Raw genomic sequence first — 60948 nt, 5'->3', positions numbered from 1 at the left:
TTGCACTGACGAAAATAGTCCACTGCGTACTGAGTGGACCATAGCAATGATATCAATTTCTATAAAGAATACTCTACAGTAGTTTAATATAGAACAATCTAGGAATATAAAATATAGTAGGAGAAAGAGAAAAAAAAAACTTTATTTCTATGTTTTTAGGTGTGTCATGACGTGAAAGTTTACTCCTATTTATAGAAGGTCTCATATCTTTTCATAGAGACATAATTTTTATTTACTTATAACTTTTCATTTACAACTATTAGAAAACTATATATATTTTGAATCTTATTGGCTGGTATCGTGTTTTGGGGCAAAATGAAACAAAATTAATAGTTTGAGCACCATTTCTGACTAAAAAAAAACACTTTAGATATAATTTGAGGATCAATTTTACATTTAAACATGGGCAGAATAATTTTTGGTTTGGTTTTGAAGAGTTAAATGATTATTGAAATATTTATAAAAACATTTTTTGTAAAATAAAAATGCAACCAAAAAAGGGAATAATGTGAAATTGATTCTAAGGAAGAAAGTGTGAAAAATACAACAAAATGGCCAGCTAAAGACTTGAAATTGGAACAATGAAAGCGTGAGAAAGATGACTTCGAAATTACACTAAATGTCTTGGACATCAATACAAATACGAGGTTAAAAAGACATGAAAAGTATTTCAGTCATTTGTGCTCTACTCTTTGCCTTTCACCTTTTGTATTTAAAGTTTTCTTTTAAAAAAAAATTAGGTCTGGGAATCACCAATAATTGGATAACTTTGCTTTTGCAAAATAAATATTAATTGAAATATTAGAAAACCAATGAAGTATTTTATTTTATGAATAATTTAAGAAATTATATATGTTATTATTTGATATTTAAATAAATATATGAAACATATAAGATGTAACTGTTTTTTTTATTATAAATCCGTGGGTTAAAGTTAAGACCGTTTTAATAGAAAAGACTCATTTTTTATTTACAAAAATGGGCCACTTTATTTATTATTTATCGGAATAGGTTAAAAATACAAAAACGCGTCCACGTAGGAGCGTTTTAAGGGAAAATTTCAAAAACTGCGTCCTTGAGGGAATGCTTTTGCTATGTCAGCAAAAAACATACTGACGTGGACGCGCTTTGCTGACATGGCAAAAACACTACCTCAAGGATGCGCTTTGACCCATGTTTTTCTAGAGCTAGGGCTATTTGCATGTTTAGTGCATAGGGTTTATGGGTTTAGGGTTTTAGTAGTTTAAGGGTAGGGTTAGGATTTTGTCAAAATAATTTAGGAATTTATTTGTTTAGAGTTTAGGGATTTTAAAAAATAAATTAGGGTTTAGAATTTTTTTAAATTAATTAAATTAGGTTTAGGGTTTTAGGAAAATTAATTAAATTAGGGTTTGGGGCTTTTTAAAAATAAATTTTTGTTTAGGTTTTAGGGTTTTTGTAAAAGGGTTTAGGGTTGAGTCTTGAAAAAATTATATTGACAAGATAGATTTTGTTTTTACAGTAGTTTCTGAAAAAATAATTTTGATAAAATAGTTTTGAAAAAATAATTTTGAGAAAATGGTTCTGAAAAATAGTGACAAAAACGATTCAAGCAGGATGTAATGTCAGCAAAAGTACTGAAAAAAGCTCCCACGTAAACGCTATTTTTCTACAGTAGTTTCTAAAAAAAATAATTTTGAGAAGATGATTCTAAAAAAATAATGTCAAAAACGCTTCAAGTAGGATGCACTGTCAGCAAAGTTATTGAAAAAAGCTCCCACGTGAATGCTCTTTTTCTACAGTAGTTCCTAAAAAAAATTTTGAGAAGACAGTTCTGAAAAAATAGTGTCAAAAATGCTTTAAGTAGGATGCACTGTCAACAAAATTACTGAAAAAACTCCCACGTGGACGCTCTTTTTCTACAGTAGTTCTTGAAAAAGTAATTTTGATAAGACGGTTTTGAAAAAATAGTGTCAAAAACGTTTTAACCAAGATGCACTGTCAGCAAAATTACTGAAAAAAGCTCCCACGTGGACTTTTTTTCTACAGTAGTTCTTGCTTGGCCTTAGGCTATAAATGAGTCAAATTTCATTCTCATGTTGCATAAGTTACAACAAGAAAAATTAGAGAAGTTTAGAAAAATAGAAATTGAAGATGAGTGAACATATTAGTGCTGTTATTTACTGTGATGGTAAGGTCCGTGACACCGAAAACGGCGTTGTTTTTTTATCGGAGAATACAATGCGACTGGTTTTTAACCAGAATATAGATTTGACAGAACTTTGTAAAAGAATTAGGCGCAAAATCTTTGGAACGACACCAATGAGAGTTTCGTCTATTAAGTATCGATTTTGTGTTTTGGTTAATTCCGTGACATATGACTCATTTGATATCAAAAGTGGTTGTAGCTTGGAAGCGATTGTGCAGACTCTTATCGCTAGTGGATCGCCCTATCTTGAGTTATATGTACAATTTTCATTTCCAAATGAAGCATTTGCTACTTCAACATCTACTGCTATTTAAGAGGAATACATGAACCTTGCCCGACACTCTGTTAGTGGGAGGCAGAATACAGAAACGCCCAAGTTTGGTGGCAGTATGAAACACAACCCTTGCACGAAACTCGGTTAGTGGATGAGACATGTACCTCAGTGGGTTGATGTTCGATGCTGAAAATACGAACTGGAAAATGACATCAACTTCTAGTGGTTGGCAATCCACATCTGATTGGGGACATTATAAAACATCCATAAGAAGGGATGATGTACTCCCTACAACTTCCACCAGCAATGGGACCTCGTACATTGCAGATGATGGTGGGTTGGATGATGAGTCCGATGTGGATCCACTTCGAGAGTCTGGCTCCGATGGTGCAGAAGTTGTATTATTTTCTGAACTGGAGCCTGTTTCAACTTAACCTAAAAATGGTGAAGAGGGTCAGATGATAAAGAAGATCCGTGATTCACGACGTACTCACCTCTAGCCCACATGGATAATGTCGATCTACCGTCAGATGATGCGTTGGAGTTTCTAGATCTACCACACAGAATGCGTGACCATACATCGTTGGATTCGAGTGAATTAGAAGTTGGTAAGAAATTTTCCAGTAAGGATAGTTTTCTCGGTGCATTGAAATAATATAGCATCATGAACGAGGTTAACTACCACGTGGTTAAATCTAAATTTGAGAAGTTCGAGGCCAAGTTTGTAGTACAAGACAGTACATATTCATGAAAAATCATGGCTTCGGTTAGGAAAAAGATAAGGTTGTGGGAGATAAATAAGTACAAAGGTCCACATACGTGTGTTACTAGTACAGTATCACTGGGTTTTTAGGGTTTTTGAATAATAGTGTTATTATTTAATGTTGTATTATTTAACGTGCTTCGTTAACAGATGTTTCATAAGATCATCCCAAGATAGATTTAGATATGATAGCTGGCTTAATACTACCGATGGTGAAGACAGATCTCAGGACTTCTGTGTTGGTCTTAATTGCCAATATTCATAGCCAATTCAAGTATATGCCTTCTTACTGCAATGCCTGGATAACTAAGCAAGAGGCATTGGAAAAAATGCATAGTGGGTGGGACGCTTCATATAATGAGGTGTGGCAGTGGTGTTAAGTGCTAGAGAGGTACGTCTCAAGTTGCGAAATAGACCTTAAAACGAGCCCTGTGTACTGCAACGATCGCTTGCTCCATGGATGCCAAGTGTTCAAGCGTTTGTTCTAGAGCTTTAAGCAATATCGGGACGCATTTGTGTACTGCAAGCCATTAGTACAAATTGATGGTACATTTATGTATGGTAGATATACCATCAGCTATTGCTAGTTGTGGCACATGATGGTGGTGGGAAAATCCTTTCAATTACATTTACAATAACACCGAGGGAGTCAGGTGACGACTAAGATTTCTTTCTTTCTAGGTCGAGAAGGCATGTCTGCCTCAACCTGATATCTGCATTATATCAGATCGGGGCACTGGAATACTAGCGACAATTGAGCGACAGGGAAACCTATGGGACTACACACACTATCGGTATTGTCTAAGGCACGTTACATCCAACTATTACGGGCAATATCGGTCTACCACTAAATGAGGACAAGTGACCAACATGGGTATTTAATCTCCACTAATATAATTTTATTTGTAATATTCAATTTATTCTGAATGGAAAAGTGGTATGTAATTATCGCTATCAACTTATATTGATAAGGTACGAGATCAATAATGACTGTTTTCATGATATGTTAACGATTTTGTGGTCACTTAACGATAAAGGCGCAAACTACCTCTATAACATGCCTTTCGAGTAGTAGACACAAGTATAGGACAGCGGCCTACGATATGGTAATATGACCTCAAACCTGGCTGAATGCATAAATTCTGTTTTAAAAGGAACGTGTCATTTACCGGTAACCTCCATTGTGCGAGAGATATTTCTATTTTGTGGCACTATTTTTAAAACAAGTAGCGAGCTATAAAGGCCAAATGTAGGGAGGCCATGTATGGTGTCTGAAGATATTGCAATAAATTAACAAGGCGAAGGCGCGGACTAACACCATACACACAGTGTGTCACAATCACTACAACCTATGGTTTTGTGTGACAGAATTCAACAGACCGAACCAAGGTATTACTGGCGGGCAATATCGTGTACACTTGAGAAATAAGACTTGCGACTGTGGGAGGTTTGACGCATTTTGTTATCCATACACTCATGTAATTGTAGATTGTCAGAATCTTTGTTTGGATTCCATGAGCTATGTCGATGAAGTGTACAAAATAGAATACATGTACAACGTATGGAGACACGTATTCCCACCGATCCAGATGAACGTAAGTGGCCATTTGTATCGCTTGCTCCGTTTAAGTTGTTATCGGATAGAGAATTGCGTCGCAAACTAAAATATCGACCTTGCTCAAGTGGAATACGTGATAATATAGATATCCGGGAAAAAACAAACCAACAGAAGTTGCGCAGATGGTGAAGGAACCCGGTTATACAATTCGAACATGTCCAAATCAAAATTGTTAATAATTGCTTAAATGAAACTATGTTGCATTATTTCTATTGGCTTATTCAAAAGAACTTCTATTTTATTAAGTAAGAAAAAATATAAAAATAATTGACTATTAAAATATTCAAAACAACTTTTATTTTCTTAAATGAAACGGTATAAAACAATTTGTACAAATATATTAAAAAAAATCAATGCATGTTCCAGTCGAAATCAGTGCCACATAGAGGTGGTCAACGGTTACACACTGGATTATTTTTTGGTTCAGCTTCCAGCGAGGGTTGTGGTTGTTCTGGTTGTGAGTGTTGGGAAGATGACCCACCTTGATAGAACAAAGAATGCGGAGGTGTTTACATCACCCATGGCGGGGGTGTTTAAATTCTATAAGGCGATGGTGATTGGAAATGAGATAAGCTCCCTGACGGTGTCTCGTGCGATCCCTCTTACGACAATGACCTATATATCATCGGTTGAGTCGGAGTCATCGAGAAAGGAAATGCACTAGACCATGCATTTCAACCTGGCATAGGACTGGAAAAAAGGAAATATGTAAGGGTTAGGATACATATAAGGGCTAGGATACGCACCTGATATAATCTGAAGGGGCTGTGGTGTGGGCATCATCGCTTGAAACGTTGGGCCTAGTGATTGTGTGCGCGCTATTGATGGGCCCTCCCGATCATCCCTTCTCCTTGGATTTAAAAGGCCCCGTCGTTTCCTTTTGACACGGACTTACTGACGCCTTTACTCTTCTGAAAGCAAATATGGTTTGCCATGGATCCTAAACCATGGCATGTAATCAAGCGAATACGCTAACTCTGGAACGATGATTGGTTCACGAGTAAGTATATGATCATACTGATTTTCCCACATTTCGATATATTCCAAGAAGAATAGCAACCAATGTGTATTCAGTCACCGTAAGTCAATTTGTGCTCTTTATTGAGCACCTTAGGTGTCATGGGAATCAGTTGTCGGAATTTAAATTGCCACAACACTCTATCCGTTTGGTGTATCTCGACAGTAGCGTAGTTGATCAATGGGGCCTTAACATGCCAGATGTTCGAATTTTGATAGAATTTATCCAGAATTACTGCCTAAATTGTCAGATCCTTGTATGGTGTCCATTGAAACTATATGAACGTGATAAAAATATTAGTTATATGCATAATACTAAATACGAAACGACTATGTTATGTATATATATTTCATGTAATATTTACATGTGCTTCCGGCCGTTGGTCTAATAGAACTCGTATATCTTCAAGAGCGGTAGGTATTCCAACATAACTTGTCAAATGGTTCTACCTAATTAAATAAAATTTTAGCATAAAATTATATTTAAAATCTATTATAAAATTTACCTCGTTATGAGTGAGAATGTATATGAGTGGTTCACTCGAGGACGTAAAAATAGAAAGTGAAATCGATCCCATGATTGTAATGATAGGTAACCTTCGATTTTGGCTTTATTTGGTTTCGTCGCCCTACACATCTTTCAGTACAATGTTGCCAACACGACAGACCCCCCAACTAAGTTTGCCAGCTGCTCTAAAATTAACGAGTTTCAACAGCCACATCAGATGTACGAGGTTTCGTGACAAGTCTGGCATCAGAAAACCTCCAATGATCTCAAGGATGTATGTCCAAACATATCGTGTTCTTTCTACTTCAGTCGAATCATCCCCCAGCTCCGGTAATGTGTCTCGTAACCAGTTCATCTCAATTCGACCTCCGTAAATATTATCTAGAATTGCACATAAAATATCATACCATATGGCTCCCCAATCAACAGATTGAATGAACCCGGTGAGTACGGGTCCACCCATCGACAAATCCAATTGTAACTGCACGTCCTCCAAAGTGATGGTACGCTCCCCGCATGGAAGATTGAATGTGTGCGTCTCGGGTCTCCACCTCTTTATGAACGCACTGATGAGTTTCGAGTCCAACTTGCACTCCCAGCCTATATTGGCTACATGCCAAAAACCTGCTTCCCTAAAGTAATTTTCTATCAACGATGGAGTACTAGACATATTACAAATATAATATTGTAACACCCGATCTACCGACTATTATAAAAAATTATAAAATAAAAATTAATTAAAATTACATAAATGAAAAAATATTAAATAATATTCAAAAATTGAAATTAACCCTTACCATTTTCATTTGTTCGACATAGATATGTTTATGATCGAATTAATTTCCTGGTCATTGCTAACACGATCAAATATCTTAGAAATTATAAAAAAAATAATACTAATTCAGAAAAAAATTTAAAGGAAATAGTTAATTAAAGAGTTTTGAGAATTTTGGAAGAAATACTTGTGTGAAAAAAATAAGGGGTTTTAATATATATATTTTTTGACGTTGGATCCCCAACGGTCAAAATTTTAAATTACCGTTGGGGGTAAAAAACATGGCTAAAGTGAGTCCTTGAGGGAGCGCTTTTGTCATGTCAGCAAAGTGCGTTCACGTCAGTGCGCTTTTTGCTGACATGACAAAAACACTCCCTCAAGGACACGCTTTTCTGAAATTTCCCTTAAAACACTCCTACGTGGATGCGTTTTTGTATTTTTGGCCAATTCCGATAAATAATAAATAAAGTGACCCATTTCCGTAAATAAAGTAAGAAATGAGCCTTTCTTAGTAAAATAGCCCTAAGTTAATGTTTCAAATAATAATATCAAAAAATTAATTTAAATATAAATTATTATTTGGTACTGGTTACTTTAATTTGAAAAAGGATTTTTTTTTTATCTTTCCTGTGAAATAAAAAATTATATAAACGAATTCAAAATTTTAAAATACTGTCATGTGTGAGTATGATATATTAAAGTTAAGTTATATTGATTGAGTCTTAATTTGATTGAGATGAATATTATTGTCAATGTAGAAGGACGTGGGTCAAATGTGCTAAAGTATATTTTACTCTTATTTATGAATTAGAGAAAAGGCTATAAATAATTCTAGAATTTTTTATAACATGTCAATATTTATAGCACAAACTCAATTAAATATATATAATAACATACGTCAATATCTTAACACTATTAGTAGACTTTTCCTTATATAATTTTTTTAAAAATTCTAATAATAAAATCAATATTTATATAGAAAAGTCTAATTTTTCAAACTACAAAGATCGATATTTTATTTGGCAAGTGGCAACAAAGAGACAAAGAAAAGACGAAATAACAGAAAAGATGAGGAAAACAAAGGCAGTAGGGGCAAAGCCATCTGAGGAAGTCAACAAGTCCAAGGGCTAGTGATAGTGCTGGGCTGCCCCCATCAAAGATGTAAAAAGAAAATTAAACTCCTTAAATCCCTGATTTTTTTTTTTGACCACATAATTAGTTTAAGAATATGGCAGTTGTTCCCGATTTATCCTTGAACATGGCAGAGACTATACCACATTAAAATTTTATAAATTTTTGTATTCTTTTAGATTTTATATAAAAAATTTTAAGTAATGATGTGAAATAATCTCAGAGCATCATATCGTCACATCTTAACAAAAGAAAAACTGTCGAATTCTAAATTTAATATGAACAAAAAAATCAAGGACCAACTTAAAAAAAATTCCAAATTTAAGGACCAAATGTAAAGAAAAAGGACAGTAATGATGAGGGCAGCAGCCAGCCATGAGCCAACCCAGTGTCTCCACTAGCTTGCTGATCATCCAGTCAGGTTTCTTTAAAACAAATAAAAATAATTCAATTATGCATAAAAGATGACAACCAAAAAGATGCATTATCATGGTAGTGGATCATATGACTTCCAGATGCTTGTCGTGCTTCTTAAGAGAAATATCATGAATTTCATTTGATATTAGAATATTAAATCATATGAAAAGTCCCAAAATTCAATAAACACAAATAAATAATACTTTGATGATTAACGTGGACTATGACCCACAAACTACAAACATTTGAAAGAAAAAGATACACCTTTATGAAGGAGAGAAAACAAAATAATAGTGTAAAATATGTCGTAAATTTATGTATTGAAATGAATTTTGAGATTATCCTAACTTTAGTTAAAATAAATTTAAAAATTCTATTCCTATTATTAAAATTTTCTATAGGATTGCTATCAATATACTCATGCAATCATGTCAATTTAGAAGCAAGCATATTTAATGATGAGCAAATTTTAATAGAATATATTAACTATGTTAATAATTGAACTAAAAATTTTAAATTTAAAAAATAAAAAAATAATTTTAACTTATTAAACACAAATTAAAATTAAAATTTTACAAAACTGACAGCATGTTTAGTCAAAATAAAAGTCAAAATATACTACAAGAAGAATATAATATTGATGACATTTTGGCTTTTCAATATAATGACGAAATATATGAGTAAGTAATACTGTATAAGATGATAAATTATTGCATAATTATTGGACCTATACCTGATTGGAATATGTTGGTTAGAACACGTTCGGCTTCGCCTGAGCCCAAGTTGTTCTCGATCCGCACGAGACCTACCAACAGAAGAAACAGATTTGCAATGTATTTTCTTAGGGAATCCTTTCCCAGATCACCCAATGCCTTCAATGCTAACACTAGTAAAGGCCTTCTAGCTGCCAATTCTTCCTTTTTGGCTAAAGGCAATGGAAGAACCCAACGCGTGACTGGGCCTGATTTCTGCTGCTCGTAGTGGTGATCTGTACGGTTAAGGTATAACTGAAGTATATTTTCACATACTGCCACGAGTAGTGATTCTAGGTTCATCTCAGCCGAGACGGATGGGTTGTTTTGGACTAAATCTTGGAGGAAGTCGAGGTAATTTTGGTACGCCTCGTTCTCGAAGTGAACCATAGGAGGATCAGTGAGCTCCATGATTGAGCATGCTATCCGTATTTTCTTTTGAAGGGTAATATCGGTGTTAAGTTGCTGAGTATGTGATGCGATGGAAGAAAATATCTCAACAATGATACTGATGTTGGAAGCTGACAAGAATTGTAGGTTTTTTTTGTTTGTATCTTTTATAACCTGCAATGGTGAAAGCCAGAAAACACACGATCATGTCACGTGCTTGATGGTATCGTAAAGAGTCAATTATTAGCATGCAAGAAAATAGAGTGTAATGGGAGAACCTGTGAAATGAGCAGCTGGACTGCTATATGACTCTTCACTCTCGAAACCACGTGAGCCACGGTTTGCAGATTATCATCCTCAAGATCATCATTTTTCGTTCCATCATCAGAGCTTGTTTCGATATTATCATGGTATTGAGCATTGTCAGGCAATCTGATGTCATCCATGGTTCTCAAGCTTCATAAACTCAGGCAATGTTGATGTGGCTGCTTCTTTTAAAGCTAGAAAAAATTTTCTCCATTCATCTTCTGAAAATCTACTTCCCAACTCTGCTGTCAAACGAAATATCGCTGCAAACGCAGTGCTTGCAGAACCCTTTGTTGGACTTTTTAAGTGCCCTATCAGAATAGATACCACATTTGATATCTGAGGCCTCAGTAATAACAGATAAATAAATCTACTAAACAGCGTGCTGTTACTTCGAGAATTTCTGTGTCCCATGTACTTCCATCAGGATGCGGAGATTTTGAAGTTGGTGAAACTTGCTCGTCTTTTACTGCCATGTCCGTCCTTTTGCATGCATCATTAAATATGGGGAGAACAATAGAACTAAAAACACCAATCCAGAATGTTCGTGAGAAAAGATGACCATGATCCTTCAGGATGTTGAAAAGAACTTTCAATGAACTCTTTCGGATAACCGGTCTTGAATCTGTTGTTAGTTTTGACAAACCTGAAACAACATATCAAAATTCTACAAGTTCAAAACAGGAATGGCACTTCATCTTTGCAACATCGAAAACCAAAGCAGATAATCATGTTGCCATTCAGAAAGAAGCGGACAAGTGGAGATATTTTAACATTCAACTTGGACAATGAGAGTCTAACCTAGATTGGGTGTAGTTTGATGAAATAATAAATATGATCCAACCAGGAGGAGTGGCATACAAGACCTCTGTACAGAAATATCCTGTTATCCGTCAAGTCACACAGATAGCCTATTATCCATCCGTTTTGCATAACAGAGCCAGTGCGGTTTTAGGATTACCAAGCAACTAAATTAGCAGTTTACCTGTTAGCAGAGGAACCCAACAGGATCCATGATCATCAATATTTCGTACATCTGAATCATCCTTATATATAATTGAAACAGATGAACCATCATCCCAGCTCTTGCCAGTGCAACCAAGTCCTCCCTCAGCAAGTTTGAGGGCACAAAACTGGAGAAATGCAATAGCATTGAGGCTAACATCACTGTTAATCCTGCTATTTGTGAACTTGATGAGACATTTTATACAATCCATAAAAGTGGTAGCCTCTGTCTCAGTAACATGAGGAAAGTGTTATCGAACTATTTTTTCCATTGTCTCAAATGCCAGTAAGACTATTCTTCTGCTCATAATCAGCCGCAGCTGTGAACACCTGTGACAAAGGACAAAATTGAGACAAAAGAAAGACTATCGGAGCAGCACAACAATAGATCTATTGTACAAGCCGTTAACATACCATAAAAACACTTCTCCATCCAGATTTCACATTACTAGCATGGCTGAGGACCATATGAGAAATGCATCGAACTATTAATTCCCTTATTTCTGTAGAGTCGCTTTTCTGCATAATGATCACAAATGGTCTCAAGAATTCATTTTGGAAATTGTAGTTTGCAAGCTCCTCGCGTTCTAAAAATTTCATAGCAAGATGCCACAATGAATCCATCACAAAACTTGCTACAGACAAATTCTTGGACAATCCAACCGAAACAAAGAAATCAGAAAGAACATGCCACATGCGAGACCAAACTAATCTGATGCGGTTCATATTGTAATGCCTGCAATAGAAAATTGTAGAATAAGGATTCTCCATAGGCACACAAAGGAGGAGGGAGATAAAGAGAGAGAGAGAGAGAGAGATGCATCAGACAGGGACAGGGCAATTTTATCTGTGAGGCTAAAAATTTAAGATCTGTTGGAGATAGCATTATAGGAAATTTACTTAAAGAAAAAGATAAGACTCATACGCAATTTCAATTAGTTTTGTGAGGCTAAAAACTCGAGGATCTGTTGGAGACTGCAACTCTGACATAGAAACTTTGCAAAGGGCTTTCACAAATGCCACTATTGCTTCACTATTTAACCTTTGGCTATGTGCAAAAACATGGCTCAACTCAGCATTTTCTATCTGGTCCAACAAATTCAAGTTTGCAATGAATTGATTAATCTGCTCTGGAGGTACAAGTCCAGAACTATTGATTCTAACAGTGGTGCTATCATATGAACCCCCTCGGACAACTGCCATTACAGCTGGATTTTGGATGGCTCCTTTTTTCTTCAGAGATTGAAGACCAACAGGTTTCGATGTCTTTTCATCTGTTTCACTGTTAGATACAGATAAAACGCCTGCATCAACTGGTGCACCTTCTCCCAACAGTTGCAGATGCTCAATTCTGGACAGGCATGTCAATATATGCTCCCACGCTTCCTGAAGATGGTTACCATCTTCAATAGCAATGGATATTATTGCCTGAATGAAGTGTTTCAGCAAGTGAGATATTAGCATTTCACAGAAAGAAACTTTCACTATCTACATGCAACATGCTTTACTAACTAAATTTTATGCATTAATTTTTCAAGCCTACTTCACTAACAAACGACTGGACAACTTTTACTATTCAACCATCACAGTTTAGGCTACTTGGTTCTACTTCAACCTACGAGACTATCAATGCTGCACAACCAAGCAACACTAGGAAAAGGAACTAAAAAGCATAAAACTATAATGTACGTAACAAATGAATTTTATGGTATCTATGGTGGGAGGCTGTATGAGCAAACATTCAGATGCAGCAATTTTAAAGCTTCCTCTGACGTAGAAATGGAGAAAACCAGGAGGAGATTCCATTCTTTATTATCATGTACAAAGAAATTACTTACCTTTACAGCATCAACATTCTTTTGTTTCATATCTGCAGCACAATGGAGAAAAGTGAACTTTGCTGCAGATGTGACAAAAGCATCTCTCTGTGTCTGCATGCCCATTACTGCAGTCACATGCACAGCATATCGAAAGCCCTGTAAGCATTGAGTGGTAGCAAGTCTATCATCACTCTGGTCAAGAGTGACACTGAATGTAGCCAGCATAGGTCCCCAGCAGACCTCCACCATAAACCTCAAGATTGCTACATCTGAAATGTGATGATAAGCAGACCTGCAAAAGCAAAGAAAAGCTACTGTTAATAAATCTTGTGTAATACGTATGTCTTCCAGGATATTTTGGATGATAAAAGAACAAAAACCAATTTAAAACAGAAGATGGAGAGAATCTATAGAGGACAGTACAAGAACTAAATCCTTTTTGTTTAATGATGCATGTTGTTTATTTATCAAATGTTTAGGCCTAGGGTCAATTAAAATGAAATGATGTCCCTACCAACATCACAACCTATGGCATGCAAAAGAATGTACAATAACTAGCAGCTCTAAGGCAACAGAACAGCTGTTATTTTTGCTGCTTTAGCTCCCTCCACCACTAATATTCCCCATGATTTGGGTGTGACTGGTTAGCAATCCACAGCAACTAATCTCAAGAGAGTGAATTATATTTATCTAGATTCAATTTACAGCTGTGAACAAATTTTTTCTTTCATAAGTATATGCTTGTAGAGTGTAATAAACCATTAGTAAAAAAGAATTTTATCATTACTATGTTTTATAGTAAGTTGAACAAAAAGACAAAAGTATATATATATATCATGACTGCCATAGCTTCAGTTACATCGCAACTATGAAAGACGCAACGTGGTTGAGAACATGTTTGCGATCACAGTTTAAATCCAGTGCTATAACATCTCTCTCTAATCATAATGTGAAAATTCATCTGAAGTGCACAGATAAATGTTACCAAGGAAGAATACACAGTCAAAACTCAAAACTAACAAATTGATACCATGAGCCAAGATGAAACCGATATATGACCCATACAAGTGAGAAACCTTGAAAATTAGATTAAAAACTTACTCTGATTTTCCTGTCTTTGCCTTAAACTGCTCTTGAATATGTCCTATAAGAAGCCCATTTGCACCCAAAGGCTTTTCTTCTGTTTGCTTCCAATTGACCAGATTGAGTAAACCATCCATACCCAATAACTTATTTAAGCTGTTTGCCTGCTTGTTTTGAGGAAGAGAAGAATCAGCATTCATCTTAATTTCATTTTTCACAATTTGATCATAAAGAGCACCAAGATATTCCTCAGGTAAATCCTTGCCATCATCTATTCCTCGGTTGTTTTGGATGAAATCAGACTTGGTCATCTGAATACAGAAGCAACATATAATAGAATGAGAACATAATCAGATCTATTATAAGTTTATCCATGTAAAATTAAAAACATAATTTGCAAGAGTACAAGGAAAGATCAATATTATTGACAACAATATTATTATTTATGAAAGCCCAGAATGGCATACAAGCAGAAGAATAGATCAGAAAGATTCTTCATAAGACACATTTTTATGAAGCAAGCATGTGAAACAAAAGCCCAAAGTTCAGTGATAAACTGACGAAACAAAAACAGCTTTGACAAACAAACCTTTTCTTTGACCATGTTATTATGGGCATCAGTGTTGAGCATTATGACAGAGTATGCCAGTACATAGGCAGTATCTGCACTCGTAAATGAGTCTGGATTGCATTTACAATAGCGCTCAGCAAACTTCTCCATGATGCAGTCTATTTTCTGTGCCTCTCCTGGTAACCTGAAGCCGCATAGGAAGAATCTTATTGCTTCACCAAAATCCATAGATTTGAAATTAAATGAATCTACATAAGCATGCATGACTCTCAAAGCAAATTCCTCCCTTTCACCCAAATAATCACCAATCACGGTTTCACTAAGCCCAGCAGTGTTATTCTTCAGAAAAGCAGCCACTTCCTCTGGAGAGTTGCCAACTTTTTTGGTATTTATAAGAAACTCGATGCCTTTGGAAGGCTTCCTGTTAAATAATGAGACACCTTTCTGCATGTAACCCAGTAAAGTTGGTCAGTAAAACTAAGCTTGTAAACAGAAGGAGAGCTACACATAAAATTAAGCTACATAAAAATACATGACTGAAGAGAAGTCAATAGTAATAGGGCAAATTATCATGATATATTTAGGCAGCCCTCTGTGACAGTTTCAGTGCTAGATAAGTAACTGCTACTTGAAGAACCACTCATACTTATCCCAACATAAAGAAATTACTGACTTGGAGTTTAATCTTGTAAGCCCGTCATTGCTCAAGCGTAGCAGTATCTGACAATTCAAAATTCATTTCTGGATGCAACTCACAATCAGGGACAACTCCATCTTCTACAATCGAGATTGAAGGCCTCTCTGATGAAGTGTCACTCTCGAAGCTCCTAGGCAAGTCAGAATCACCTATCTTCAGCTGTTGATCCATCCAAGCTCCCATTGACTTAATGATGCTAACCAAGCACTGCACTGATTCATGCCGGAGAAAAATATCCTGGACTGCAGACAAAGAAGCTAAAGCATGATCTGATAGCTCAATTGATAACTGGTACTTGAGTTAATTCCTATATTGACCAACATTCCTTTTTCAAATTTTGAATCTAACTCATAGAGGATTTTACATCTAATTCAGGATACTTCTATGGGAAATTTAACATGATAAACACACTAGATGACACAGAAGTAGAACTCATGTCAAACACTTGTATTAACAATTATTAGGAAAAAGGAATATCTTTCAAATATGTTTGGTGAATCCACGTCACAATCATAGTTCTCAAATATATAGATGATTATCTGTGAATCCCCACCAATCTTGTCCAACAAATTAAGGACAGTCATTTTTTTGTAGAAAACTTGGCTGGAGAACATTCTCTAGAACTCGAAGGATAAACATAGGAAAGAGTATTCCAATTTCAGCTTTCAACCCTGACCTAAATTTTGTTAACAAGCTCATAAAAATAGAACACTGAAGCTGGAAAACTGACATTACTGACAATGCACTGTTTTTTAACAATGATAAGCAGAGATACTGCTTAAGTACATTAAGAAACCTGCATGATGTAACACGGAATATAAGAACACCAAAATAAATTTAACTGAAGACTGTAGAAAAACAAGTGAGCTATTTATCACAAATACTACATGACATACAAAACCTTCAAGAAAAATAGTAAATTGTTCAAAAGAAAATAATCAACGATGTTTTTGGAGCATTTACCTTATTATTTTGTAAAATTAGCTAACCAAAGATTCTTTCTCCAACTACCCAGTGTATATAAGCACACGAAAAGAAGGGTTATTTGGGTGTATTATAATCTTCAATTATGTCTTTAACACAGATTCATTCAGGATTCCTCAAGTTGCCTCTAAGTTGGAGGATCAAGACCCCATAGCAATATCCAATTTGAGGTGTCGGATATGTATCCTCCATATCTGGGGCTTTGAAACATAAATACCTTTGCCCTTAATCAATTATGTAACACCCACATCTTGATAAGATTGAAAACATCCAAAGTCTAATGTTGAATACCATTTTAAGGCTCCTAACTCAATAATCATAGTAATAGTATACAAATAACTATAATAATAATAATAATAATAATAATAATAATAACAGTTGCTATGAAAGATAAGACCCGAAGTAATATGGCACCATGCAAAAAACCATGATAGCTATAGTATCGTATTACAAGTCCATATTTCAAAGGAAATAAAATATCAGAATCCTACTTGAACTTAGTATAGAATGACTTGCCTCTCATTTGTGCCCCAAATTGAACCCCCTTTGTCCATAATAACCTTGAGGAGTTCCAAAGACAATGTCTTGCCTTTCAAAAGGATCTGATCATCCGGATTCTCCTGCGATGAAAACTTCATGGACAACTTACCCAAATTCTTAAAAACGTGAAACCCATCCTCCCTAATTTTACTACTAACCACAGCGGAACCTGATTCCGCCCCTTCCTTCATCTCTTCCTCCTCAACTTCCTCATTCTGCTCCCCTTTCGACAACTTAAGACTCATCATTTCGCAAGTCGTGAACCGTAATCGGCTGAGAAAGCTTCAAATCGGGAACCCCTTCACTAGCATTCATAACCTCGCTTACAAAATTCTGACAATTATAAAGTGAACTTCCTTCATTTAAATTCTTATCAGTAAACTCTAAAAGCTCATTAACCGACACTGCTTTGATAGAAACGTCCATAGAATCTTCTTCCGCCCGGGTGAATACAATAAGCATAATCTGAGCTAAAACGGACTTATCACATGCCTGAATGGTTCCGCTTAAACTACCTAAATATACGTTATAACAAGTTTTAACGACAAGAAGCAAGCAATCGCCACGGATCAAAACGCAAGGACATTGTACGGCGGAGAGTAAAACACGTAGCACAGCAAGCTCGACCGGTTCCTCGCCTATGCCACCGACTTTGCAAACACTTTCGACAATTTTGTATAGAATCGGATTTGACTTATTGCTATCGATCTCGCCGCGAACGATGCCGAGGGAGAACAATTTGAACGTACACTCAAGTGCCGGCTCGGCGACTTTGGCGTAATTGGAGTCGAGGGCGAGAAGGATAGGGTTGAGGACAAAATCGGCGTCGGACAAGGAAATGCCGAGCAGAGTAGACTTCGGATCGGACAAACCGGTGTCGGAGAGAGTGTCAAGCTTTTCGAGAGTGGATTTGCATAAGGAAACGATGTGAGAGTGTTTCCGCCAAGCGGCGTTTTTGATGATCTTATCGAGAGATGGTCCCAAAACGCGGCCGCACCTCGACGGATCGCCGAGCGTTTGGGAGGCTGACATCGCGGCCTCAATCGGCGGTTCAGATCGGCGAAATCTGGTATCGGCGTTGGTTAAAATTCAAATTCATTGGAAAACAAAATGCCAGAGAATGAAATCAATACAATAATAATAAATAATAATAAAAAAGAGAGAAAGCAACAACGGGCTAACCTTCGGTTTTCTTTCTTTTGGAAATAACTAAATCTTCGCGCCACCGTACACGCATTACTTTAGTGTTTGTAATTTATAGTGGTCTAACTTTTATTCCAGTCCCTGTAACTTTTACAAATTTAAAATTTGATCCTTTTTTTCAATTCCAAAAATTTACTCCTTACTTTTTTGATTTAATAATTTAAATTCAATTAATAATATTTAGAATTTTAAAAGAAAAATTTTGCTGAATCCAAATTGTAACATTTTCAATTCTAAATCCAAGGTTATAAAATTCTAGAGCACTAATTCAAAATAGAAAAGTGAAAGCAACACTAACCTAAAGTACACACCCGACAATAAAAATCGCAATATAACTATGAAAGGTGATTATGCTAGAATCATCACAAAACTTTGAAGTAGTACTTTATATGAGTGATGTACGCAGTTTAGCGCATTGTTTCAAGTTTGTCTCATTCTTTTCTACATGTCTACTTGATAATAGAGTTGCCAATTGTTTCATTAATATATAGGTCTCAGGATGGATAATCGCCTTATTTTTGGGTTGATTATCGAGTAATATTCATGATTTTCTAATGTATAATGTAATTGTTCTATACTAAAGGTTAAATTAGGAGTTTTATTTAAGAGAATCGGGATAAAATTATAAAATTTTAAAGGAGTTAAAGTTTAAATTTTTATGTTAAAAGGATTTAATTTGTATTATAAACTTTTGTAAGAATTAAAATATAATTTTATTTATTTATTCAAAAGCTACAACACTTAATTTGAATGATTTATATTTTTATTAGTTAAGGAGAGGTTAATCTAGTTTTTAGTTTTTACTCACATGACTTTCACAAGGCTTTAAATTAGGCATGCAAGCAAGTTTTTGTTTATTTCAAATATATATTATAATCAAATTTAATAAAAGCACTTTACTAATATAATTAAATTAGATTTTAGTTATAAAATAAAAATAATGATTAAATTAAGCAAAATTAGGCTTAGATTTTCATTTTTTATTTTTATTAGGTTTTTGTGCTTTTTTAATCAGGAAACTAAATTAATTTTAGGAGAGAGAAAGGGAAACTGTGTCTAGTTAGATGCGGTTTCCCTCAACGGTAAAAAATCAACGGCTTTTTGAACGTTGCCGCAACACTAAAAAAAATTGAATGGGGCTAACAGTAAACTTTTTTTTACCCTATAAATACCCAAAATTTCATTTTTTTTCATTTACATCATTCTTTCAACTCTCCCAAACATTCTCAATCTTTTTATTCTAAATTTATCGATATTCTCATTTAAAAATATATATTTTTAATTATCTTCCATTTTATTCGTTCGAATTAATTTCTCACGAATGGCCGTCTCTCTAATTCGTTTTGACGACAAGCATATTTCCGTCGCCCAAGAAACAACGGTAAGACGAAATTTTAAATTTTGTAATTTTTAATTATGCTAAATTTAATTAATTATTTTTGATAATTAGAAATATTTTTTTATGTTATAAATAAGCAGACAATTGTGTTTTGGAAGGTTTCATACATAATATGAGAAAGCCTCCAATCCCTCAAATTTGTGGCTACTTGCAAGAGGATGGATTCTTGCATACATCTCGCATGCTCGGGTGTTGCAAACTCAATCTTACACTAATCAATGCGTTGATGGAAATATGGAGGCCCGAAACACATACTTTTCACCTTCCATGCGCGAGTGTACAATCACACTCGAGGACATAGTGTTACAACTCGATCTACCTGTAGATGAGCCAGTCATCACGGGATCAGTGGTCATTCCCGATAAAGTGGACCTCTGTAGAGCAATGTTGGGAAAAGTCCCGAACAGGTTTGATGGTGGTCGGATATCAATCAACTGATTAGAGGATAGTTTCAAAGAGCTTCTTGAAGACCCAACGGAGGAGGTCATAGAATAATACGCTCGAGCATTCATCATGAGGTTAATTGGGGGAACTTTAATGCCCGATAAATTTCAAAATTTGGTGCACGTAAGGTGGCTACTACATCTAATGGACTTCATTGAATGAGGAAAACTAAGTTAGAGGTCTGCCATCTTGTCCACGTTATACCGGGAGCTATGTCGGGCCAAGGTACCGAATGCGATGTCAATCGGTGGTTGCCTGCTCCTACTAAAGTCGTGGGCTTGGTGGCGACTACCGCTTCTACGTCCCAAAATGACCGATCCATACATGTTCTCGTTGGTGACGAGGTAAAAAATTTAAATTTATTAATAAATACGTAGCTTGCACAATAAATATTTTTATTTATTATATGTTTCGACTAACATATCGCCCGTACAAGTGGAACCATGGGTCGAGTTACGTGAGATTATCGAAGGAGCTTGAAGATTTTAGGCTGCTATTAGATTAAAGCTCCGAAGCCAAGGTTAGTTACTTATTCTTTCGAACCTATATTAATTACACAATGATTAGTGAAAAAAATAAAATCATACGTAACGATATTTGTAATTTTTTTTAGTTTAAATGGATGTCATTCGCCGATGCCGATATCATATCTTGCATCCCATCGGAGGTGTTTGCAAATTGGGATATGTGAGACATAAAAGTGCCATTGTTAGTGTACGTGACGGTGGAAATGCACAAATCGGACCAGGTATTGTGGTAGTTCGGGTAGAGGTAACAAATTCTGCTGCCACTGCGAGACATAAAAGAGCTGTACAATGTGGACATGCGAGGAAGAACAGCGAGGACTGGGCAAAGAAGCACAATGAACACATCCAGACTTGGGATCGTAGGATGGAATCCTTACCCGTCCGCGAACAATTTTTTTCATTGGACAGAGCGGTAGAAACCGACTACATGATGTAGTTCAAAGTAGGGGTGTGCAAGATTCGGTTAACTGACCGAATTCGGTTAATCGGTCGGTTAACCAAATATTTTCGGTCGGGGGCCGGTTAAGAGTTTTTTAAATTTTCGGTTAACGGTTAAATCGGTTCGAAACCGGTCGGTTAACCGAAAAAATTCGGTTAACCGAATTTTGTAAGGTAATAGGCCTTAAATTAAGCCCAGTCGGCCAGCCCAATATATTTTTTCTCCTCCAGGCTCCAAGCCCAAGAACTAAGCCCAAGAATAATTCATGTTTCATGTTTTCATGTTTCATACTGCATGTTTCATGTTTTCTTCTGTACATTATAGTGCACGCAAATTTATAATGTAAATAGTGCATTATACTGCATGTTTCATGTTTCATGCAATACTGCATGTTTCATGTTTTCTTTCCCAAGTTTGTAATGTAAGTTTATTTATTTTTAAATAAAAATTTTATAAACAATCTGAACCCAAATTTATATCCACATCTTCTCTTGAGCAGCAGTATGTGTCTTTCAAAATATGAATTAATTGTAAATTTACTTTATGTGTTAAAGACTTATGTAATATTTTTAATTATGTAGTGATTCAAAGACTTATGTAATATTTTTAGTTATGTAGTGATTCAAAGACTTGTGTAATTTTTTTAATTATATAGTGATTTAAATCGGTTAAGTCGGTTAAATCGGTTAAGTCGGTTAAATCGGTTAATCGGTTAAATAGGTTAAATCGGTTAATTTTTAACCAAAAAAAATCATATGATTTTCGGTTAATTCGGTTAACCGACCGGTTTAACCGAAAAAAATTCGGTTCGGTTAATATTTTTTTAAAAAATTTCGGTTCGGTTAACGGTTAAAAAATTTTGGAGGTCGGTTAATTCGGTTTTAACTAATTCGGGTCGGTTAACCGGTCGGTTAACCGAATGCACACCCCTAGTTCAAAGTCACTGGGAAGCCAGATCTACTTTCACCGAATGCGAGTAGACAAATTTGACTGAAGAGGCAACGGCGACCACCACAGCAGTAGCGTAAGAGGGGATGCGGTCGCACAACGGGTTCATCATTGGCTGTGACAAAAAAAACGCCGCCTATGTCTACATAATATCCGATTCAGTTCACTTCACTTGTTCCTCTTCATTTCACTAACCTCAATATTTTTTCATAAACACTGCACTACGCACCACCGTCGCACGTGAGCAGTTCTTCTGTTCCCGTATGAACATATTTCAGAGTACCGACGTCCTCCACATTCTTCACCCCCATGCCAATGTCAATACCGACCTGGATGTTCGGCCAGATACTGGCACATGCACTGCAACTGATGACGACACTGACATAAACACCCATGCAACAATCAATGCTGGGGACAATGCGATGTACCCAAGATTTGGGTCACTTTATTGTTACACGTCAATAGTGACACAAACACCACACGCATCACTATTTTTTTTGGTGACTTAAGATGACACAACAGTCAACCACGAAGGACAATGATGGCATTAGCGTAGCCGAAGACAAGGCTCATGGGCTATGCTAGGTGTGGGTGGAGGCGGTAATGGCAGTGAGGAGGAAGTCTATAGGTCCGCACCTTCGGAGCCCCACAAAAATCCTCCATGCAACCGTTGTCCAGCGCTTTATGGCACACATTCTCCCCGACGAGACGATTGATGTATTCTTTTTATGTTGATGTATTTTTTCTAAATAGTGCGATGTAAATATATATTTTTGGAATAAATAAATAAATCGAAGTTTTTCATTCGAACATCACATTTGTCTTCATTACTATCTAACGTGAGTTATGCGTAAGTTACTTCAATGTACAAAAAATTTGGAACATTTGAATAATGAAAGCATTGTAATAGATATTATTTGGAAGAAAATAATGCTATTGGCGCTGAGGCCCTAATGTAACCTTGTACAATACTCGCATAATCTTTGTTGATTGTCCATCTCCCGAACATCCATATTGTTCCTTATCTAGGTAGAATTCAGGCGACCTTTGGGGATGTGACGAAAGTATTTGTTCAGAGCCAACTCGTACGATGCACTAGACACCGACAACCACATACTCTTATCTGGGATGGTTGGGAGTTCAGGACTTCACACACTGCAAATGTGTTCTAGTTGATAGATGTCGTTGATGTAAGACACGTACTCAATTAGTACGTTCCCACATACAACAATTGCATGTGTGCATGAGAACTGAAGTGTTTGGGATCTCCTACAATCGTAAGTCCCGCTGTTAGGTTCACACGATAGGATGCCCTTGACATGTCGTGGTTAGGCATAGCGTGCCCCGTAACTCTAAAATCGAAGTTCAGACGCGAGTGGCACACTACGTACATAGTTTTCTTCCTTACTGTATTTTTTCGAATCTCTTTTTTGATGTCATCGCACCAAGTACCACCACCTGTTATCTATTCAGCATACGCTGTCATGCTCTTCAGAAACAAGGCGACCAGACAAAAGTATGTTTCTTTGACAACCGAGATTACTAATAAATTACGCGTCCCCTTTAGTACAGAATTGATGCACTCGACAAAGTTTGATGTCATGTGCCGTATTGTAGACCCCCGTTGTATTATTGCGTCCACTGTTCAAACAGTATATTTGCTAAGTACGTCACATTGTAGGCATTGATGATGCTCAAGTTCAATATTTCATGGAATCGATGTTGGACGAACTCGTAACCTGTTGAGAAACGCCTACTCACTAGTGCAACGAACAAACACAGTATGGTTATTTGATGTACAATGATTAAATAGTTGGAACTACAAACCCATGTCAATGACTAGATTTCACTCAGTTTCCGAAGAATATTTTTTATGGTAATTGGATCCTACATATCGTAAGTAGTATCGATGATGTGTGCGATCCCATAGGCTACTGTGACGCTCAATCTTAGACAATATACCAATTTCTCTGTTTGATATGACATATGTCCGGTTACGAGCAAATGCAGCAACGTAACCGACTCATGAAAAAATTTAATTCATTTGCCATTTCTCCAGCTATCGACAAAATCTTATGATTACTATCCTAAGCAACGACAATCAACAAATGATGCTAATACCTTTAACTTTTAACCTTCCTTCTTATTTAAAGGCCAGCACTATTGTGGATGCAAGAGGACTCTAAGGCGGGGAGCGGCTATTGAAGTGCAGTAAAGGTGATGCTCCTTTTGGGGTGACGACATTTGTCGTTATTAAACAAGCTATTAATAACTACAACCATTGTCGCACCGACCCAAGTTGGACCTCTACTGTGCTGGAACATCCATCTTCCACCCGAGAGTCCTCTTGTGTCCAGTTCGGTGTTAGCCTTCGGAAGAAAGAAAGGTCAAAGATACCTACTGCTTAGAAATAGAGAAAAATTACATTGATTACACTGGAAGTCCCTACAGTTTTTCCGTATAATTATGACATCAATCTTATATATGATATATATATATATGGCACCGTTTAAATGCATCCAAAAAGTTTGAACTCCTAAGCGCGTAATGACCGTCACCTGGCCCCCCGATTATACTCGAACCTATGACCGCATCATGGCCATCAACTAGGATCTCCACCTAGATTTCGACCTTTGATAGTATTAAGCATTATTACCCCAAAACTTGATTTCCCCAGGATGGGTTTCTGAGGTGATGGTTCTATCCCGCCATAACAGATGAAATGTACATGTTTCGAGGCACGTTATCACATCCCTAACCCCTTAAATTTACCTATGAACTTCTGCGATTTCAATTAATCCCAAAATCTAAAAATCTTAACCCTAAAAAATAAAAAACCCTAACCTTGGGCACTCTTTCCTAAATAAAAAAAAAACAACCTAAATGTCTAATTAAAAAATCGACATCTTTTTATTAATTTAGCCGTTAAATTCCTAAAAGCGAAGAGATCAAACTTTAAATGTGTAAAAACCATCCATAGAGATTAAAAGCATACTTAGACCAATTTGTTCTTGTTTGTTCCTCAGCCATCTAAACGTTATGGTAGCTTTTCGAATGTCCAAGGATCATTTAGGGAATAAATTATCTGTATATAATTGTAGGTCAATATAAATAAAAGACTGGTCATCCCTTAACATAGCAAAACGAGTTAACAAATAAGTGAATTCATTGCGTGTGTCAATTTCTAATTTCTAGGTTTATTTATTTATTAATTTTGGATTCTTTAGCTATTATTTTTGTTTAATTTTTAAACTCTTTTAATTATCCATAAAAGCATCTCTATGGTCATTGAATAGATACTATGATATCCTTCAATGGGACAACGCAGTTAACACGGTCATTGTTCCCTTTGTCACGAATGACAACGGAACCATAATCGTTACCGTCACTGTCATCGTTGCAACTGCTATTGCTGTCTTTTCGGACGGAGTTCGGCGCGATCAAGTGATTTCTTCCTCCTAGTGTCCCCTCCCTGTACACAAATATACTTTCATCTTCCATACACCGCCACTTTCGGTATCGATCGTAATTACGTTGAAGAGGTAGTCCCCTACAAAAGAAAGTAACCGTTAAGAAATTTAAATCTCAATGATTTTTGATCTAATAAGTTGGATACAAATAAAAAATAACATAGAAATTGACATAGTATCAGAAAAAATCGATTCAACATAATTTTTTAAACATACAATTATTTTAATTTTTTAACATAATTTTTTCTTAACAAGCTAAAAATAGCAATTTTAATATTTGATAGGGCCCAGCAAAAATCAGAAAAGTCGAAATTAGATTTGATTTGGGTTTTATTAAATTCAGTTTATTATTAGTTAGATTATTACTTCTATATATTCTATTTCGTTCAATTGTTTTCACAAGTTAAAATCATAATTTTTATTTAGTTTATAATTAGTTCTATTTTTATAATATAAAAGTAATTTTATGTCTAAATCCTATTAATTGGACAATTAGACAGTAGAGAAACTAATAAAATTTTGAAATTTAAAATAAGGGATTAAATTTCAAAAGACCAAAGAATACAGAGACTTAAGGCAAAATTAGACCAACCATAAAAAAAATTAAGTGATTCGTACCTGATATGGAAGATATCGGAAATATTCCACATCTGAATATAGAAGTTAACGGCGTCGAGGAAGGCACGGTAAGTGTCAACGTGGAGCCCGTCGATCCTGGGGTACGGCAACTTCGGTCTAGGGCGGGGATCCTTCGGAGACGGCGGCTCAGCAGCCGTAGAACTTAAGGAAGAGAAAGGTTTAGGCTGCCACCAGGCGGTGTAAACGTACTCCTTCCAGCCGAGCCCCGGAGTTTCCTGGTACGGCGGGAGGCCGACGAAGCCCATGGTGACCATTATCGGCTCCAGCTCCGCGTGCGTCATCAAGGGTTTAAACGTCGTCGTCCGCCATAGCGCTAGCTTCCTCATGCACAGTCTCATGCAATCCTCCATTGTTACGAAGTTCTTTTGAAGAAAAAATTTGAGAAGTTCTTTCTTTAATTTTTTTTATAAAGGGAGAGTTTTGATTTGTAGTTGGAAACTTTGTTGGGAGGTAGAGTTTGGAATGGTATCTATTTACTCTTAAATCAAATTAAATTTAATTCAGTATATATCTTCTTTATCAAATAAATAATTTATTATTTTCATATGGATTAAAAATTTAGAAAATTGAAAAGTAATCACTTTAATTTATTAAAATTTAGTCCCGTACTTTACAATAATTAAGAAGTTAATCCAATTTGTTGGTAATCACACAAACTCCAACTATTGCTTTGCTAATTTCTTGAACATAGATTGTTGAACCGATAATTTTTGTTAATTTCTTACATACAAGTTGTGGTTTAATAGTGTTACTGAATTAGACATTTTAACAAAATTAAATAAAAGGATTAAAAAATTGTAAAATAGAGGAGAAGAATCAAAATCAGACTCAAATTTCACAAGTTTAAAAAGGCAAATTATGTCTGTGATTAAATTTCGCCATCATGCAATCAATCAATTTCAAAAGTGAATTATTATGAACTCAGTGATAAAAATTGTAAAAGAGCTTTTATATCGAAAAATTAAGAGAATTTAATTTTGACTAAATTTCAGTCAAAGTTACAAAATATGCTGATGGTATTTTTATATTATATTTAAAAAATAATAAATTAAATTTAATCAAATGATTTTCAAGGTAAAATGATATTCACAATGTTTTTTAAGGAATAAATATAATGTTTTTAATTAATAAGCTGAATTGAAATATTTATGCATTAATTTTTTTCTTATGTTTTAAAGTATGAATGTTGAATTATTCCTCAAATATGTAAAAGGAATAATTTAATGTATTTCTTTTAAATAAAAATTAATATATTTCTTAAATAAATATCAAAGAATAAACTGAATATTATAAGGAAATACAATAACAAAATAAAACCAAATTAAACATTCAAAATATTAAATTTTTTAGAAAATATTTACTTTTTCTAAATCTATTAACCAAAAAAGTTTAAAATATTGCTCGAAGTATATTTAGAAAAATATAATATAAAATAATTTTTTAAAAGTAAATTTTATTAATTTGTGGGTATGCTATCGTGATAGAAGTTTTTCCTTTACATATATAAATCTTTTAATTATATTTTACATTTAAAAACCTCAGGTTAAAGAAAATAATGATTATTTTGATTCCATCATTAGTAAACAGTAAAATATAAATTTTATTATATTTAAAATTTATATAGAATCTGCTTGGATAACACAAAATAATTAAATGAAATTGTAATTATTAGGATAGTAATTGTTGGAAAATATGAACATCATACATGCTATTATTTACTATAATAAAATGTTAGTCTAAATTAAAAGTGATCTAATTTGGTTAATGTTTATTGGACCTTAGTTATTAACTCTAGTAACTAATTTCTAATTGATGATGGATTGATTAGAAATTAGGGTTAATATGCAAAGGTTATATATATTAAGGTTATGGTCCCCAAATTACACATAAAATAACTTTTCTAATATCTCATCATTAGAAAAGAGAGTCACCTTCTCTGAATTTCTTGTATGCTAATTTGGAATATCAAAACCATAAAATCCGTAGATTTAAAAAAATCAATGAATTCAGGTATGCTTCCACGTCTAGCTTTGTTCTTGACTTGTTCTTGATGATTTGATATGATAGATCCTAGTTTACAATTTTAAGTTTATATTAGATCTTGTTTTTACGGTTGCAACAGTAATTACACTCTGTTGTAATTACAAAAAAATTATAATTATAATACTTGCATATTAGCATTGAGCTTTATAATATTTGGTTTTATATTTTAAATAGTTTATAGCTTTGATTATAGAAAACTTAATTTAGAGAATATTTAGGTTAATTTTTTATAATTAATAAATTAAATAAATAATAATATAATATTTATAATATTTAATACTTATAAAAAATTTACAAATTGTCCAATACTTGCATAACACTTTTTATAAATAATATAATTTTTTGTTATAACTTTATAGAGTTTTTTTCATAAATAAGTCACAATAAAAAAATCTATAATATTTTTATGAATAAATATATTATTTTTATAATACATAACATGGACGATAAATAAATTATGTTTATATGACCATAATGTTTTATAAATAAATACATTATAATAATTTTATAAAATGTAAAAAAATTATAATAATATTTCCCGTAATTTAGAATTTTTAGGATTTAAATAATATAAATTTTTTATAAATTTATAAAATCCACAATTTGTTTTTATAATATAATTTTTAAGACTTCTATATATATATATATATATATATTTGCTTATAACCATCTCGAACACTCATACATGCTTATAATATAATTTTATAAATTTTATAAAAATATTTTTAAAAATTAGATTTGGGGTGTAATTACCTGTATAATTACTCCAACTCTCATCCTCCTCTAAGAATTGGAAAATGTAATTGGGGTGCTCCAATTACCCCCAATTTGATGAGACCCTCCAATTACAATAGTTATCTAAACATGTCACTTTTGTGTAATTACAAGTAATTATACCCAAATCCAATTACTAGGGGGCTTTTCAAAATACTCTATAGTAAAATAATTTCTTTTTGAAGTGTAATTACTAGTACAATTATGGTATAATTGCAAGTACAATTACTGCTACAAATAAATAGGGATGAAGTCAAAAATTACCATTACAAATAAAGAGGGTTAGGGATGAATCATAAATTATAAGGGCAAAGTAGAATTTTATCATTATACTAACATATAATTTCATAAAATTTAAGGGACTAAATGAAAATTCTATCATTTAAGGGGCTAAGTTCACTGCTTTCCCTTTAATTTCGTCCTTGCAAATAAATGTATGAACAATTACAAAATATAATTAAATCATTATAAAGTAAAAACAAACAAATAAGCGAAATAATCTAGACAACATTCATCAATTCAACTAAATCCACATATAATAATTGTATTTGGTCGAACTCGAATTCGCCAACAATTGTAAATAAGACATATTCTATATGTACTAGAGTTTACCCCAACTTTGCCCGGGATTAAATTTAATTTTAACTAAAATATGCTCTCTTTTGTTTTAGGAAAATAAATTAAAATTTGAATATAATATTTTATTAATATATGGTAAATGTAACGATATATATTTTTAATAAGTAAATTTAGAATTAAAATTAAATTATTATGAAAGAGGATAATGAATTTTTTATATAAATATATGAAATAATTTAAGACATAAAATTAATAATTTAAGGTATACTTGGTGTTATCAAGATTATATGTACATGACACAAATATTAAACATGTTAAATTCTATATAAAATGAATCATTAATATGTTAAAATTATTTAAATTTATAGTACTTGAACACAAAAATGATAATGTAAATATACATATTGAATTGATATGAAAAATTATGTAAAATATGAGGTAAATTAAGAAATATATACTATTATAATCAACAAGTGTTGGATGCAATGACAAGTCACATTGTATTCCGAAAAAGAAAATACAGATTCAAATTTTGAAAACGATATTGTTGGGAGCGCAACTACAAACCTTAAATATAAATTGAAAAATGGACATATTGAATCATTATTACAAATTATATAAAATATATTATAATATGTAAGTAATGTATACAAACTATATAAAATATATTATAATATGTAAGTAATGTAAACATGAGACATATATACAATGTATTAAAATACAAATAATCAAATTTTAACGTGTGAAAATTTTATATATTTTAAATGAACATGACAAAGTTCTACTAAATATGGAATAAATTAAGCAATTTAAAATAATTAAAACCAACGACATGAACACCACACATTAAAATCTACATAAAACTAATTTGTAAAATGTATAAACACAACAAATAACATAAATAAATAAATAAAAAAACATAGCAAATCATACATTTTTTAAAATAAAATCTGGGACTTTAAATTAAAAAATGGGCCTTGGCCAGAAGTTTTGAACAAAGAAAAGAAAAGAAAAAACTAAGCCTACAAAAACTGGGTCTACTACTCCTAAGAAAAATCATTCCTATCATAGCCCAATAACTAAAAAACACCTAAACTTATCAGGCCCCATTTCATTATCCCCAATGTCCAGCATCTTACCTGAGATAGCCTCCACCATTTTCCAATATTTGATTACCCACTATCAGTTCCCAAGACTCTCTCATTGATTACCTCGTCCTTTTTTAGTATCCTTTTCTAGTTCCTCTCCTCTGTCATTTCACATGCCCTATTTCTCACAATTCCCCTTCAGCAACCACTCTTTCAGTGAGTATTTCCTTCGATTGATCCCTAGTGTCTCATTTCCTCGTCTGTTACCCATGCGTTTCAGGTCTTTCTTCTTTTCCAGGCATTGCCAGGTTCCTCTCGTCTTCCTTCAGTGCCAGTAGCGCCTTCCTCGATAATCGATTCTCCAGGTCAATGTTTCTTAGACTCTCCACTGCTACTCTTGCAAATTCATGTGCAACTCCATTGCCAGATCTAGAGATTTTCTAAGAATGACACTCTTCAAATCCTCTGCTTAGTATTTGTATATCTTGTATGTATAAACATAACACTGACCGATCCTCTTTTGATGTTTGAACTCATCGTATAATACTGAGTGCACCTCCTTCGATGACTACTCGTCGGAGTCTTAAATCTAACCCCACATGTACTATTTGTAAACAGGCTAGCGCCTCCCCCGCGAAGGGTGTAGGTACTCGTGCATTAATTGTCATTTTAACGCCCAAATTTTCACCTTTTGAGTTCCTGCAGATTATGCTCGTTCCTGATCTTTTCCTTTGTTTATTATAGGCCCCATCAAAGTTTATTTTGGTAATATTATGGTCCAGTGGTTTCTATCATTCGATGTCGCTTTTCTGCCTCAGTATGTTATTTTGTACTAACGACCATTCTTCTATATACTTTCTAATAAATCGTACTGTTTTGTGGCTGATTGTTGTATTTTTTCATGTCAAACTCTATTTCGTCCCATCCAAATTGTTAGGTTTGAAGAAGTCTTATGTTTGTTGAATAAGTTCCTAATTATTAGGAGCATATCTTAGTTTTTTATTGTTTTTGAATTAGTCATTGTTTCAGTTTTTTAGTTTCCTGAGTTAGTGGGATACGTTAGCTTTTTTTAGCATTTCTGTTTTTGTAAGGCTATTTAAAGCCATTGTTGTTTTCTTTCAAAATTATGAGAAATACAGATTGCATTGTGTTACGTTTCTCTATTGAGTTCATCATTTTATTTTATATTTGGTGTCGGAGCCTGGTCTAAGAAGCCTGATTGAAGAAAAGAATAGAGTTTTCTTTTGAGAGAAACACGAGAGAAGAGTGTGAAGAATGGCGGAAAGCAGTTCCAACAGTGATGCGTTTGTGCAAGCTGCTGTTCTCAAATTTGATGGGTACTATGAACACTGGGCAAAGTTGATGGTGAATTTCCTTAGAGCAAAGGAATTTTAGAGCCTAGTAGAAGATGGAATAGATAAAATTCCAGCAGGGAGAAAACCATCTGAAGAAGAGGTAAAGCTGTTTGAAGAACCGCAATTGAAAGACAGGAAAGTGAAGTGTTATCTCTACCAAGCAATAAGTAGAGAAATCATGGATACCATTCTCAATGATGATACATCCAAACAGATATGGGATTCAATGAAGTAGAAATTCAAGGGATCAACAAGGGTCAAGAGAGCAGAACTTCAAGCTCTAAAAATTGAGTTTGAAATATTGAGAATGAAAGAAGGAGAAACTGTCAATGCTTATTTCGGAAGAACTCTCTCAATTGCCAAGAAGATGAAACTATACGGAGAGAATGTCAAAAAAGCTGATATTACAGGGAAGATTTTGTGATCCTTAGTTCCTAAATTTAATTATGCTGTATGCTCAGTTGATGAATCAAATAATGTTGAGACTCTAACAATAGATGAAATTCAAAGCAGTTTGTTGATTCATAAACAAAGAATGATAGGCCCAATTGAAGAAGGGCAGGTCTTGAAGGTCACAAATGAAGATCGAGGTGGAAGAGGCAGAGGCTGGACTAAAGGTCGAGGAAGACGAAGAGGTCGTGGTAGACAAAGTATAGATAAAGCAATTGTAGAATGCTACAAGTGTCACAATTTAAGGAATTATCAGTATGAATGTCCCAATTGGGAAAAGAAAGGTCATTATGTAGAAATTGATGATGAAGACGAGATGTTGCTGATTGCATAAGTAGATGCAAAGTAAAACAAAAGGGAAGGAGTATGATTTCTCGATTTTGGGTGTTTAAATCACATGTCTAGAAACAAAGAATGGTTAATAAGACATGATGAAGGATTCAAGCATTCGATAAAACTTGGGACGGCTTTAAACTGATGGTGAAAAGAAAATGGGACATCAAGCTGGAATTTGGAAGAAAAGTCCAAACAGTAAGTGATGTGTATTTTATACCTGATTTATGCAATAATTTGATCAGTATAGGTTAATTACAAGATCAAGGCATCACTATTCTGATCAAACATGAAGCTTGCAAGATATACCATCCAACTCGTGGGCTTATAATGGAAAGTATAATGACTGCCAACAGAATGTTTGTGGTCACCACAAATATTCTCATGACATCAACCTCCTACTTCAATCATACAATGAGGATTCCAGCGATATTTGGCACAAACAATATGGACATCTGAGTTACAAACATTTGGCATTATTGCATAACAATGAGATGGTTCAAGGGCTTCCTAAAATTAGAACACCAACAAATAGATGCACTAGCTGCATGGTAGGAAAACAACATAGAGAAGCTATTCCAAAGAAGAGTAAATGGAGGGCAACAAAGCAACTGCAGCTCATCCTCTTTGATATTTGTGGCCCCATTTCACTTGCATCATATAGCAAAAAGAGTTTAAGAATAGACAGAGGAGGAGAATTCAACTCTGAGGAGTTCTCAAATTTTTGCAAGGCACAAGGCATCAAAAGGCAACTTACAACAGCTTATACACTTAAGCAAAATGGATTTTCTGAGCATAAAAATCGTGTCATTCTCAACATGGTGAGATGCATGCTTGAAGAAAAAAAGATGCCGAAAATGTTCTGGCCAGATGTTGTAAAGTGGACGTGCCATGTGTTAAGCAGAAGTCTCACTACCTGTTTGAAGAATAAAACCCCTGAAGAATGCTGGAGTAACCTCAAACCCAATGTTGAATACTTTCGGGTGTTTAGATGCATTGGAAATGTTTATGTACCCGAGGCAAAAAGACAAAAGCTAGATGCAAGAAGCCAAAAGCAAGTTTTGATCGGTTACAGCAAAAAATCCAAAGGTTATAAAATGATTGATCCACTGACAAAGAAAATCACCATCAGCAGAGACGTGGTTTTTGAATAAAATAAAGGTTGAAATTGGAGCAGTACAAAAGAAGAAACCATAAATGATGTATTAGATTGGGGAGAAACCTATGAAGAATCATAGAATTAAAATGATGAAGATGAATCAAATTTAAACGACGAAGATTCAGCTGATGAGAACTCTACCTCAAGTGAAGCAGTAAATCTCTCCAATGATGAAGTAGCAGCTCCTCAAACTTGAGAAAGAAGGGCTCCAGCATATCTAGATGAGTGCACGAGTGGGGAAGGTATCCCAGAAGATGAGGTACAAAACTTTGTGTTATTTTTATCTACTGATGATCCTTTATCCTATGAACAAGTAGTAAAATCAAAAGATTGGAGGAAGGCGATGGATCTTGAAATTGAAGCAATAGAGAAGAATCATACATGGAAGTGGGTAAAAACTCCCTCCGATGTAAAAGTGATTGGAGTCAAGTGGGTCTATAGAAAAAAATTGAACAAAAATGGAGAAATTGATAAGTGCAAGACGAGATTGGTGGCCAAGGAATATGTTCAAGAGAAGGGGATAGACTGTAATGAGGTGTTCGCTTCTGTAACAAGATGGGATACTATTCGAATGGTATTAGCTCTTGTAGCAAGAAATGGCTGGAAAGTCTTTCAGCTCGACGTCAAAATTTCCTTTCTACATGGTGAATTCAGTGAAGATGTATACGTCGCTCAACCATAAGGTTGTGAAGTGAAGGGAGAAGAGGACAAAGTGTACAAATTGAAGGAGGCTCTCTACGGCTTAAAACAAGCTCCGAGAGTATAGTTCAGCAGAATTGAAGGATACTTTATCAAAGAAGGTTTCGAAAAGAGCTGCTGTGATCACACTTTGTTTGTCAAGAAGCGTGAGGATAACAAGATTCTGATTGTAAGTCTCTATGTTGATGATCTCATTTTTACAAGTAATGATTTGTTAATGATGCAAGGTTTCAAAAACTCAATGAAAAATGAGTTTGAAATGACTAATCTGGGTGAGATTAAGTGCTTTTTTGGAATAGAAGTATATCAAGGCACTAATGGGATATTCATCAACCAAAAGAAATATGCCAATGAAGTTCTTGAAAAATTCAGAATGGAGGCTTGCAATGGAGTCAAGAATCCAATAGTTTCTGGCAGCAAATTGTCAAATGAGGAAGAATGAGCACAAGTCGATGAAACCTTATTCAAGCAAATCGTAGGAAGTTTAATGTACATGACAATCACAAGACCTTATCTGTTGTACAGTGTATGTCTGATCAGTAGATTCATATCAAATCCAATGGAAGCGCATATGCTGGTAGCTAAAAGAATTCTGAGATATGTTCAAGCTACCACATATTTTGGCATTCTTTACAAGAGGATTTGCACACATGAACTGATGGAGTACATAGACAGTGATTATGCTGGAGATTTGTGTGATCAGAAGAGTACTTCAGGCTATGTCTTTATGCTAAGTGAAGGAGCAGTAGCTTGGGCATCAAAGAAGCAACCCGTTGTTACTTCGTCAACTACAGAAACAGAGTATGTAGCTGTTGCCTCATGTGCTTGTCAAAGTGTATGGATGCAGCGAATTTGGAAGCAAATTAAAGGTACCCAAAGTAAATCAGTCAAAATTCTTTGTGATAACTCCTCTACCATTAAGCTTGCAAAAAATCTAGTCTTTCATGGAAGAAGTAAACACATTGATGTAAGGTTCCACTTTCTAAAAAGTTTTATATCTGATGGATCAATTAGCATGGAGTACTACGAAACTGGTGAGCAAGTAGCTGATATTATAACCAAACCCTTGAAGCTCGATCAATTCGAAAAACTCAGAGAAGCACTTGGCGTTCGAAGTTATAGTGATATAAACTAACATACAACTGGTATGTTTAGTTTAGGGGAGGGTTTTGTTAGGTTGAAGAAGTCTTATGTTTGTTGAATAAGTTCCTAATTATTAGGAGCATATCTTGGTTTGTTATTGTTTTTTAATTAGTCTTTGTTTCAGTTTTTTAGTTTCATAAGTTAGTGGGATACGTTAGCTTATTTTTAGCTTTTCTATTTTTGTAAGGCTATTTAAAGCCATTGTTGTTTGCTTTCAAAGTTATGAGAAACACATATTGCATTGTGTTGCATTTCTCTATTGAGTTCATCATTTTATTTTACACAAATCGCCCATATGGCATAAAAAAGGAGTTCATCATTTTGTTTTTCCTTATCTATGCCTGTAAATTCTCATTTAATGCTTCCTCTAACATACTAAACCCTAATTCTGACCAGATTTCCTTTATTGCAGTACAGTCCCTAATCGCATGTTCCAAAGTCTTTGTTCCCTCCCTGCATTTCGGACACAACGCCGAATTATTGACTCTTTTGTAGTATAGATTTCCAAACATAAGAATATAGTTGTTGTATATTCTCCAATTTGTAATTTTAATCTTGTTTAGCAAATCTGTCTGCCAAAGGTTGTTGTAATATTCTTTGCTTGTATCTTCATTGTTGGCTATTTTTGGGTTTGTATTTTTCTTCAATAAACTTCTGTATCCACTCCGTACTGTGTATTCCCCTGTTGGTTCACCACTTCAAACTCTTCTATCTTCGCACGATTGTTTTGCCAAAGGGATGCCCAGGATTGCCTCTACCTCATTGTTATTGAATAGTCTGGTAATAATTTCCTTCTTCTATTGTCTTGAATTCAAATCAATTGAATCTGCCACTCTGATTACATTATTATCCTTGACTGACTCCAGAATTATTTGTTTTTCCAATCCAGGGACTTAAGCATCCTGCCAAATTGATATGCTTTCACCATTACCAACTCTCCAAGTCATTCCATCTTGCAAGACTTTCCTTATTGCCCAAATACTCCTTCAGGTATACAAAGGGTAACTTCCTAACTCTACTTGCATGAAATATGTGCTTGGATAATATTTAGCCATTAAAGTCTTTGCTAATAATGAATCTGGATACTCCAATAAACGCCAGCCTGTTTTGCGAGAAGGGCCACATTAAATTCGGACAAATTTTTGAAACCCATCCCACCGTCCTCCTTTAGCGTGCTTAATTTACTCCAACTGCACCAATGTATTCCCCTCGTGGCTTTCTGTTTTTGCCACCAAAATTTACTAATAATCTGCTCTATTTCTCCACATAATTTATTGTTTTTGCAAACATATCTTAATTAACTCTTAATATATTTTTCTTAATTTTTGAGAATACCATAATTACCATTATTAAAAATTTTAATGACACAAATGATTTGGCACAATATTATTAGCTATCTTCGATATTAAATTAAGCTATACCATGCATCGAGATAGCTTTAATATATAGTTATATTTTTAGTATTACTAATGAAAATATGTAACTAAAATAAAAAGAAAAATATAAAATTATACATAATCTGTGGTTCACTGTGAGATTTGATATGTTAATTTTTTATAAAAAAGTAAATAGACCAAGATCGTATACAAATTGTTTGTCTTGAGAAAAAAAGACTCATGGAACGAGTAAACTGATGGATATGATAGATAAGTGTTCACTTGAACCGTTTAAGATATAAACCCTAACAAACTCAATTAATGATTTTAATCAACCCTTCAAGAAATAATCAGTGACAAATAAAGGATGAAGATTGAATTCTCATGACTCCTTAAAGAAAATCAAGAATAAAGCTACTTCTAAAAATCACAATAAAGAAATCTTACACAAATAAACTAACTCTTGGTGTTGAAATTTTATTAATGAAAACAATTATGTATCTAATGAACAATGAACAGACCTTTATATAGGCTTGCTGTTGGAAAGATACTATTACAAAACAAACTGTTAGCACTAATAGGAAAGAATAAACTGTACATAAATAAACAAAATGATTACTGTGTCGTGGAAAAATTACTGCCTTAGAAGCAAATCTGCCTTGATAGGTGTAATCGTATAGTGGATATCGCCCCTCAAGGTTAACACAGGACTTCAATATTCGTACACCCGAATAAAAAAGGTGGAACCCAATTAGTATTGCTCTTATAAAAAAAATTTAGGAAAATAGGCTAGGAAAACAAGACTGAAAACTTGATCGGAATAATTGACTGGAAAAAGTTTTCAGAAATGAGAAAAGAGAGGCTTTGAGAAAAAAGTGATCTCTGTATTGTTGTGTATTTAATAAGGAGAATGACTCAAGTATTTATAAGATTTTTTGAAGGGAAAAATGGTAAATTTAAAGGGATAAAATGATAAATTTAAAGAGTCTATTTCCCTAAAAAACACATGATCAAATCAAAATTGTAGCAGTTTATAAATTGAAGTGATAATTTTCGTAAAAATAAAAATAAAAATTTTATTCAAAAAGAAACACATGCGTCGTAAACACGTGTCAACATGGACACAGACACAAATGAGTAAGCAATAGCGTGCATGTGTTGGGCCTTAGTCTCAATTACTCAATAGAAGTAAGAAGTAAGACTATATTTAAACTGTTTTTAGAAGCATTTCCCCAACCAATGTGGGATTTGGCCTTTTCTTTTGCATTACTAACACTTGTGAATTACATCAAAATAAAACTCTTAAATATAATGAAACTCTAACTATTTTAAACAAGAAGTAGTTTTAAACTAAACTTTCTTGTTTGACTAAAAAAACATAAAACTCCTAAACAACTTAAAATTGGTTTTTAAAAATCCAAAATTCGTAATAAATAAATAACAAAATCTAATCAATGCAATATTAGGCTCATATATAATAAAAATTAAGTCTAAAAATGGAATCCAATATGATTTAAACCCGAATTAAAAGTCAAAAACTTGTAATTCCCATAATAATCCCATCCATAAATTTTGCTTGCGTAGTCTTCACTAAAATGGTCATAACTTGAGCTCTCAAACTCGAAATCAAGTGATTCAAAATGCATTTCAAACGTAAGAAATAGATCTTCGAACTCTATTAAGACATCTCAACCCCAAATTCTTGGATCTCATCCAAAAAGTCATCGCAAGTCAACTGATTTTTCAAACTTGAAATTTGGTAGCTTCGGTGAATGAAACTTAATAAATTTCACCCCATCTGTGTATGTATCAACTTTGATGGTGCAATTACTCATGTGAAACTCTGATGGTGATTCAAATGTATACATGAGCATTTGATTATAATTCAATTATACACTTTCAAAAAAATAAATATATCAATTTATTTTTATATGAGATAAATATAGTTATTTGTGTATGCAACATATAAATGTAAAATGGTGTTATATTGACTAGAAATTTCATCACACACGTATGCATGTGGAAACCACATTTTAGATAGAATGGGTGTGTTTGTGAATAACATATAATAAATAATAAAATATAATATTTGAAACTAAAAAGGCTTAACGGTTCAAAAGATCCTTAGTAAAAATGAAAAAAATCATTTGAGCCCTTAAAAATGTACCCTATTGAGTCTTGACCAAAAAATAATCAACTAAACCTTTCCATTAATAGAAACCATTATTAACTATTAACAACGCATACCACATCACTAAAAAAGTAAAAAGAAATTATTATAATTACAAAAATATTATTAAAATATTGTAAAATATCTAACATTAAATTTTTAAAAAATTAAATAAAGCGCCTCAAAATTCAATCTTCATAGTAATTAACTCTCGTTACATAACTATTTATATGATAAAAATATTATATAAATTACAAATTTAAACCATAATAAAAATTAAAAAAACACTAAAAAAATTTTCAATTTAACTTGAAAAACAGTTTCATTCTAATCAAACAGAAGAAATTAAATGCAAAGTGAAGAATGAGCCAAACAAAAAGAGCATTCACACTAGACCTGTCCATGGGCCGGGCTGGGCCGGGTTCAGGTTGGGCCCAAAAAATTTTTTTGGCCCGCCTCCTAGGCCCGGGCCCAGCCCAGCCCGAAATATGGGCATGAAATTTTGCCCAGGCCCGGCCCGGGAAAAATATCATAAGCCCGAGCCTGGCCCGGCCCATTTTTTAATAAACATTAAAAAAATATTTTAAAAATAAAAAAATAAAAAAAAACATTTTAAAAGTATTTTAAAATTAAAAAATAAAAATAAAAAATATATATTTATTATATTCGTAGGCCGGCCTGGGCCAAAAAGTGGTGCCGAGGCTGCCCATTTTTAAACGGGCCTCATTTTTTTGCCCAAGGCCATATTTCGGGCCTATATTTTTACCCGAACCCTCCCATATTTCGGGCGGGCCGTCAGGCCGAGCCGGGCCGCCCGGCCCATGGGCAGGTCTAATTCACACACAATATTTGTTAACACAATATTTATTAACACAGTTTAGATTCATCAATCCTACTTAGGAGCCTTGCTCAGTAAATGATTTTGGTCAACAATCGTTTGAATCACCTATTTGCTTAAGCACAATCTAACCTTACACAAAAAATTAATTGCAGCCCCAATACCGACCCCAATTATTACAAATCACTCTCCCCAAATACCTCACATTACATACAATATCTCTTCGTAAAAAATTCCAAATAATGAGTATCTAAACACACCCTACATGTGTAACGACCCGATAGTCACGGGTGTCGAAAATTACATTTTCGAGACTCCGTTACCGTAAACCGGACTTGTAATTATTTTATAAATATTTACGAAGTTATTTGTGCAATTAATTAGGTTTTGGTTAAGTGAATTTGCATGAATTAAGAGTAATTAGGTATAAAGACTAAATTGCATAAAAGGTAAAATTTAAATTATAGATTAAAGAAAAATTAAAGGGATTTAAGAAACAATTATGTCATTGTTCTTTAATGAAGAGGCATAAGGTAAGATATTTATAAATTTAATATATATTATAATAAAATATGTTTACTTAATTAATAAGTATATATATTATATTATAATAATAATAAACTAATGTATAATAAAACAAAATAAGTAAATGAATGAATAAAAAAAAAAAAAGCCAAAACGAAAACAGAAAGGAAAGAAAGAAAAGAAAAGAATAAGAGAAAGAAGAAGGAAACAGACGCAAAGGGTTTTAAAGTTTCTACGTTCAATTTGTTGGTCAATTTACTTTTTTTTCTTGTAATTTTATGTTTTTAAATTTCGTGTTAAGTACTATCCGACCTATATTAAACTGTTAGCAATGATTGAGTTTTTAAATGTTGTTAATGTTGAATAATTTTAGTATTAGGGATTAAATTGATAGATTTAAAAGTTAGAAATGAAAAAGGATTAAATTGTAGAATAAATTGTAAATTTTGAGTAATAGAGATTAAATTGTGAAAAATTAAAATTTAGGGATTTAAGTGAAAATAGGGAGTTAAATTTAGTTAAAAGTGAAATTAGTATGAAAATATAGGATTAATTGTAAAGAAATAAAGTTAGTCTCAGTTTAGGGACTAAATTGGAATTTAGGCAAATATTGAGTAAAAATTGAAATATTCAATATGAATTGAATTTTGTTGTATTGATGAAATTTAATTGTTTTAATTTCATAGCTAACGTCGTACCGGAATCCTCGACTAAAAAGGGGAAAGATAAAGTCGACATCGAATAGCTCGGAATTTCTGATTTGTATTTCTATAATCCGAACCTAGTTGTTAATTGTTGTATTTTAAATTAATGTATATGGTAAGTGATTAAGGTGAGTATATGGCACTTTGACTATTGAATTGATTTAAAGTTGATTGAATTGGATTGAATTGAATTGATATATATATATATATATATATATATATATATATATATTATGAATATATAGATGTGCAAATATGATATTGGATATTTGTTTTATTTGGAAAGTGAATTGGAACCCTATTAACTGTATCGGACTGAGTCAGATATAGATAGCATGCCATAGGATTGGAAGAGTTCAGGATTTCTTCAACTTCGAGTCGATGAGGCACTGGTTGCCAATTTACTTCAGTTTAACCGATGAGACTGGGTGTCAATTTACTACTTCGGATTTATTCGATGAGACATTGGGTGTCAATTTACTACTTCGAATTATCCGATGAGGCACTGGGTGCCAAACTAGTGTGTTGGTTGGATCCATATATCTGTCTGAGTCTGAGTCGTGTTAATAGGGATAATTAAATAAAACGGTACTATGATTGATATTGGATGATATTGTACGTGAATTGAAAATGGGATAGTGAATTGAAACATGAAAATGAGACATATGAATCATGTATTCATGAATTGGACATTGTTATTGTTTCAAATGATATGTGGATCAAATTGTGAAAAGCTATTATATAGCAAGTGATGAGAATTGAATATGGTATAAAATAATGTATTTATGTTTTGAGTATTGAATGGTTAATGTTATTGTATAATAAATGGGGTTTTAAATATTCAATTGTGCTTAAAATTTAATTGTGCCTATTATATTGTTTTGTCTTTGAACATTCGAATTATAGAAATACCATTGAGTCTTACTCAGCGTATGGTTTTTTTTCCATGCGCAGATTAGGTACTTCAATTTTGATCGTCAATCCAGCATTCAACAACGATGTCGAACTCAAACGTGGTGATGTTTATCCTTTTGCAATGTGTCGGCATGTACCTAGGGTGTCTAAATAATAGTTATTTTGTGGTTTGATTGTAAATGAGGTTTTAAGTTTAATTTTGATTTGGTATATACATATAAACATGTGTTTGTTTTTGAAGTCTTATTATGGCATGTTAAATTGATGTTTAAATATTCATAAACTAGGCAAAATGGATTAAATTAGGTATGTTTATAATTTGGACTTGAATAATGCTTTAATGATATAAATGTGGTACCAATAAGGGTATATTGGTTAGGCACCTAGGATGATTGTTTTGACATGATTTGAATGTGTTTGATTGTGTTTTGAACTGGTTAAACGAATGATTTTTGAATTACTTAGTGTCCAAGCTTACAGGGAAGGGTAAACTTGTTGTTTAAGGAATATTTTGAGTCTACACAGCCAGACACACGGGCATGTGACTGGGCCGTGTGAGACACACGGCTAGCATACGGGTGTGCGAGGCCATTTCAAAAGGGTACACAGTCTGGCACATGGGTGTGTGGCTTGGTCGTGTGATCCAAGTCAGAGAGTTACACGGGTATAGACACGGACTGGGACACAGCCGTGTGTCCCTACTTCGAATGCCCACACGGTCTAAGACACGACCGTGTCTCTTGGCCCTGTGAGTCACATGGCCTGGCCACATGGCCGTGTAAACCCTACAGTTTTGAAAATTTTTAATATTTTTCAAAAAATTCTTCGAGTCTCCGAATTAGTCTCAATTTGTTTCTAACACATATTTTGGGCCTCGAGGGCTCGAATAAGGGGCAATAAGTATAAGTTTGATTGTTTTTAAACATGAATATTATATGATACAACATATTTGAAATTTATGTCTGATTGATCGGTAAACTCCGATAATGCTTCGTAACCCGGTTCCAGCGAGGGATACGGGTTGGGGGTGTTACAACATAGCTAAAGAAGAAGTCGACTAATAACCTATTTATAAACCTCTTCAAGTAATCATCCAATATTGTTTTGATAAGTTTTAAACTCTCATTTAAAAGCTAAAATTATCTCATTAATTTTCTTGAAAAATATTCAAATAAATCGATTCATAAAGAAACTTTCCATCAACCTTAAACTCTTAAAAAATAAGGATAAGATAAAGATAAACATGAGTATTCACCAAATTATTAATGGTAGTTGAGGTCTGTTTTCACAGTTTCCTTAAGACAGATTCAGCCGCTCCTTTGGTGTTGGAGAAATGATGGTCGATTGTCTCCCAGGATACAACAACGAGATGAGCACGGCAGTAGCACTACTGCAGTGATCAACGAACTGTAGCCTAGCTTTCTTCTATCACCGAAAATAGGTCCGGAATATGCAAGGAAAATATCTCGAAATTTTTGCAGGAAAAATAGAGAAAATTCAGTGTATATCTTCCTGTAGATTATTTTGGTTTTAAATAAAATTCAAAATAAAAGAACTTTTGGAAATTTTGACTAATGAAGCCATTAATGTCCGTGAATTAAGGAGAGCCATTAAAATCCAAATTAACGTCTGAATTGAAGGAGTCATTAAAGTCAATTTAATTTTTTTCCTTTTAATTCCAAACAGAATTTGAAGAGATAAGTTGTGTTGAGGAAAAATAAAATTATGTATTATGCTAAAATATCCACAAGCCTAGAAAGGCCCAACCGATTCGAAGATTTCGCGTCACCCACGTGCGCCCCCAATCCAGGCAGGTTTGGATTTGCACCCTCTGCACGCTAGAGAGAGCATTAGCTTAGTCATTCAATAACCACCAAGTTGGTTCATATATATAATCATATTCCACACTTGATATTTAACCAACACTAAGCTATCTATTTTCCTTAACATAATTCACAAGTGGCTTAATTTGAGCACCGATTTCTCATTCATCACTTAACCATTTTGAGCAGATGATATACCGTTGTAAAGGTCTCATGGGGTAGAATATAAAACTAAAATTTTATGATTTAAATTTCCACCTTTACTAATCAAGAATATACCTCAAAGCTTCCAAAAATCTATTTTTTCTAACAGTTAGCCCTATTTAATGATCACTGTGGTTCCTGATGTGGTGATGTTGAGAGGGAATTTCTCGTCACCGTTGTCACCAGATTGGGTTCTCAAAGGGTTGATAATGGTTTTGTTGAGTAATACTTTCTCTAATGGTTTGAAACTGAGCCAAAGATAGTTAGGTTGGGATTATATGGAATTGAATCAAATCCATTTTTTGTTTGTTGGAAAGTAAGTTCAACGTGGTGGATTTTAGATCAAGAAAGAAGTGTCGATCGTGCCAAAATGGTGATCCCATTGTTGGTGTTGTTGAGTTGGCCGAGTGACTGGTTTAAGACTTGTGTGGCTTTCATTAGCTTGGATGAAGGTGGAGAATTGGTTGATTTTTTCAAGGATTTTGTGACATTGTTGGATAAGGTGGAGCCAAAGATGATGTCAATACTAGTCTCAAACTGAAGACGGAGAAGGATGTGGTGGTGGCTCTAGGGGGGAAGGAGACATTCTCTTTGAATTTTTTATAATTAAAATAATATTTTTTTTAAATTTTTAAAAAAAGTCAACACCATTTGCAACATTAATATTATTAATAATCAAACCGGTCAACTAACAATTTTTGTAACGAAATGACTTAATTGATTATTTTTGTCATTAAAGACTTATTACGATGCTTTTTAAGAGGTTTAATTGATTTCTTTTTCTACTTTTTATTAAGGGCTTTTTTACCCTTAAGCCAAATAAAAATAGTATAAATTATGAGTAAAATAAAATTTAAATAGGTAAATATATCGAATATTAAATGTACTCAAATTGTTTATCAAGTTGGTATCGATTTGACTTGTGATGATAATTCAATAGACAACATTACCAATAAGATTATGGATATCCACAATGTAGGTGAAAATATTTATATAATATATTTATTAAGAATTTATACAAAAATTGATAGTGCTTTAGTTGAAATTGCAAAGTAGGGAAAGTGCAAGTTTAATGTTTTAGGTTCAAATTCTATTATAAGCATGAGTTTTTTTCTTCTAGATTTTATATAAAAGACAAAAATACTATTAAATTAATACTTATTGCTTTGTTGAAATAAGAGCATTTGGATAATATATTAATTGAATTGGAACTATATTAGTAATTTGTTAAAATCACTTAAAATTAAAATTTGTATATAATAATCAACTAAAGTTTATATATACATAAATGAGTTCAATCATGCCTAAAATCATGCCACTAACGTTTACATATTTTGTCAAAATTGCTCTAATTGTATTTTTAAACTTTTTTGCCCATCAACCTTTATTTTTTTCAATCGCTTTTCTAATTGATTTAATAAATAAATTCAAGGTTTCAAATTTTCTTTTCTTTCAAAAGATTTCAATCTTTTATATGTTTATTCTTGAGAAGCTTTTTCTTGAGTTAATTTTTTTAGATAATTACGTTTATTTTATTTAAATTAAGAGTTATTTTTTAATTTAATGTATTATTTATTTATTTTATTATTTTCTACATATAATTATCTTATTGGGTTATTTAAGTAATAAATTACATCTTATTAAAATATTCCACATATGAAATTCTACACCATCCCGTTAATTTTTTAACGATAGCTTCATTAAATTTGTTAGAAAAAGTAGATTGAAAAAAAACAAAGGTTGATGGTCAAAAAGTTTAAAATACAATTAAGATCATTTTGACAAAATATGCAAAACGTTAGTGGCCAAATTTATCGATAAGCCTATAAAAAATTTGAAATCTTAGTATATACAAGATCAACCGATGTTGTTGATATATTAAAATGTCAATATTTATTTATATATGGTATTGTATTTTTATTTTTATTTTATGTTTGGGACATTATTATAAGATATTATCAGGCCAATATATAAATTTTAGATTTTTATATAAAAGGTTAAATTCTATAAAAGTCCTTGCACCATGCATAAATCGAGATTTTGAAATTTTTAATCTATATACTTTTGAATTTGAATATTTTAATCCTTACTTAAATAATATCTATTAAATTTGTTAAATTAAATTACCTTATTTTTATAACAAATATATTATTATATGTGTTTTGTCATGTTAACTTGTTATTTATATATATATTATTAAAAAATAAATTAGTTTAGTTAATGGAATTAATAGATGGCCTTATATTTAAAAAATTAAAAAGTATACAAACTAAACATGAACAAATAAGATACCAATGATTAATTCGACTCGTCAAATTTAATTGCTATCACTTAAAAATTTCAAAATTCGAAAAGTAAAGATTAAAATTGACCAAATTTAGTGGAGCTTGGACAAAAGTATGATGCCGCTTGTAAAATGAGTTTAGACAAAAAATTAGGCTTATTTAAAACATGAGTCAAGCTTAGGCTCCAACATTCAAGGCCCTAAGTCTGGCTCAACCTAACCCGTTTTTTACATTATAATATATATATATAAATTTTATATATTATGTAATTTATATAAAATTAAATTAAATATAGAATAATATGCAACACTCTAGTATAAACATTAAAAAAATATGAAGGCCTTCTCTGATAATCTATTAAAAAATTTCAATAAATTCAAATTTAATATTTTAGTGATTTATTTTAAAGCACTTTTGATAATTCATAATATAGAACAAATGACAGAAAATTTCGAAAATGAGCATTTATTTTTATTAGAAATGTCACACCAGCATATTTAATAGAAAATTTTAACGATTTTAACAATTAAATTTGAATTTTGAAATAAAAATACGGAAATTAAATTCAAATTTTATGAAAAGTACAATAACTTATAACATATTTAGAATGGCTCCGCCACTTTATTACAAGTGTAATTTTTTTAAAATGTGTTTTTTTAATATAAAAATTTAAAATTTGATATTTTATTTTGGTGGAGTCATTCTTTATGGTTCCACCATTTGGTTCTCTAACATATATAGAAATAGGAGAGTTCAAAAATTTTGTTGAAGATGAATAACAAGATGTTTTTTTGTGCATGTTCTTTTTTATGGTGAAATTGTAGAAGGTATGTTCGTTGTGTATTTCAAGGTCGGCAAAAAGTAGGGTTGCGATTAAAAAAATGTGAAGTTGGCAGAAATGAAAAAGAATACCAGTGCGAAAATAGCTATCCATTGTGGAAGGCCAATGTCCAGATTATTTTACAAGTTTTCAATCTCTACAGATCCGTTGAAATTTTGTGCGATGCAACTGTTAGATGATGATGACTTGGGCACTATGATAGAAATATGGTGGTCGACTAGGAGTGAGAACCCCCAACCAGTTGAGTTATTTGCTGAGTTAGCGGACTTAGAGCATGTTAAGAATGTTAGTCCAATAAGTGAACATCGCGGATTTGACTTTGATCTTAATGTCGGATGGACAGACCAGGTAGAATGCGAAGGGACATCGCAGATACGTAAAAATTCAAATTATGGTGGGAGTTCGTATAACAACATAGCGCGGTCCTTATCTACAAATACATCTGAAGGTGATAATAAGCATAGAGGCAGACGTCGGAGAAAGGACCAATAATGGTGAAGATTCTAATCAGGACGTTGAAGATTTTAGTGACCCCGATGTTGATGAGGTTCCGAACGATATCGATGATGAAGGCCCGGAGGAGGTTGAAGATGTTCATGGCCCTTCATTCAGTAACCCGAGTCGTGACATTATTTTACGAAATGAACCTGGGGGCGACATGTTGAATGTAGATCCAGTGCAACACATGCATCCGAGTTCTCTGAGTACGCCTATATAGTACCTGCTCATAGATTGGCGTCATATTCACAGTTAGAGGAGTAGTTCGTTGGGCAACAGTTCAAGAACAAGGTGGATTGTGTGTTTGCCATCAAACAGTACATCATGAATGTAACGACCTAATAATTAGGGGTATTAGAAAGTGCATTCTCGAGACTCCATTTCCATAAATTAGACTCATAAATATTTATTAAAAATATTTACGAAGTTAGTTGTGTAGTTAATTAGGTTTTGGTTAAGTGAATTTGCATGAATTAAGAGCAATTAGGTATAAGAACTAAATTGCATATAGGGTGAAAGTTGAATTATAGATTAAAGAAAAATTAAAGGGACTAAAGAAGTAATTATGCTATTGTTTTTAGTGAGGCGGCATAAGATGTGAATTTATTATATATATTATAATAACAAAAGTTAAAATATATATTATAATATGTTTACTTAATATTTAAGTATATATATTATATAATAAAGCAAATGAATAAGTAAATGAAATAAAGAAAAGAAAGAAAGAAAGTAAAACGAAACAGAAAGGAAAGAAATAAAAGAAAAGAAAAGAAGAAAGAAACATATGCGAAAGCTTAGGAGTTTCAAAGTTCCAAGTTCAATTGGTTAGTCAATTTAGTCCTTTTTCTTATAATTTTTATGTTTTTGGAATTCGGTGTTAAGTATTACGACCCATATTGAAATTTTAGCAATTATTAAGTTTTTAAATGTTATTAACGTTGAATAATTTTACTACTATGAATTAAATTGATAGATTTTAAGCTAAAATGAAAAATGAATAAATTGTAAATTTTGAATAGTAGGGACTAAATTGTGAAATTTTCAAAATTTAGGATTTAAGTGAAAATAATGAGTTAAATTTAGTTAAAAGTGAAATTTGTGTGAAAATATAGGATTAATTGTAAAGAAATAAAGTTAGTCTCGGTTAGGGAATAAATTGAAAATTAGGCAAATATTGAGCAAATATTGAAATATGCAATATGAAATTGAGTTGTATTGTATTGATGAATTTTAATTGTTTTAATTTAAGTAGCTAACGTCGTATCGAAATCCTTGACTAAAAATGGGAAAGATAAAGTTGACATCAAATAGCTCGAAATTTTTTATTTGTATTTCTATAATCCGAACCTAGTTATTAATTGTTGTATTTTAAATTAATGTATATGGTAAGTGGTTAAGGTGAGTAATGACACTTTGATCATTTAATTGATTTAAAGTTGATTGAGTTGATATATATATTATGAATATATATGTGTGTGCAAATATGATATTGGATATTTGTTTTATTTGGAACGTGAATTGGAACCCTATTAACTGTATCAGGCTAAGTCGGATATAGATGCCTACCATAGGATTGGAAGAGTTTAGGGATTTCTTCGACTTCGAGCCGATAAGGCACTGGGTGCCAATTTACTTCGGTTTAACCGATGAGACATTAGGTGTCAATTTATTACTTCAGATTTATTCGATGAGGCACTGGGTGTCAATTTACTACTTCAAATTATCCAATGAGGCACTGGGTGCCAAACTGGTGTGTTGGTTGGATCCATGTATTCGTTTGAGTCTGATTCGTATTAATAGGGGTAAAAAATAATAAAGTTCTATAATTGATATTGAAATGACACGGTATGAGAAATGGAAATGATATATTGAATTTTAAATAAAATGTGAAATATGTTGGCAATACATGGAATATATGAGTTATATACTCATGAATTGAGTCTGGTATGAAATGATGTATTCATGAATCGAGTATTGCATGACTAATGTCATTGTACGAATAAATATGGTTTGATATGTGAATAATCATTTATATAGTAATTGTATGAATTGAGATATTGTTTAATAAATGAAAATGATAGTCATGATACTAGACATTAATATGTTCTTATAATTCAATTGTGAATATTATATTATCTTGCCTTTAAATATTTAGATTATAGAAATACTATTGAGTTTTACTCAGCGTACGATTTTGTTTTCCATGGGCAAATTAGGTACAGTGATTTTGAAGAGTTGTAATTAAGGTTGTGAGTATCCATTTAATCACATCTCCAAGTGCCAAGAGGGTATGTTTCAACATTTTGAATAAAATGACACGTACTTAGGAAGATCAAATGATAGAGGATCGCGTGCGGACTAAGATCGAGTTGCCAAGTCACGGGAAAAGTCTTACGAAAGCTATCAACACTTAGATCTGAAACGAAAACAGAAAATTAAACTTAAAAGACCAAGAAAACTAAATTGAAATAGAATGATACTTAGACGGCAAGAAAGGATGAATAAAGAACGTTTCTTGATGCCAAAGAATGTTACAAAACAGATCCTTGAAGCTTGGAATGGCTAAAAACGCAACAAGAACAATTAAACCAAGTTAATCAACAATTCGACACAAACAAAAATAATTAAAAAAGGACGAACAGCAAAAAAGATGGATAAAGTCCTAAGAAGCCTTGAAATCAAGAAAGATTTCACAACTCCCTTCAAACGGCTCTAATCTTCCCTCTAATGTAAAAACACGGCAAGAAGAAGGTTGAAGATGGCTCCCACAATAAAAAAGATTGTTAAAACTACTTCTAATGAAAACTCAAGAGAGAATTATTGGAGAAACTCAAAGAGAGTTTTCACTCCACAAAAAAAAATTGAATTCAATACCTCATCTATAAGGGTGGCAGGCCAAGCCATATATATAAGCCTCCTAACTACTTTCCTATCCCTACTAGGAAAACTAAAAAAACCCTAATTGTTGCCTTTCAAGGGAATTTCGTCCAAGGCGTTTAAATGGGGCTCTTGGACTGAATTTTTACATAGAAATTTATTCATAAAGTCTAAAAATTAAAACTAAGTATTTAAAGAATTAAAATTTTACAAATTGGGCCACTTTGACAATTTGGCCTGATTTTCAACTAAGTCTAATTTAAACTTCTTAGTTGGACTTGAAACATCTTATTGGGTCGTATCTTCAAAAACTTGGGCTTGTAATCTGTTCTCTCCCGAAATTGGTTCGTTGATGCTCGTAACTGAGATCCAATGCACCTTAGCTGCAAGATTCAGTTTCTTGGACCAAGATTTCCAAGATTTGAAATCTTGATTTTCTTGATTCTTGAAATTGCTCAAAACAGCAAAATTGGACCAAGATTCGGTTTCTTGATTTTCTTGAAAACAAGAAAGTGAATCTTAATTTTCTTTTACCTTTGTATACGCATCTAAGGCCTTGCTAATGAAGTCTTGAACGGTTCCATTTAGTTTCATACGCATTTGTCTGGCCTTTGACCTCGTTATTGGGCCTTGTGGTAATTTGAGCCCATCACGTTCTTGAGCTTGAGTTGGGCCTTTGTGACTCGTATCATCAAGTGTGTTCCAAGTAGTAGGGACTAAAATATAAGTTATGGAAAAAAAATTTAATGTTCAAATATATTAGTGATTAGCCAAAATCACTTTGGCACTAAATGTAATATCCTTATATCAAGTTCCTTAGGTCGAACCGGGTACAGGGGTGTTACAATGAAGTTGTCGATTGATTACAAGGTTGCCAAGTCTACACCGACATTCTATGTTGGAGAATGTTGAAAAGCCGGCGAAAGGTGTGGTTGGTGGGTTCGGGTTGCATTTATACAGAGGTCTCAACAGTGGCAAATACGAAAATTAAAAGGGCGTCATACATGCACTGTTGCATGTATGTCTCAAGACCACCGAAAATTGGATGTCAAAAGTATTTGCAACTGCATCATGCCACTAATGAAAGATATCCCAATCATGACTTTGTCGACATTGATTGCGGACATGCAAGCTTGATTCCAATACAGATTGTCGTACAGGAAAGCGTGGTGGGCGAAACAAATGGCCATGCAACAATTGTACGGCGACTGGGATGAGTCATACAATAAACTTTAGGGTTAGATTTCAGCGATGGTGGAGTATGTCTGAGGAATTGTCGTGGACTTGCAAACGTTGCCTTATAAAGGCCCAAATGGACAATTGGAATTGAGGAGAAAATTTTTCTGTTGATTGTTCTGGACTTTCAATCCATGTGTTAGAGTCTTCTCCCACTGCAAACCGCTAGTGCAGGTTGATATCTGCATAATTTTTAAAAAATTACATAAATTAGATATAATTAATTATTATATTACAATAACTATAAAATATAAAATATAAAATATAAACTATAAATACCTTATTAATTTTTTTTATTTAAAGGGGGACCAATACCCCACATTTTTAGATAGGGACGTTATTCTTCTCTCTCTCTTTTTTTTATCTAACAATTATTAGGCATTATAAACCTAATGACTAGTCACATCGTTGATGTCATTAGCACGATGTGATCATCATAATATATATTTTAATTTTTAATATATATTTAAAAAGTCATAGTTTTTAACAAATAAATCTTTTTTAATTTTTCCCAATCAATTCAACTTTCACTTTTAATATGATATTTTTTTCAATTTTTATTATTATTTGGTCTTTCGTTTTTTATTTCTATTAAAATGTCCTTTTAATTTTCTTGTTTTGACATTACATAAATTATTTCCAGGCTTTTTTTATAAAACTAACCTCAAAAATTAATTAATTATATAAATGACTTATTTTTTGATAAAATATATAAATAACTTAAAATCTACGGTAAATATACAAAAATACATAAAATATTATAAAACAAATAATAATAAATAATAAAAATAAATAAATAAACAAAAAACAAATAAAAAATGAATGACAAATAAATAAAAAATGAAAAGTAAATAAAAACAAATAAAAACGAAAAGGAGAAACAAATAAAAAAATCAGAAAAAGTAAAAATTAAAACAAATAAAAGAAATCAAGAAAAGAGTGATGGAATAGGCAGGAGAATAGTGGAGCAAAATAGGGTGTTAGAATTTAGCCTCGTAAAATTATTTGGCTCAACTAGAAAAAATAAATTTATTAAAGTTTTATTTTTTTAAAAATCGTAATATTTCTTTAATATTTATACAGACTCTAAAAATTAATTTTTATTCTAATAATATTTTGACTCTGTTAACTTTTACCAATTTTAAGTTATTTTCATATTTTATAAAAAACCAGAAATAGATTATTTAAGTAATTAATTTATTTTTTTGGGTTAGTTTAAAAAGAAGAAGAAGAAGCATATATTATCCCTTGTTGCTCGAGCCTGAGAATCAGTGACACTCAATAGTTTGTGAAGAATCGACATTAAAAAATCGATGGAAAAACTTTGCAACTTCAATCACGAATTCATCATTGTTCATCTTCTACTCTTTGCTTCACTTCTAAGCTTCACAAATCCAACACCATCCCCGACCCAAGATGAACAATCCCAAATCATATCAAGGTTCCAAGAATACCTCCGAATCAACACATCTCAACCATCCCCGGACTATAAAAAATCGACCCAATTCATCCTAACCTTAGCCGAATCCCTTTCTTTAGAAACCCAAGTCATAGAGTTCGTCCAAGGGAAGCCCCTCGTTATCCTCAAATGGCCAGGCTCCGACCTTTCCCTTCCTTCTATCTTACTCAACTCCCACACCGATGTCGTCCCTTCTGAGAGTTCGAAGTGGGATTATCATCCTTTCGGTGCCCACATCGATGAAAATGGTAATATATTCGCTAGAGGCTCCCAGGATATGAAGTGCGTGGGCATGCAGTATATGGAGGCTGTTCGTAGGTTGAAGGCTTCTGGGTTTCAGCCAAAACGGTCACTTTACTTGTCGTTTGTCCCTGATGAAGAGATTGGTGGGCATGACGGTCTTGAGAAGTTGGCTCAATCCGATGTTTTCAAGAATATGAATGTTGATATTATTCTTGATGAAGGTGAACCAGATTTTACTTTTTAAAATTTATTAAAAAATTGTAAAACCATGTTTTGAAACGGCTGATATAGTTAATAGTTGGACCTGAATTTGTGGACCTGAAATGGCTGATATAGTTAATAGTTAATAGATTGGTGGGCAATGCTTCTTGTTCGTTATTGAGCTTGCCGGTGAGGACCTGAATTTGTAAGTACAATATTTGGGACTTGGGTATTTGTAGATATTTATTTAATTTTTTTCAGATAATATTTGTATTTGGATACTTTAATTAAGTGGATTCGGGATGGATGTGATATTAATGTTCCTATATCCATTATCTGAATATGTTTTGGTGAATAAGGGATTTGGATATCCAAACTCTTTAAAAAATTTTATTTTAAACAAGTATTTGGACTTACTAAATACTGATCTTAGCGGATTTGGATTTGATGCGGATAGTAAACAGATTTAGATTTTAAAGCAAATTTGCGGGTTTGAATTTTATTGACATTGCAGATATCTGATCCGCTAGTTGTGCGTATATCTGTTAGTGATGATAACATAATGTTGTTTTGAGGAACAGGGTTGGCTTCACCCAATGAGAATTACAGGTTATTCTATGGAGAGAGGACGCCATGGTGGCTGGTGATAAAGGCTACTGGAGCTCCTGGACATGGGGCGAAGCTTTACGACAACAGTGCAATGGAGAACCTTTTCAAGAGCATTGAGAGTATCAGGAGGTTCAGGGCTTCGCAGTTTGATTTGGTCAAAGCTGGTTTGAAGGGTGAAGGAGAAGTCATTTCGGTTAACATGGCCTTTCTGAAGGCTGGCACGCCTTCTCCCACAGTAAGTCTCTGTAAATTTAGATAATTAGGTGCTAAAATCTTTGCTTGTTAAACTCCTTGTAGTTAGTTTACATGTATTGCTATTAGTTATGATTTCACTAGATATTTTCTTAATAGTTTAGCTTCAGATATTTATCATAAAAGCACAGAAGATAACCAATTTTTTGCTCATGTCTCAGGAGCAGTCTATAACCATACTTGTCACTTGGCTTTGACGCATTAGAACTTTAAGAGCCCTAATGAGCTTATACTGATTCCATTCCTCAAACACTTTGGAAAATTAAAGAAATAGATAATTTTTCTTTTAAAAAACAAAATGTTAGTGTATAAATCTTTATACAAGACATGAGGAGCATATACTCTTTGACAAGTAATATGAAGCATCTCATGAGGCTTTTACTGGATATGAAATGTTAGTCATGCACATTGATGGAATAGAAATAATTTCCTAGTGACTCAATAGTGGATTTTCTTGTGTTAATTTGATGTCTTTAACAGTAATTATTAAGTATTAAACAGGGTTAAAATAATTTTTGGCCCCCTAAACTTGGCAACTAGGTCCACTTTTGCACCTATACTGTTTCTTGGGTCCACTTTGGTACCTGAACTGGGCAACTAGGTCCATTTTTGTCCCTAAATTTGTATTTCCTCAATATCTAATGATGTGGCATAATCTCAGAGTGCCATGTCATCAAAATTTTACATTTTTCAAGTTCAGAGATCAAAATGGATCTAGTTGTCAAGTTCAAGTACCAAAGTGGATAAAAAAAAGTGAAGTTCCAAAATGGACCTAGTTGCCAAGTTCAGGGATCAAAAATTGCATTAACCCTATTAAATATGTTAAGTATATATCAACATGGAAAGCTGTGGCTTGATTGCATTGTTTCATTGAAGATGGAAAACAATGTGCATTAATCTTTGTTCCATAGTTCCTTAAAGCACTCAGTTGCTAGAGGAACTAAAGGACTAAACTTTCTGTGCTAAAAATGCTGGACCATTTAATGCATGGTCAGTTAGGCCTTTTGGCCTACCTTTCTCCTTTCCGCTACTGCACACATTCATTCTGCTGGTCTTTCATCAATTTTGTTGCCATGTTGCATTCATGGAAAAAAAGATAGTTATATATGTAATATCTACCTCTAACATACATGGGTTCTTTTATATTTTTCTGCCAGGGTTTTGTTATGAATTTGCAGCCGTCTGAAGCAGAAGCTGGTTTTGATATTCGAATACCACCAACAGTTAATGCAGAATCCTTGGAGAAACGGATAGCTGAGGAATGGGCACCTGCTTCTCGAAACATGTCATTTGAGGTAGAGCAAGTGAAACAGTTCTCTCTTAGAAAAAAATGGCATTCTGTAAGAATAAAAGGGTGGTGTACTATGTTTTCGGGATCTGTTAGTACAAAATTTTGTGGCATCCTGCAATATATTTCTTGGAATCAATATGATTATGTCCTGTGGTTTGTTCAATATTTTGTTCTGCTCATACCGTCAGTTATATGACCTTAAACGCATCCCCTCTCCCGCTTTTTGAAGATAGTGACACTCGTCAACTTGTATCGATTTGATATCATCTGAGTCACTGTCTAAATACAAGATCGGTGCATTCCAGGGGAAACAAAGGCGATAAATATTAGAAAAAGAAAATAGCTGCCCACTTGTATGAGTTTCTCATGGTGTGTTGCTGTTTGTGTGATACCGAGTTGCTTCCTGAACTAATTATTTCTGTCCGCAGTTTAAGCAAAAGGGTTCTACGCAAGATTTCTGGGGAAGGCCACTCATAACTGCCACTGACAGGTCGAATCCATGGTGGGCTCTGTTGGTAGAAGCTGTCAAGAAAGCTAATGGAAAGATTGGGAAACCAGAGATTTTTCCCGCCGCTACAGATTCTCGCTATTTTCGGCAACAGGGCCTGCGAGCTATTGGTTTTTCACCTATGGCTAACACTCCTGTTTTGCTTCATGACCATAATGAGGTACATCTTGTATTATTATCGTTATATGTTAATGTGCATGCTTGCATATTTATGCACACTCACACAAAGTACTGTTAACCCAATTAGGAACCTCTTGTATTAGTATTGTCATGGTTATGCTTACATCTTGTATTACAAGTGCAGATAGCCGAAACCTATAGTACTCTTTAACCACAAAGGACTCTTCATTGAGCATTCAAGAAGTTACAATTTTTTGTCATATGCACATTTGGATCCCATCTCTTGCAACTTGCAAGTGGTATATATGATGGAAAATGGATTATGAGCATTTATACACTTTTTCCCCTGATATAGAGTAGAGTATAGAATCACTACACATTTTGACTATGTTGCTTGGACTCTTCATTTGTTTTTTGAAATTCCCATGTCTAACACATGGATATGGGGATATAACTTCCAAGGGTCCTTCAAGTACATGACAAAACATAAAAAGGACTAACCTTGCTCATGTTGGATAATAACCATATCCGACACTCACACCCGAGTCCAAGTAACTTAGCATTTTAATGAAGGTTGACAGAGATGATCTACTGTGTGAATACAAGTATGTGATACAAGAAGAGCTAGAACTCCCTTCAGTTAACATTCACTGCCAAAATGTGATCTGAGTATCTAATTGTTGTCTTTTCTACCTTACTGCAGTTTCTAAACCAAGCTGAGTACTTGAAAGGAATCGACGTATATGAGTCCATTATTAAAGCATATACATCATATATCCCACCTGGAAGAGATAGCCTTTCAAGAGACGAGTTGTAAAAGGGTTAGCACGGTTGGGTACCTTCTTCATCGAGTGGTAACTCTTAGTTTTTCTTGCTGCCTCGAAGTATACCGTAAAGGGAGTGGAGGTAAGGTTATCCTAGTAATGTATCAATAGCAGTGGAAGCAGTTCATCATGTTACTTCTGGATGGTGGGTTATTTGAATGTGCCCTGATGACATGTGCCTCGTTTCCTTCTTTGTTGTAGCGTTTTCATTTTTCATAGTTCCTTGTCAAAGTTCTACTTGGTGGTTGAATAATGGAGTTTAAGATGAAATGACTCCTTTAAACATTATAGTGCTTTAGGTTCAAAGCCCATCATGTACATTTTTCTAGAATTCACTAAGTTCCTAGCAGTGCTTGTTATTTAATAAAAGAAATAGGTTTTTGGTAATTTCACAATTTAGGATTTGGTTGATGAGTGACACTAACTCTGTCAGCCCTTTAAATAATAGTATAGATACCAATGATTTATTTTAGAAGAACATCTGATATTTAGGTCATCATCAAGATAAGCTATGAAGAACTATTGACAGTAGATTGGTCAACCAATGGGTCGGGTTGGCTTTAGATTTGAAAATCCTTTGTCATTATGGATTTGTCAATCATTTCAAGTTCATATTATTTCATGTTTGGGTTGTTTTAGGTTTAGGGTGACCAATGATTTATCTTAGTAGAACATCTGATATTTGGGTCATCATCAAGATAGCAATGAAGTATTGACAGTTGAGCTGATTTTAGTTTGGGTCAATCTGAATCGGATTAATTCAGATTTGTCAATCTTTCCAGGTTGGTGTCGTTTCTGATTTAGGGTGTTTTTGGTTCGAACCATTATTTTTTGGGTTGAGTCATCTTAGGTTCAAGTAATTTCAGATTTGCGTTGACTTTTTTTATCAAAAGAGGTTGGATTAGGTTCAGGTTTTAGGTTTAGGTCAGAAAGGAGAGGTCAAATTGGCAAGGTTTAATTACTATGAATCTATTAACTGTTAGTAAACATAGAATCAGAAGCAATATAGATGGGCAGGATTTATGGATTAAAGTTAAAAAGGGGTGCCTAGCTTGTAAGTCTTTCCAAGGATATCAGAGCTGCAAGTCTTAGGGTGGGTTTGGATGGACGATTGAGTGCGGTGCAATGCGTTTAGTTTATTTTCTGTCTCACGCTACAGCATCGTTACAGTATCTATCTCAACGCCACCGCTGTTTTTATACTAACTGCAGGTAAATACAACGTCCATCTAAATTCACCCTTAGGTATTAACGGTTAGGTTCAGTCAGGTTTTTTTATTGGATATTTTGATCCATTGATCATAATTCGATTCAATTTTTTTTTAATATTTCTAAATTATTTCACAAAAATTTGAACTTTTTTTAATATTTCTTGAAAACAGTCAATTATTAAGAAGTTTAAATTATTTTCACTATTTTAAATGTAAAATATTTATTTTTATATCATAAAAATAAATTTAATTATATATTAAATAAAATAAAATTTAATTTAATTTCGGTAACGTAGTTTTTAAATTTGTTTTTCATAAACTCAATTTTTTATTTTTCATACTTAGATTTAGATGCAACCATAGCATTCCCTTCATGGCTCAATCTCTTGGCATTGTTCTTTTTAGGCTTTTCGTATTTCTGTAGTTTCATTATATTCTGATTAGTTTTGAAGTTAAATTGAAATAAAATTATTCTTGTGTTTGTTTTATTCAGTCACAAAACTTGAATTTGGTTTGAACTCAAGATTATGCTTAAAGGGATCAAGTTTGAACCCAAAAATGGTGAGAGAGGTGGACAGCCATTAGGGTTGGAGGGCCTTGGCCTTCTAAAATTTTGAAAATTTTTATTGCATTAAATTTTTGGGTAAAGTACATTAATAGTTATTAAAATTTAGTTAAAATGACAAAACGGTCACTATACTTTGAAAAGTTATAATTCAGTTACTAAATTTTAGAAAAAAATAACAAACCAATCCAAGTAATCATTTTCCGTTACGTATGTAGCGAAAAGCTAATTTGTCATTTAATTAGGTGTGTTGGCATCCTAGCATATTAAACGACCCCAAATTAAGAACTCTAATTGGATACTAGAAGAAAAAGAGAAAAAGAAAAAGAAGAAAAGAATAAAGAGAGAAAAAGAAAAAGAAGAAAAGAATAAAGGGAGATGCCAGTCATGATTTCAGTGTGCTACTGTAGAAACTTAGCCAATTTAAGGACTTCTTGATCCAATGACAACCCAAATAGGAGGTTCACAAATTATGTTATTTGGTGTTTTGAAAAAAGTCAAAATATTGGAGGATGCAAAGAGGAGGAAGAGAAAACATGGTTGATGGTGTTATTATTTGTAAATTTTTTTTTGTTTTAATGAAAAACCAGCTTATGTGACTGCTGATATTGTTGTTGTTGAAATGTTTTTTTTTTTGGCAAAAATGATATTAAACTGTTAAATGGTTTTAGTGGCTGCTGGAATTTATGTTCAAGAAGGAGGTATAAAACATTGGAAAGTTTAAGTTATAGAATTTGATTGGAAAACTTAAATCTCTAATTTACTTTATGGAATGGATTAGAAATAGGAATCATATTTTGTACAGATGAAACAAAAGCATAAAACATTACAAAACATAATATTTCATTCATTAATTAAGGCTAATCTGTTTACAAAAAACAACGCCAAACTATTGCTAATTTTGCTTACAATTCAATATAATTGAACTCATTTGAATTGTAGGCAAATTTACAAAAAAAAGAATATGTCTAAGTTAAGAAATCAGTAGCAGTAATAGACAAATTTACACAATAAGCTCAAAACTGTTAACAAAATAAACTTTTGGATTGCAAGTTTGGTTCACAGTGCTGTTGATGGGTCTAAGACAAATGACTCTTGAGTATAAGACATCCATCTAACAGTGGTTGGTTCTCCAGCTGGTTTCCTCTTAAATAGAAGTTTTTCTCTTGGGGCAACTTCTTGGTGAGTTGGGGTAGCTACTTGGTTATGATCACCAACTTTGTGTCTTGTGACATACATGAATAAGTCAAATCCATCAAACACATTGTATATGAAAAGCAAACTAATGAAGCCAAGGCAGATAACTTACTAGAAGGTTTTGGTCGACTTCCCCTCTGCAACTCCTCTTATTGTGGCAATTTTTTTTTACATTTACTACACTTCATTTCCACCCTTTTTTTTTTGATAAACTTTGTTGTTGTTTGTGGTTCATCAAGTTCTTTTCTTCTCATCTTAGTAGGTCTGCCAGGTGGCATTCTCAGTGGATGAGGCAGTATTGGCAACATGTCTAGCACAGACTCCCATTGCTTAAGACCCCTTATTTACATAATGAAGTTGGAGTAAATGACAAGCTGGGTTTCTTTAGTGTACTAGGTTTTGCAAGGGATGCCGGTGATCTCTCAATTCCTATAAGAGCATAAATTCTCAACTAGGTCCACCACATGTTGACTACCTAGACCACATTCAATTAGGGGTGAGCAAAATCCAGTTTGACTCGAAAAAAGTTCAAATTTCGAATTATTCGAATTGAAACAATCAAGTTAAATCGAATTCACTTGATTTTTTTTAGAATTTCGAGTTTGAATCGAGTTAAATTTTCGAATTCGAATAACTCAAATAG

General features: G+C 33.3%; 3 protein-coding genes and 1 pseudogene across 3 annotated transcripts; 1 reads left to right on the top strand and 3 right to left on the bottom strand.

The window, feature by feature from the left end:
- Positions 1-6489: 6489 nt before the first annotated feature.
- On the bottom strand, positions 6490-7038 carry LOC105781349 (serine/threonine-protein phosphatase 7 long form homolog). The gene has a single exon (XM_012605894.1). The coding sequence runs from the start codon at positions 7036-7038 to the stop codon at positions 6490-6492; it is 549 nt and encodes a 182-aa protein (XP_012461348.1).
- Positions 7039-9278: 2240 nt separating this feature from the next.
- Positions 9279-17931, bottom strand: LOC105781348 (brefeldin A-inhibited guanine nucleotide-exchange protein 1-like; annotated as a pseudogene).
- A 7153-nt stretch (positions 17932-25084) lies between these two features.
- On the bottom strand, positions 25085-26285 carry LOC105782059 (uncharacterized). Its single transcript, XM_012606543.2, has 2 exons — positions 25888-26285; positions 25085-25349 (listed from the first exon to the last, which is right to left on the bottom strand). Exons 1-2 carry the CDS (start codon positions 26256-26258, stop codon positions 25085-25087), a joined length of 636 nt encoding a protein of 211 aa, XP_012461997.1. The 5' UTR covers positions 26259-26285.
- Positions 26286-53060: 26775 nt separating this feature from the next.
- On the top strand, positions 53061-57720 carry LOC105782851 (uncharacterized). The gene is made up of 5 exons (XM_012607895.2): positions 53061-53749; positions 54311-54573; positions 55748-55885; positions 56310-56549; positions 57213-57720. Exons 1-5 carry the CDS (start codon positions 53140-53142, stop codon positions 57324-57326), a joined length of 1365 nt encoding a protein of 454 aa, XP_012463349.1. The 5' UTR covers positions 53061-53139; the 3' UTR covers positions 57327-57720.
- Positions 57721-60948: the final 3228 nt, after the last annotated feature.

This window comes from Gossypium raimondii, chromosome 13, assembly GCF_025698545.1.
Source record: "Gossypium raimondii isolate GPD5lz chromosome 13, ASM2569854v1, whole genome shotgun sequence".
Classification (NCBI taxonomy): domain Eukaryota; kingdom Viridiplantae; phylum Streptophyta; class Magnoliopsida; order Malvales; family Malvaceae; genus Gossypium; species Gossypium raimondii.
The sequence above is the reverse complement of the archived record's forward strand: the minus strand, read 5'-3'. Positions and strand labels throughout refer to the sequence as shown.

Excerpts from the sequence above, each read along its gene's own strand:
- LOC105782059 (XM_012606543.2), bottom strand. The coding sequence starts at position 26,258 with ATGGAGGATTGCATGAGACTGTGCATGAGGAAGCTAGCGCTATGGCGG. Across the intron at positions 25,350-25,887 it reads TCCGATATCTTCCATATCAG|GGGACTACCTCTTCAACGTA; the intron begins GTACGAATCACT and ends TTTCTTTTGTAG.
- LOC105782851 (XM_012607895.2), top strand. The coding sequence starts at position 53,140 with ATGGAAAAACTTTGCAACTTCAATCACGAATTCATCATTGTTCATCTT. Across the intron at positions 53,750-54,310 it reads TGATATTATTCTTGATGAAG|GGTTGGCTTCACCCAATGAG; the intron begins GTGAACCAGATT and ends TTTGAGGAACAG. Across the intron at positions 55,886-56,309 it reads CTCGAAACATGTCATTTGAG|TTTAAGCAAAAGGGTTCTAC; the intron begins GTAGAGCAAGTG and ends TTCTGTCCGCAG.
- LOC105781349 (XM_012605894.1), bottom strand. The coding sequence starts at position 7,038 with ATGTCTAGTACTCCATCGTTGATAGAAAATTACTTTAGGGAAGCAGGT.